The 72,089-nt window shown below is 33.8% G+C and overlaps 6 protein-coding genes and 1 pseudogene across 13 annotated transcripts; 3 read left to right on the top strand and 4 right to left on the bottom strand.

Moving 5' to 3' along the window:
* Positions 1-467: 467 nt before the first annotated feature.
* Positions 468-6,811, bottom strand: LOC133299029 (cyclin-T1-4-like). 8 transcript variants are annotated; one of them, XR_009749889.1, is made up of 8 exons: positions 6,677-6,811; positions 5,640-6,192; positions 5,422-5,503; positions 5,009-5,143; positions 4,670-4,845; positions 2,012-4,211; positions 1,841-1,935; positions 1,598-1,737 (listed from the first exon to the last, which is right to left on the bottom strand). XR_009749889.1 is itself a non-coding variant. In XM_061498421.1 (7 exons), exons 2-7 carry the CDS (start codon positions 6,185-6,187, stop codon positions 1,072-1,074), a joined length of 1,119 nt encoding a protein of 372 aa, XP_061354405.1. In that variant the 5' UTR covers positions 6,188-6,192; positions 6,677-6,811; the 3' UTR covers positions 468-1,071. The 8 variants fall into 8 exon arrangements, 2 of the variants coding, with proteins under 2 accessions (XP_061354405.1, XP_061354406.1); XR_009749887.1 differs by having other exon boundaries at positions 1,841-1,917; XM_061498421.1 differs by lacking the exons at positions 1,841-1,935; positions 2,012-4,211 and adding an exon at positions 468-1,103 and having other exon boundaries at positions 1,592-1,737.
* Positions 6,812-12,532: 5,721 nt separating this feature from the next.
* On the top strand, positions 12,533-13,655 carry LOC133299141 (probable membrane-associated kinase regulator 1). The gene has a single exon (XM_061498578.1). The coding sequence runs from the start codon at positions 12,550-12,552 to the stop codon at positions 13,528-13,530; it is 981 nt and encodes a 326-aa protein (XP_061354562.1). The 5' UTR covers positions 12,533-12,549; the 3' UTR covers positions 13,531-13,655.
* Positions 13,656-24,436: 10,781 nt separating this feature from the next.
* LOC133299205 (uncharacterized) lies at positions 24,437-25,009 on the top strand. The gene has a single exon (XM_061498643.1). It carries the CDS (start codon positions 24,437-24,439, stop codon positions 25,007-25,009), a length of 573 nt encoding a protein of 190 aa, XP_061354627.1.
* A 6,706-nt stretch (positions 25,010-31,715) lies between these two features.
* On the top strand, positions 31,716-38,866 carry LOC133299065 (ARM REPEAT PROTEIN INTERACTING WITH ABF2-like). Its single transcript, XM_061498473.1, has 19 exons — positions 31,716-32,065; positions 32,194-32,357; positions 32,750-32,922; positions 33,008-33,128; positions 33,210-33,284; positions 33,394-33,488; positions 33,681-33,756; positions 34,074-34,181; positions 34,488-34,616; positions 34,803-34,871; positions 35,054-35,113; positions 35,313-35,436; positions 35,565-35,704; positions 36,253-36,316; positions 36,445-36,524; positions 36,831-36,895; positions 36,997-37,114; positions 37,215-37,339; positions 38,294-38,866. Exons 1-19 carry the CDS (start codon positions 31,822-31,824, stop codon positions 38,382-38,384), a joined length of 2,121 nt encoding a protein of 706 aa, XP_061354457.1. The 5' UTR covers positions 31,716-31,821; the 3' UTR covers positions 38,385-38,866.
* A 7,488-nt stretch (positions 38,867-46,354) lies between these two features.
* Positions 46,355-57,447, bottom strand: LOC133299204 (uncharacterized). The gene is made up of 2 exons (XM_061498641.1): positions 56,460-57,447; positions 46,355-47,343 (listed from the first exon to the last, which is right to left on the bottom strand). The coding sequence occupies exons 1-2, from the start codon at positions 57,445-57,447 to the stop codon at positions 46,355-46,357; spliced, it is 1,977 nt and encodes a 658-aa protein (XP_061354625.1).
* Positions 57,448-61,356: 3,909 nt separating this feature from the next.
* Positions 61,357-62,340, bottom strand: LOC133299202 (2-hydroxyisoflavanone dehydratase-like; annotated as a pseudogene).
* A 1,896-nt stretch (positions 62,341-64,236) lies between these two features.
* Positions 64,237-65,244, bottom strand: LOC133299199 (2-hydroxyisoflavanone dehydratase-like). Its single transcript, XM_061498639.1, has one exon. The coding sequence runs from the start codon at positions 65,242-65,244 to the stop codon at positions 64,237-64,239; it is 1,008 nt and encodes a 335-aa protein (XP_061354623.1).
* Between the last annotated feature and the right edge of the window lie 6,845 nt (positions 65,245-72,089).

Raw genomic sequence — 72,089 nt, 5'->3', positions numbered from 1 at the left:
TTAACCCTAAAATAAATTAAAATTACAAAAACACCATAATTTCCGCCCCAAAACGACGTCGTATTGAGCTTATTGCAGATAACTTATCTGCAATAACTGCAAAAAAAAAACAAACTCATATATATATATATATATATATATATATATATATATATATATATATATATATTCTCTATTGTTTAGCATTTATATATAAACTATACATTTTTCTATTTGTAGCATCAAATTCTTTTTTAATTAAACATTTGTTTTAGATTAACGTTTCTCATGTTATAAATTATAATTTTATTTCCTATACACATAAAAATATATGACACCATGTGAGAAGGAAAAATAATAAAAAATATAAATCCTACATATTTTTTTGTGTAAAAAATAACAAGAAACATTAATCCCTATTTGTTTACGGCAATTTCTTCTTCAATGGATCTAATCAAACAATCTTTAAAAAAATGGCCTTACGAAGTCTATTCTTTATTATCTTTATAATTGAAATCTTTATAATGTGAAGTGAATCTTACAACTCAAGCCGCATTCCAAGATTCTGAAGGAAGACACAATAGGAGTACTGCAAGTGTGTCTCGTGAAGTACATCAATACCATCTTTTCTTGATGGAGAGCATCTATCAATCTCCTAAGAAACATTAATCTCTACTTGTATACGCGACTAAATTTTATGAATTCAGTCCAATCAAATCTTTATGAACGAATGCCGACAGGATTAAATTTCAATTTCGGAATCCCATAACCGTAGCACTTTCAAATTGAATAATTCCTGGTATGCGAGCACGTAAAGGCTCCTCTCCACTAAACTCGGTATACAATGACAGGAGATCACTAGGCATCAACTAAATGCATACTAGGGGTACACATCGCATTCAGAGTTAAAACACAACCGTGTAGATCACACCCCTCAACACGTAGCTCATCAAATGATATATCAAACTATAACATAAACGACACTGACGATCTCTGTAACGGCTACCTTTTAGATATTTTTGGAATTGAATACACAAGGCACCAAATCTACTCTGTCCTTAGCAGGCCACTATAATCTAGCTCTTTATACCATTAGAAGAGCTCCATTAATTGCTGCGAGACATCTGCATTAAAGTGACAATCAGTATTAAATACTAATAAAAGATGAATTTAAAATAGAAAAAATGCTAGACAACCAAAAAATTTGACAAAATAATTTAGCATACATGTTAACTCAAGGATGGGTAAGTGGTCCTGCCACTTTATTCTTTCCATCCAACAATCACCCTTGAATCTAAGAAAACTATTATGTCAAAAAATTTGGCCATTTGTTAATGGTTATGTGACATTACTCTTTAAAACATATAAGTCCAGTCGCATATTTTCAAGATAACTCTTCTGAGAAGCTGTAAACCTGTATTTTTATATCAACATTAAAACTAGGACTAGATTTCAAGTTTCAAATGATTAGGCTAAAAAAAAAATTTACGAGAAACAGTAAAAATTTATCCATTGCTAATGAATTAACGATTTCAGAATCAAAACAGTATAAATTCAACATTGTTCCTTGATCAAAAAAGGAGGAAGGGAGAAAAGAGAGGGAGGGGGGTACCTTGAAGAATAGATGGTGTTGCCTGAAACTCTTGCCAAATATTCTGGTTAGTAGTAAGATCCATGTTTAGAAACTTCGAAGCAAGATATGCAGCTCCAGCAGCAATATGATGGGGTTTGAACTGAAGCCATAGAGAGCTCCAAAGCCTGCAAAACAACATTTTTCAGCTTCAGAAGACCATACAAGACACATCATTACGGGCAGCATCTCTCAACATAAATTCAGAGATATGTAAATAGTCAAACTAACCATCTGAGGCAACAGTAACAGAAGAAGATTGTTGTACAACTTAGCATATGTTCTCACCATGCCAGAGATCATGTCATCTAATGAAATGAGCAGTACTATAAACAAGATAATGCATACAGAATTCAACATTCATTCCAAGTGATAAACACAAATTTATTAGCTTTCCCTTACCAACAAGAAAAGCAGCAACCCAGGAAGAATAATATTCCAATAATCTCTGCAGGATTGCTGATAAAGTACCAAACTATAGCATTATCTTATACTCATCTAGAGAAAAGTTCATATTTCCAGGCCCAAATCTGGTGTGGGGAATTTAAACTCCAGAAATTTATGCAATTAAGCATTCATGGGGAGCTGCACATTGCAAACAATTGAATCTTTTAAAGCTAATGCCAATGCCTCATCTTCTGCTCAACATTTTTTATCAGGACAGCCTTGCTAACATGAACACTGGAATAGTTAGGATGAAGGCATCTTATTCTGCGCTACATATTAACTCACGAAATCCTCTACCGATGTCCATATTGCAGGCACAAATTGCAAGTTTAAGCATCATTACACAATATACAGTATTAAAAGATGGGGGGAAATTGAGTTATCCTTTCCTTTCCCAAAAAGAAAAATTAATATTGTATAGAAAAAAAAATTCTTGATAATTTTAGTACAGACTTGCAGGTCAATGACGGACACAGTAGTTTACTTCCAAGAAGGCATCTATGGAAGACACTAGGACAGAAATATATAAAAGACAGGTATCCACCACCAGAATTAGAGATGGCAAAACGGGCTCAGCACCCCCCGCCCGCCAAACGGGGCGGGGCGGGCTGAGTTTTTCAAACCCGCCGCCCGCCAAGTCCGCCCGCCCGCCTGGGCTGGAATTTTTTTTAAAAAAAAAATTTAGTGTAAAATGTCACAGGCTGAGTTTTCTTGCCCACCTTCAAAGGCAAGGCGGGCAACCCGCTTTGCCATCTCTAACCAGAATGGAGGCTTCCTTAACCTAAGTCCCTAGTTAAGACACTAACCTACCAATACTCCAACCAGTATGGACATCAAAGAACTAAGGCTTCAAACTAAAGAAAAAAACATAAGATATCAAACAATGTCAAGAATGAAAGGCAAAGATGAACCTGCCTCAATATAATGTTCGAATCTACAAAAAGTGCATCATAAATTGGGGAGGCTGAAGTGAAGTATAAAACTCAAATAAGTTGGCTGCAACTTTTCTGGATCGAATGTTTTAAACCAAAAAGAAAATTGCAACACGCATTTGCTGATGTTTTTAAATGGAAATGGACACTATCTTAGGAAAAGTATATTGATTTCTTGAAAAATTAGTGCCCAAAACATTTGACCGAGATAAAAGAAACGATGAATTGACTTTTTTGTTTTATAAAACATGACTAAACAGTTGATAAAAAGTTGAAGTAATTTTATGACTGAGAAAAATTAGTTGAAAATTAGTGCCCAAAACAATAGAAAAAAATTGAAGTAAATTTATGACTGAGAAAGACAGAATACAAAGATGGGGGATAAGGCATCATCCTCCAAAATTCAGGAAATTACTTGAAAGGAAAAATTCATTAATTGATACAGTCAAGTGTCTAGGATTTTGACATCTACTTCAAAGGCAATATATATACATGTAATCTAATAGTTCTCCATTTAGGATTTAAAACAAAATAAATAATTTTGGCAGCAGTTCAGGTCCACAAACCCAAAAATCTTCTCCACAAAACCCATAAAGGAAACAGTTTAAAATAAAAGGATTTCCTCAGCAAATTAAACCCAGACAGCAGCTTTCCTTGAAAACAAAAAATCAATTAATAAACAAGATGAAAAGCTTCCTTGCATTTGAGAAAAAAATAAAATAAACAAAAACCCAGTGCCAACAGAGGGGATATGTTTAGTAAAAAAGAATCAGAAGCTGAAGGGAAGAGACAAGATATCAGCTTCCCTCCAAAGGTCCCATTTTCACAAATTAAATGTTTCTTTTTTGGGAAAATTGAAGACTCGGTCCATATCTGAATCTCAGAAACTATTTCAGTGTTGGTTTTTATTTGTCAGATCAATTCCTTGACCTTCTTTCCATCCATGATATTAAAATGCAAAGATAACCCACTTGGATAAAGGTCATCAACACAAACCACAAAGCATTGAGGGTTTGGTAAAAAATCTGGTTTGGAGGAATTGTAGTAGCTATTTGAATAGCCAAAATAAAGGTTGGTGGGACATATTCACTTATTCAGGGTAAAGCAATCCATTAGACATCAGCAGTTCAACTTCAGATGTAAAACAAAAGGTTCCATGAACAGCATATCAACCCGCCAGCTAAGAATATCATACAGGCCAGCACGCTAATCTTGTGAAGATCCTGCAATTATATGCATGCCAAAAGAATCAATATCCCATGACAGAATAACTACACAGAGCAGTTGCTCTAAAGAAAAATATTGAGAGAATCAACACAATCTTGAACCAAAAATTAGAAGGGGAGTCAGACACCAAGGTATCTTCCACAGCTACTAGCTCTTCAGACCTCAACAACATGCGTTACTGCTTGAGATTTAACATCCCAATGCCCCATATCCTGTTTCCTAGTCTAACTTTTTCAGGCCAATCACTCTGTGTTAGATAACAAGAGAACAAAAAGGATGTCTGAAGAGGACATCAGGTTGGAACAATACATACACATGGAAACAAAAACAGGTTGAAGGAATGAAGGTGTATAACTTTAGGGACAAATTTGGTCCACAAAATGATCAGAACAGACAATCAAACATATTGCTGCAATTGTAGAAGTATAAGATCCAATAAATAAGAAAAGCTCACCCTTCGCTGACCAAGTTTAATGCCAGATTCATCAAAACAGTCTTTGATAGGCCTAATTTGTTAAGGACAGATGTAAGAGGTGCATACGGATGCTGCACGTTGAGTTCAAAATTTAGAGTAGTAAGCAACAACTGCTCAGCCTCAAGCACCCGGTCATGATACTTTTCAAACCAATCCTGTGAAAAAAATCAAGCCAATATAAATATAGACATATCTGGCATATATACATACAAATTGATAAAGATTCTATTATTGGGTGCTTCTTTTTTAACACGTCTTCAACAGGCAATATGTTACCATAAGAAGTAAGAAAATCTGCATAGTTTGAAGTCTACTCACAACAGGAAGCAGAAAGGACAACAAAGTAAAATCTTGTTTATGTAAGATTTCACTGGATGCTCGCAACACATTATTCAAAGGACGCAGTGTTTCCTCTGACTTTCCAGCAAGAAAAACAGCAGCAGTAGCAATCAACTGCAACAGAACAAGATTAAAATTAATTAAATCACAGCTTAACTATAGAGACGCAACTTGAATGAACAAACATGAAACACCAAATGTCGCTGCACAATTTGTTTAGACAAAATACGTAAGCAATAGGACACACCACCGATAGCAGACCGACAATATAATCTATGTCCACTTCTATAAAAGTATGACAAATTCCATGAACATATTGCGGCTTTTGTGACTGAAGTGTTTAGAAAAAAATAAAGTAGGTATTCATAGTTAGAGGACAATTAGAAACTCACAAATCTGTCGTGGCAAGCATGTGATCGTCGAACAAAAAAACGGTGGCACAGAACCATGGCTGTCCCAATGGTGCTTTGAGGCCTGCAAAGGAACATGTCAAACTTTACACTGGTACAAAACACTATCAAACAATGAATTGTATTCACAACTATCAATATCATAAGCATATAACCAGTAATGCTCATTTAAAAAAATTGTCACGTAACGTGAATCTTACAACTCAAGCCGCATTCCAAGATTCTGAAGGAAGGCACAATAGGAGAACCGCAAGTGTGTCTCATGAAGTACATCAATACCATCTTTTCTTGATGGAGAGCATCTATCAATCTCGTCCCTTGACATAAAGACTGGCTCATCATCTTCAAATATAGAACAATCAAGCTTGCAGCTAGGTGATATAGAGGTATCAGCATTGCATCTTGTAGGAGGGGCTTGAAAGTTATGGAATGAAGGGATATTGTCTTGGAGAGTAGATGGAAGATAGTATTTCCGGCTGTCTTCCCGAGCAGGAGCTGAATATTTTCTCCTTTTCAAAGATGATGGGACATCATCATATTTAACATAATTAGTAGGACCAAAGCTGTAAAAATTAGAATTGCCAACATGTTCCACCAAGTAGTTATTTTGAATGTTATAATTCCAGTAACAATTATTGTTCCTGCTTCTTTTCCTGTTGCCATTGTTGAAGTTATTTCCGTCAAAGTTGGACCAATAACCACCATGTAGATTAAGTCCTTCTGTTTGCAAATTCCGTGCAAAAGACATAATTCCTGCAAAACATAATGAATCACTTGTTTATCGATCACCGATTTTATTATTTTATATTCACATGATCTCGTATTCTACCATAAGCCCCCTCTATAATTAAATTCCAATTTCATCATCGGCACGCCACCAACTAGTTTTGAATCTTAAAGTCCAAAAGGAACAAGATCTACGGTTGATCTCGATCTAAGAAACATCGATCCGAGGATATTTTGCATTCGCATGGTAAAATTTAGCAAGAGAAAAAAAAAATGATATTTGGTACATAAAAGTCCAGGGCATGAAAAACCCAGTTTGTCTTGCCAAACCAAACCACAAAACACACAATTTCTAGGCAATTTCAGCATCTGATGGCGCAGAGAATCAAAAATTACATAATTAGATGATTGAATTTGTATAATTGCGCACATGTTGTCGAACATAAGTCATGAAAATAAACGATGACGAAAACCTAAAGTAATTAAATGAGAATAGACGTGGTAAGCCAACCTGATTGAGCAGCAGAGCAAATCGTGGTGATATAATTTAGGTCAATGTTTAGAAATTGGAATTGGAAGGGTTTTGAAAAAGGGATGAACAAAAAAAAAATAGCGTAGCGTGTGAGCGTGTCTTAGAAATATTAAGATCCGGAGCAACAGATATAGAACACGTCTAACTCGGCACGCATTATCCTCGTTTTAAATGTTGGAGGCCAACCAGATCCACCTACTCACCCTGCTTTGTTTCCGAATGGCCCTCTTTGCCGGCCCAACCCAAGTCTGTGCAAATGACAAATGCATCAAAATATTTTGTTTTATTTTTTGCAGAATTTGTATTATTTGTGCTCAGTCAACAATAGCCAGTTTCTAATGAAATGTAGTCTAACTAACACCATACTCGTTGATAATACTTTCCTGCAACTCCTCAATCTTTTGTAGCATCAAATACATCAAGGATTGAACCTCTTTGGGCTTCCTTTGGAAGTTATCAATGCTGGTGGATGCATAGTCACTTACATACTTCACTCACAGTTCATGATAGTACCTAATGATTTTTAACTGTAACAATAATCAAGGAGAAAATAAAGAAGCGGACAATCAATCAGTTAAATTTTCTTTTAATTTGATTTGATTCAGGAGTATAACATTTTTTCGATTCTATTTTAATCACTAACTAATATCAAAGTAAATCAATAAGAGAATTAAGAAAATTAGCTAGTTTTCTACTATTAAAATTAGAGAAAAGTTCACCAATGCCCTTGCGATTTGCTTCAGAATCACCTATGTTCCTATGAACTTTTTTTATCACATATGCCCCTGTGCCAGGGGTGTTCATCAACCGATTCAAACCGCAGTAACCGAACCGAAAAATCGATAACTGAATAAACCGAAAATCAAAAAATCGAAAAAAAAAACCGCAAATTTTAATTGGATTGGATCGGTTTTTTGATGGGTTGATGAAAACTGATCCAATATATTAATTCTCCTCTATCTATTTGAGTCTTTCCCTAATCTCCTCTACCTATTTGATCTTTCCCTAATCATAGCCTAAAAATTTCTAAACTCAAGACTCATCAACCCATCAACTAAACCCAAGAAAAAATCTAGTCATATTTTATCAACACAATTTTATCTTTATAGCTTCATATCTCATTGCCAAAAAAAATAAATTATATTATAGTTTACTAATACTTTTGTATTTAAAAAATAAAAATAAAATTACAAAGCCAATATATACAAAAGATGTTATTTGCACAACAATCATGAAATAAATATTAGGATTTTCAAAAAACCGAAAACCGATCCAATCCAAACCGAAAAAAATTGGATTGGATCGGATCGGATTTGAAAAAAAATTCAAACCGAATTGATGATTATATGATCAAACCGAAGGGATTGGATCGGATAAATTTTGCTTCCAAAACCGATCCAATCCAGACCGCGAACACCCCCACTGTGCTTTGTAAAAAATAAAAAATCACAGGGGCATATGTGATAAAAAAACATATTATTCTGCAAACCACATGAGCATATGTGATAGAAAAAAACCGCAGGGACATAGGTGATTCTGAAGCAAACCACAGGAGCATTAGTGAACTTTTCCCTTAAAATTATCATTTTTTTCAATTTACTTCCAATCAGGGAAAGTCACGCCTACCTGGGATCGACTAATTGCTATAAATCCGTAAATTGATTCTAAAATACTATATTTTCATATTTTTTTATTTAAATAATAATATATATTTTTTGCCAATAAAAGCAACCACAAGAAGAGAGAATGCATAAATTATAGGGTAATATTACTCTCATGTAACATGAGAGTAGTTCTCTCATGCTACAGAGAGAATTCAAGTAGGGTCCGCTATTAAAAACAAAAACAAAAAAACACGATTTTTGAAGTGAGAGAAAAGGAGATAACTACCTCATATAAAATGAGAGTAGTATTTCCCTAAATTATAACCACGTATTTGATGAGAAGTAGAGAACTTAGTTTAGCAATTTCGCCTATTAGAAACAAAGGTTAAGAATTCAACTTTTCCCCCTTTTTTCAGTCTTCATCGTGTTTTTTATTTTTATTTTTATCATTATTATAGTTATTTTTTATTTAACGAAACGATGATAATAATAAGTAATAATAATAAATGGGCTCAGTCAAAAGGGTGTTTAAGGTTTAAGATGAATAACCATGAATTTTCATTTTACCGTGATAAGGAACAAATAAAAACATAAACTCAATGTTTTGACTAAAAGATATAAGAATGCAACGATGCCAACATAAATGCAATAATGATCTTAGGATATTGAAAAATTTTAAGAACAAATTCAACGCATGAATCGAAGTAAACATAATAATTAAAGGGTTTTATAAGAGTTATGTTGTAGGAAAAATAATTGTGTAATGTTATAAAGATTCGTTTTGCGTGCCATAATTTTTTATTTTTCTTTTTTCTTCAAAAAGTATGGACCCCACAAAATATTGTGTGTAAAAAAATTTATTGTGTCATGTTAAATGACAAATACAAATCTCATAATTAAAACACCACAATCGTACAAATATTTGGGAAGAAATAATACATGATTGAACCATTTCTTCAGCCGAATGAGATGAATACTTGATGTTGGTGCTATAGTCTTCCTCTCCATAATTTATGTCGAATACTATAGCTTTCATATCATGGGACCGCTCACATGGTTTAATGAGGAAATTTCGTTTGATGGTATCACTCATCACGAAATATAGATAAATACCAATATTTACATTGTGTTGCGCAACAAACAGTGACGGAGTCACATAATGTGTGGGGCCCAGCTTGTATTTAAAAATTAGTTACATGTTTAATGTAGTTAAATAACCGTGACTAAATTTTTGAACAATATTTAGTGTTAAGTCCCGATTAATTTTTTGTTAGCCCCATCTTAAGAAATCGGCTGGCTTCGCCACTACCAACAAGTTCAATATCAAAAGATTAATCATCATAATCAACATAACTATTAATTAATATTACCTACATAAAAAATTTTATAAGATACAATAGCAAACGACAATTGACTAAAATAAAAAAACAATAATAATAAAATGAACCGGTCAAAATGGGTTGTTTACACAAAAATTAAAAAGATATATAAAGAAATCGGTACAAAAATATGTTGTAAGCGAGTTATACTCTTACATAAAATATCGAAATTTTAAATTTAGGAAAAATTAACTATTAGAAAGACCTCGTAGCCAATTGTTAAAAAATAAATTCCAAATAGCAATGAGTTAATCTCACAAAAATGCATTTAAAAATAGGAAAATCTCAAGAATTTCTCTATAATTTTGCTTTGATTCACTTACACTCTTATGATTTTTTAATCACTTACTCCCTATGATTTTTTCATTAAAGTCCATCCTTAACACTGTTAGAAACTTAACTAATCTACATATTTTACTTTTCTTAGAATAAGACGATACACTGATGACAAATAAGGGAAAAAAATAAAACTAAATATATTAAAATCTTACAACAGTGATATAAAAGAATAAAATTTAAAAAAATACTTTAAATTAAAAAGAAGAAAATAGACTGAAGACAAGAACAAATATAAAATAAGACCAAAAATTTTAAAAAAAATGTATGTTTCCAATATATTTGATTTTTTTGTTATTTTTATTTCCCGTTTTGCCCTTATACTATTTTCTTCTATTTGATTTAGATATATCTCATATTTTTTATTCTTATATTTTTATTTTTATTTTCACGTTTAGTCTTTTCTATTACTATTAAAAGAAATTGAAGAAAAAATAAAACAAAAAAAAGAAAAAAATCAGTTTGTAAATTTCCAACATCTTTAGTTTTTTATTTTTTTGTCCTTAATTATTCTTTTATTTAAACATATTTGATCTTAGTTTTTCTTAATTTCTTTTTTGTCTTCAATTCATTTTTATTTTTTTTTACTTTTAATCTTTTCTTCTACTGTTATAACTTGTAAGTTTCCAATTGGTGTTATTTGTTTTTTCTTTTTTTCTTTTTTGTCTTATTTATAAATATTGTAAGCTTTCTTCTATTTTTTATTTTATTTATTTTTTATCATATAAATATATTCTCTTTTTCTAAGTAGGGTAAAATAGATAGATTGGTTAAGTTTTTGACGGTGTTAAAAATGAACTGGATGAAAAAAAACATAAGAAATAAGTAATTTGGAAAAAAGATAGGGGAGTAAATAATTCAAAGCAAAATAGAATCGGTTTTTTGAACTTTTCTCTTAAAAATCTCACTATAAAACATGGAAAAAAGACAGAGATCGATAAGAAGAAGAATAAGAAACTTAATGGAATGACCTCATACTTATTTATCGAACTATCCTTTTCACTATTTTTCTAGCTATAATTTTATAAACTTGTGTTCAATTGAATGTGAACAAATTAAACAAATAAAGTATATAATTAAAGGTATTTGCATCTATCATATCACATGAAATCAAAAAATTTCTTACACACACAACATTTTGTGGGACTCACACTTTTTAAAGCAAAAATAAAATTAAAAAAATTAACGCACACAAAACGAATTTCTATAACATTACCCAGTCACTTTTCCTACTATATAACTCTTATAAAACCCATAATTAAATATTACAAAGAAAAACATTGAATTAAGATTTCACTCACCTCCTTCGTTATTGTCGACGGTTGATAAAAGTTGGAAATGGTTTTTTTGTCAAAATAAAAAGAAATCATTAACCGTTTAATTTTTTTTTTTTTTTATATCTAAAACATTTAGCTGTTTTGATAACGTAATAAACTAGTTTAAACTTCAAAGCCAGGCACGAGAGAGCTTTGATGATGACATGGCTAATTAATACACAGATGATTTTATAATCAATTCCTTGTAAACAAAGTTTCATAGCCACCCCACAAGTAATGCCTCGAATCCTGCTGTGTATGCATATGCCCCGTTGAGATTCGATCCAAATCATCTGACAAGTGATAACTGAGAGAAAAAAGAAAAAGAACAATCTGTATTCTGCTGGAGAAGAAGGCAACGTAATTTTAATTACTCAATGCTACCAATTAATTATCAAACTTATTGTTGTTCAGTAATCATTGATAAAAAACTGTAGCCATGTTATCAAAAAAAAAAAAAAAAAAAACTGTAGCCATGAGCGCAAAAGCAGTTCTATAATTGGACTACTGATCTGCTCTGTGAAAAATAATGTAGTATAGTGCGTCGTTTCAGAATGTACAACTAGGATTTGAATCATCCCACTGCTTAGCACTAATTACAATGTTTAGCCACTGTTATTTTCTAGATTAAGAAACAACAAATTGTCACAGAGAATCGACCTTCTTAAAGGAGATCCACTCATAGAATAAGAAGCCGACCCTTTTCTCACACGTGTTTGATCCTCCATGTTTCACGTCTAAAGCACGTGACACCTCCAATCACAAAATCTATAACACATGACATGACCCATCTTCATGTTTGATCCAGTGACCAGAAGCTTGGTGTTAATTTATATTTGTTGATGTGTTCAATTTTTATTTTTATATATATATATAAAAAAAAAACTTCATAAACTCCACCTATACCACGTGAAGGCCTTCAGTTTCACCGGTCAAAGTACATCATAATTATTTAAGCCCAAACAGTATACTCGTTTCACACAACACATTACTATACGAAGCGTTACATCAATTTTGGCATTATGTGATTAACATTAATAGGAAATTTATACAAGGTAATGTACAAGAATCACCCCACGGTGGAATTTTCATTTGACCATTCCTCCGTTGAAAGTTGGAAACCATTTATATAAATTGTAGCGTTGTGGTGTGTATCAAGGTTTGGGTCTAAAACTGTCTCTATGGCCATGACGACGTAGAGCAGAAAGAGATCAGAAATGGGGAAGAGAAGAGGGAAAGAGTCAAAGTCATACACGCTTCCTCCATCACCATGTCATTCATCTTCATCCTCAGATTTCGAGTTCACGATCTCAATCTCACCGCGCAAATCATCAACAACTCTGTGCCCTGCCGATGAGCTCTTCTATAAGGGACAGCTGTTACCTCTTCACCTATCTCCACGCATCTCCATGGTTCGCACTCTCCTCTTATCATCTTCAAGCACCTCGTCTTCCTCAACCACCGCTCGCAGCTCCAACGATTCCCAATCTTCCTTCAACAGTGACCTTGCTATCCTCCCTGACTGTGACTCTTCTCGACCCAGCTCTGTAACCGAGGATGACGAGTTCAAGCGCCTTCACAACCCCACCACCAAGGTGGATCACCAACCCAAGAAGACACACAAGTACTTCTCCTTCTCGAGATTCTCCTCTGTTTTCCGTAAGGAGAACGCCAAAACCCGTGACCCAGAGAATGTGTCTGGTTCATCGGTGAAGCGAATGAGTGCCACTGCCAAAGAGGTTATCAGGAAGTATTTGAAGAAGGTGAAGCCTTTGTATGAGAAACTCTCCCAGAAACAGCAGCAACAACAGCAGCAGAGAACAGGAGATTTGATGATGATGGAGGGGACAAGTACAACGACGTCGGTTTTGTCTCTGTTAACGAAAACAGAGAGATCTACGAAAGAAACAGAGGGTTCTGGTAAGAGGGGGAGGAAAGAGACAATGGGTGTGCTTTCTCATTCATTCTCGGGAAACCTGAGATACCCACGAAGGAGAAGCTGCGTTTCTAGTTGCCCTTCTTCGATGAGATCATCGCCGAGCCATTCCGGTGTTCTTTCTCAAAGGGGGGTCGCCGGAGCTATGTATAATGGAGACGCTTCGTCCATGGAAGAATTGCAGAGCGCAATCCAAGGAGCAATCGCGCATTGCAAGAACTCTTTGATTCAGAACAAAACAGTGGTCAGTAACGAAATCTAATCTAATTAGCCATAAAGGGTTGCTTTGATTTTTCACATTTAGTTTCTTCTGTTTACGTTGTCTTCCACGATCTGATTAACCAACGATCATGTTAAAAAAAAATCTTTTTCTTTTTTCTTTTTCTCTTTTAATTTTGTATTTTGCCTTGAATCTGATATGGAAGTGAGGTTAAAAAGCTGCATGTGACTATATTTGGAACTTCCATTTGGATTTGCTTAGTGAAAGAAAGCATGGAAAGTTGAAGCCTTTTTCTGACAGTTTTTGTAGCCTTTTGGGATTTTGAAATGTTATGGTGTGTGTATAATTATAATAACAGTGACTTCAGTAATTGCTCTGCCTAGCTTCTCTGCAACGCGAGATTGGCAGCATCTGTATTGGACTTTTCTGCGAATTGATTCCATTTGTAACGTTACCTGAGCTTCTGATAATCTCAAGTTTTTATATCAATATAATAATGTGTAGCTTTTGATTGTTCCTGAAATCGAACTTGGTTTATACATTTATAAAACAATAGCTCAATGGGATCCAAGGACTTCATATCATGCATGTGCGTGCGTAAGTTGAAAGGAAGTTTCAACTCTTACTCAAAGGATAAGGCGTTATATTTAAATGTGCATTTATTGGTCAGAGAAACAGATGGGAAGGTTCTATTTATGCTTCCTTGGGCTGGGTAGCTTGCTTTTTTGAATTTGAATTCACTAAGTTGATATTTGCTGCATATTATAGGATAAGTTCTCATAGTATAAAATCTTTGATTAAATTTTAATATTATCCGGCGTTTGGTATGGTATTGTATAAGATAATATCTTCAAATATTTTAAAAATTAATATATTAAAAAAATTAGTTTAATATATAAATATTGAAATGATATATTAGTTATTGGGAATTGTACTTGTAAGTAATATTAATACATCAACCCCTTATCAGGCCTAATCCACCACTCCTACGTCTGATTAAGTTATATATCATTTTGATGTATAAAGGAATACTGTTATATAAGCTTATACTATACGATGGTCACACCTAGTATAGGATAAGGTCTGATAGTATAACATCTGATAGTATAAGGCCTGATTATATAAGACCTGATTGAATTTTAATACTATCCAGCGTTTGGTACGGTATTGTATAAAATAATATATTGTATAAGATAATATTATCTAGTATTTGATAATGCACTATATAATACTATATAGGATAAAAATAAATTTTTAATAAAAATATTCTTTAATAAAGAATTTATATAATTCTTCAAAAAATGTCATATGATATTAATTTTTATAAAAATAAAAATATTCAGTATTTTAAAAATTAATATATTGAAAAATTAATTTTTATTTTAATATATTAACATTAAAATAATATATTAATTTTTGAGAATTACACTAGCCAACGATGTTAATACATCAACCTCTTATCAGGCCTTATCCCTCCCTCTTAGGCCGGATTAAGTTATACATCGTTTTGATGTATTAGGAGATCATACTGTATAAGCTTATATTATGCGATGGTCACACCAAACAACTGAAAATGTCATAACGTATAGTATAAGTTTATACTATCAGATCTCATACATCACACCAAACAAATCCTAATATGCGTTTAAGCGTGTATTCTGTAAAAAGAAAAAGAAAAAGCTTTTTGTGAGAATTATTTTTTGAAAAAGTAATTATGTACTCACAAATAAGCTAAAATAAATCTATATTAAACCCACTTTGTTCTGAATTGGAATTGTGCAACGTTCATTAGTGTAACTTGAAAGTTGAGGGTCTCTGGTGCAAAAGTGGACATGCAACCACAATTTCCTTAAGATGAATGTTTGTAAATTCTTTTATCTTATTATTTTATTCACTATTTGGTGAAATATCACATCAATGTTATCAAATAATTTAGCTCAGTTCTTTATTAATGAAGTTATTGTCTAATAACAGAAAGTGTGTTGAAAAAATGGTTAAAAAGTCTGATTAGTGATTTTATTTTTCTCTACATGTATAGAATACATTATATTGAATATACTTATTTTTATGTAAAAATAAAGTTTTAAAAAGAAATTAAATTTATTTTAAAGATCAAATACAAAAAAGTCTTGCATTATTAGAAATAGCTTATAAATCAATACAATATATTACAAAAAGCAAAACGTTAACTATTTATTGATAGGCGCTTACATATTACATTACATATTCGGGATTCTCATCTAGAAGGCATAAGGTGGGGTCTTCCTACCAAAGATGCATAGTAGATTTCCATTTAATTTCTTCAATTTAGATGTTATTCACCCATGTAAGACAATTTGTAGAAAATGTTAGGAAAATCAATTTTAGTGTTTGACTCGCTCTCTGCTAGGTAGTTAACAATTTCTAATTTCTCTTAGAATAAATAATGTAAAAATGAATAAATACATTTAGATATTCAGAAATTTTAATATTTTACAAATCTTTTTTCTTTTTTAAAAAGGAAAAAAATAAATGAAACAATTCCAAAAATAGCTTAAATACGATATCGGTGAATGAAAGATACTGGGAAGTACCTCACGCAATTTTATATGAAAATATTACACAAGCTTTTCAAGTACATCGTTTTATGAAGTGCTCCAGCTTGAATATAACGACAACGAGAAATCGGGTTTTACAACGCTGGCTAGAAAAGTTTGAGTTGATTATGTTTACCTTTTGACGCAATCTGACATTGATTAAAACCAAACATGTTAATGTGACGCATTTGAGAGCTACCAATTTCCCATAGTTTTTCCAGAATGCTGCGGAAAAGTACTAAATGGTCCAAAACCGTGTCTAGGTGACGCACCGAACTTCCTTATTCATGGGAAAAATGTTGAGATTTTTAAATATAACGAAGTTACACATTGATTTGGTAATGAATTAAGTGAAGTGTATTTATAAATTCAATGTCTAAAATTTTTGGGTTGAGACATAGTGATCAATCATGTTATTGTGATTGGTCTAACTTATCTCAATGATAGTGGTCCCTTCACCGTGGGCTCCTCCTGGATCTTCGTGACAGTGATATATTGGACTCGTATGAGATTTTAGCACTAATTCTTACTACACTACTAGGCTCGTGATTTATGAAGATGTAATACTTATTATATGAGTATGGAATGTCATATCATATGTTATGATATTTTCAGTATATTGATCTCTATGTTTTTATAATGAGTTTATGTTGAATTGAATTATATTGAAATGTTGAAATTGAAATTGGAATATTGCTTTTTAAAATTGTGGCCGCGTAAGATAATTTTTTAGTTATTAATCTAATAGAGTCATTTTCAAAATAATATTAAATTAATTAATATAGCCCAAGTGAGAGAATGTTAGTAATTTTTCTTTACGTAAGCAATATTAATTAATTAGTTTTGTGTTTTAAAATTCATCGAGTTAATGGATATTCCAATTCTATTATTTTGATTATCCCATCATGATAACATTGAGTTGGGTTTATGACATCTATTGGTATTGGACCTAGTTGGACAATAGTGTAGGCCTTAGTGTGACCTGGGTTTCTACGATGGGTGGACCCAATTGATACAAACTCTTTCTTGAGTATTTAGCTAGGTCCCATCTCTAGCCTATTTATATTGGAGTTAAGTCTCATGAGTCATCATGCTTCCATAGCAAGAAGGCTGTCACTTTCGGAATAGTCAATAAAGAAAAAAATCCTGACATATAGTTCTCTCCTTTTTTTCTGATTTTGTAATGACCCTACAAGTACACGCATCACAACATATAGTTCTCTTGTTTTTATTTCCCTTTCACGGTAGGTGTACACCAAGGGTCGGCTCTAAGTCCTTATCTCTCTGCCTTAGTTATGGATGAACTAACAAAAGATATTCAAGAGGAAGTGTCATGGTGTATGCTTTTTGCAGACGATATTGTGCTTATTGATGAGAGCAAAGATGGTGTTAATAGAAAACTTGAATTGTGGAGAAGCACATTGGAATCTAAAGGATTCACATTAAGTCGGAGCAAGACTGAGTATCTGAAGTGTGAATTTTCTTTGGTAAGAGATGTAGACCAAGATCCCGTGCATGTAAGTGGTCAAGAGGTACTCAAGAAAGATGTTTTTAAATACTTGGGCTCCATTTTGCAAAAAGGTGGAGAGATTGATGAGGATGTAAATCATAGAATCAGAGCAGGGTGGATGAAATGGCGTAGTGCATCTGGGTTTTTCTGTGACCGCAAAATCCCCCTTAAGTTAAAAGGAAAATTCTATAGAACAGCAGTAAGACCTGCAATGCTATATGGAGCTGAATGCTGGCCAGCACATAGGCAACATGAGCATAAAATGGGAGTAGCAGAGATGAGGATGTTAAAGTGGATGTGTGGTTATACGAGGATGGATAAGATAATAAATGAAAATATTCGACGAAAGGTAGGAGTACTACCAGTGGCTGAGAAGATGAGAGAACATAGACTGAGGTGGTTTGGGCACGTAATGAGAAGGTCTCTGGATGCTCTTGTAAGAACAGAAGTTTGTTACCAAGAGCTCAACATTAAAAAAGGTAGAGGTAGACCAGAACTTACTTGGGGGAAGGTAGTAAAACAAGATTTAATGGAATGAGATATAGATTGGCGGACGGTTTGCCTTAGAACAGAATGGAGAAAAGTTATAAGCATGGTGGAGGGTTAGACCCGTTGTTATTCCTATGTTCCAGATGGTCCCTTTTTAGTCCTTTTCCCTTCATTTTCCCCTCTTCTTCTTTTCCCTTTCTTTTTTACTTTTATATATATATATATATATATATATATATATATATATATATATATATTATTACTATTCTATTTATTTTTATTTTTATTTTTATTTTTTCATCCTTTTTGTATCTTTCATTTGGGTTCATCTACCACCGACTCTAATTAATTTGGGATAAATGTATTGTTGATGTTGATATTGACATTGAAAGAGTTGTTTACATAATTTTTGCGTTTATTATCATGCATAACAGGTAAATGTAGTTCATTTAAATTTCACGAGGGTACAAACTAAAGCAAGCTACTGAATTATTATCACGATATATATCCATTTCGAAGCACGATAATTGCATGCACATATAATTGCATATGCTTCTATTTAAGTTTAATAATGATAATAAATTAAACAAAATTACATGAATTTATGAATAAAGCCAGGAACATAAACCACTAGAATTTATTTAATAAGGGATTTAGGTAGGCTGTATTAGATTATGTGTTCAATTCTTACTTGTATCATAAAAAAGAAAAAAAAAACTAGGAACGTATAAACTAATCTGGTATGGTATCATAGGATGGATTTAATTCTGATCCACTAGTTTTAATTTTTTTTATGTTATTATTTGATTATGTAATGTTAATTATTAAAGAAATTTAATTATTGCACTTGTTAGATCGAACACTTACCGCTAGACCAAAATTTATAATTATTAGTCAACATGTAACTCTTTTTAATTATTTTTATCGGCTCAAATATTATTTTTCAATCGAACTCCGACCCATATCAAGCATGGTCAAAGCAAGATATCAACCTTACCAACAATCTTCCAAACATGTGACTTCTGCAATGTGTCATCCCGATATAATTATTATATAAAAAATTTAACCTTCTTAATAATGTGTTCATATATTATTATACGATAATACAAAAAGCTGGCTTTTTATGCCGAATATTGTTTCTTCTTTAGACATTAGGAAGACATGCTTACTTGCCATTATGATCCTAAGGACATTTTTCCCCGTATAAAATGCATATAATTTGGGGATGGTTGTGACGGTGGAGCCTCCAATTATTCATCGTTTGATTCAACTAGTAAGATCTGGATTAAGGTGTGGTTCTCGTTGATCCTGGCCAACAAAAGCATGATATTCGTATGGAGACTCTTCTTATGACATGTTAATCAAAAATCTCTTTGTAAGTGATGTGTCCCTACTGATTGCGCTAGTTCCCGGCCGGTGGCCGACTTGCCGGTGTGGCGAGACTCCAATTAATGCGTGTGATTTGACTGTATGTAAGTATGCATTGATAGAGAGATATCTAGGTGATTATAGAGTAAGAAATATTTATTTCTATGTACATTCAATAAATACTATATATATATCGATCTTATAAGTTCTTATCATCTCCTTTTTTAATAGTATTTTTAATGTCAATTATAACTGAAGTTGCGCATGTTAAATGGTATGAACTATGAAGTAATAACTTTCCTTAAATTTCTTTGTATTGATATATGTTTTCTCTGGTTTTGATACGGTTTTGGAAAAGTATGGGATGAGGTGGTAAAAAAATTTAAATATGAATTGGATCAATTTGGATAAGATATTTAGTACGTCTATGTATTAGTTTATTTCGGGGAAAAAAATTCACATCTTTTTAAGAAAGATAAGAAAATAATTATTTAAAAAAAAAACTGAAACAAACCTACACTAGACTTTCATCATGCCCCAATAATTGCTTTATATTGATATTCTTCTTTCATGGGCACAGCGTCTACTCGATATAACTAGTCAAAAATTTAAAGTACATTAAATTAACAAAAAAAGACAACAAAGCCTTTGCTAAAATTATTTTGAATATTATCTCAAGTTTTTAACACGTGGACATATATTTAATTTTGTTAGTTTTAAAAAATGATATATATATATATATATTATAAATTATTAAAGTGGTAAGTAGTTTATTCCTCTTAATGAAATATATGGAGTTTGAGTCTTGATAAATGATAATAGAGAGAATGACATTATACATGGATCTCACAGAATTAATTAAATGGGTAAAAAAAAGTTCCTTATATGAGTTTAATAAATCTTAACTCGGATTAGTTGAATTTTCAATGAATCGATAAAAAAAATAAAAAAATACAAACCTAGCCGTTGAATAATCTGAAATTTATGAATTTGGTAATATATTCTATTTTTTTAACCCGTTGTACAGCGAGGCGATTTTGGATAAATAATGTCTACTATACACACTTATCATGATTGATTGGTGTTCCACATAATTTCATATAAAGTTCATCATACTACTCTCATAAAAAAACAAATGGCGCCTGTTATTGAACAAAACACTTAATTAGTCGTAATAATTCCCCCAAATTCTAATATTCATACCCAAAAACATAAAAACCAAATAAAAGAAGAATGTCGGCGTAAATGCGAGAGGTTGTGCCAAACAAAGCTTTTGTTTTCTTGAATGAAATGGCATTTAGATTTTGGGTGACATGATGATTCTTATCCTAACTATTTGTTTAGTAATTTAGTTCACATAAATCTTAGGAGAGTCAATGCTGCAAATAATAGCTAGGAATGTTGGGACCTTAATTAGGATGGTTTGGAATCTCTTTCGTTTTGGTGTTCTGAAATCAAAAGTTTTGAAGCTTGAGGTTTATTAGAGTAAAGGTCAATTTAAATATTGCAAGTTCAAAGTCGTCCCACAGAAAAAGGAAAGAGGTTCCACATGGTCTCTCTTACCCAGGGACATGTCACATGCCATTTGTCACATTATGCAATATGCCAATAAATGAAGTAAACGGCCCCGATGTGTCTCTAACTTTCAAAATCTCTAATCCGACAGTCCTCCCTCTCTCAGATTCACATCTCTTCGCGTGCTTAAGTAACCATCATTCCCCAATATCACAGGCTTGCCTCTTTATGATCTGCTCCCTTTTCTTGTCATATTGGATATGCTGTGGATCTATCAGCTGACTGTTATGCATAGTTATCAAAATCCTACTGGTCGCCATTCATTTGGCTATGCGTTTTGCCAGCACAAATCCTCCTCGAATTTATTTGAATCTTTTTTAAAAAAAAAAAAATCGAAAAGAAACCATTCAATTCAATGTTAGAATTTTTTTTATTTTACGGAATTTATAAATTAAAAATATTTTAAAATTTTAAAATAATTCGGATTAATAAAGTATTTAATTAAATTCATTGCGATCATGCTTTGTTTTTGACCTAAATGACATTTGATTAGATTAGATTTAGTTGGACAACAATATAAGTTTTAATGTAATAGACATAGATTCTTATGATCAGTGTTAATAAAATCGGACTGACCCGGCCGGGTCTATCCGAGAACCGGTCATATAATCTGTCCGATTGAAGTAACGGATCGGCCATGCATCAGAACCGGCCGATTTTCATGAAAATCGATGATCCAGTCGGTTAATTGGAGACCCGGTCCAAAAAAAATTCCAATTTTTTTTCAAAAAAATAAAATCATAATGGACATATTTGAATATTCTTTTGCTTATTGACTTACATAAGTTATGTACCTAGAACACTAATATTATCTCAATTATGCACTATGTAGAAAATTTTGATTTGATTTATAGTTAGAGATGACATTTTCTGTGTATCACGATCATTATATTTTTGTTTGTTCCTTTATTGGATAATAATATGTGATTTATTAATTTTTTATATTAAAATATTTAAAAGTTTTATCATTTTTTTAGATATTTGAGTATGTGTATAATTTTTTAATATAAATTATAAAATTGCATATAATTACCGGGTTATACGATTGAACCAGTGACCCACTAGTTGAACCACTTACCCAGTACCTTGACCGGGTCAATAATAGAGCTGGTTTTAATAACATTGCTTCTGATTAGTGGCTGACCCATAATTTTTTATGATAGAGAAAAATAAAAAATATTATTATAAATAAAAGTACTTATAATTTAATATAACAGACATTAAAAAAAAAAACTTTATTAGTTTTAATTTTTTTAATTTTTTTGAAGGGTTTGATTAAAATTCATTCAATTTCAAATGACTCTATATATCCAAAATTAATAGAACATTTTCCCATAAATACTTTTATTCTATTTGTACTAAATTACATCACTTGTTTTGAGTTTTTTTTGGCTTTGATGTTATGTTAAATTCATTTTTCAACCTTCAATTAATTAGAAATAATGGAACACAAATACAGAGTTGCAGCCTTGCTCTCCCAAAGAGATTTTTTTTTTGGATAAAACCTTATTTAAACAGAATCAAGTATGTATGTAATTAATTGAAGGTTGAAAAATGAATTTAACATAGAATCAAAGCTAAAAAAACTCAAAACAATGAAAGCAAAAAATCCTTTTTGAGAGAGCTAGCCCTCCATGATGTGGATTATTCCGGCTCAAACAGGATTGTCTCCCATGCCCATGGAGAATACACGTGGTTTATAAAAATAAAATAAAATTGCAGCCTTGCAAGCATAAGAAGAAACAAATGAGATAAAAAAAAATTAAATGAAATTTTGTAAAGTTTCTAGAAAATCTTGTAAAAATATAGAGTGAATAACATTATGGGTTAAGATATTTGGGGGAGAATGAGGTTAACATTATCTTTTTCTCTTATATCTTTTTTGTATAAATCATTCAATGTCTGATCATTAATGAGCGCCGACTAATTTGGATTTTGAGCTGGCTGGACCACAAATGTTGAAAAACTCTTACTATCGAGTTTTTAACACAACTGCATACTTAGACCTTGAACTTAGAATCATTGGTTAAGGTGGAACAATCCTGTGCCAATTTATTCATGTGGTTGATGGTTTTCCTTTGAGAGTTGAGGCAGTTGTGGTTGGATGCGAGATAGGATTTTCTTTAGATTTTTTTTTTAATTTGAGAGAGGGACTAATTATTAAGACTAATAGTCTACTAATATATATGATAATAAAAAAAAATCAAAATTTAGGGAGGAGTGATGGCTAACCCTAACCCTTCCCTTGGTCCGCCCTTGCTTCTAACGAGGATTTTTGGTTAGATCACATCTCGATCTAGTCTATTCAACATAGGGGTTGCTCTGTGTGTTGTTATGTTTATGCTCACATTGCAAAAGTTGCAAAGAACAATAAGCAATAAAGAAGAAAATCCTAGCATTAAGTTCGCCCTCTTCCTTCATTTCTAAGATGACCCGACAATGTACGCACATTTGATCTTATTATAACTTTGCTATTTTACAGTCATGTACATATTTACAAATTTTAATTTTTAGGATTTAATGTCTTTCATGTTGTAGTAAATAAAATTATCTCCTACATATATATAAAAATATGTTAGACCCATATTTTCTCTCTCTTCTCTTCATATGGCCCCACATATTTTTAGGTGAGTGTAGGAGATAATTTTATCTTCTACAATATGAGATATCAAACCCTAATTTTTATCATCTAAAAGTTTAAATTATTTAGTTGAATTGGCATTTTACATGATATTGAAGTTTATGTGATCAAATGGTCATGAGTTTGATCCTCACCATCTTATAAACTTTTGTACTATTTATAAATGATAAAATATTGTATATAAAAATAATAATAATAAAATATTATGAAATTTATAAACACATGTGAATGAGTTTGTACATTATTCATCCTTCAAGCTTACTAAACTTTTGTATAAGGGTATTTTAGAAGAACTATATTTACCACCATTTTAAACTTATCACTCTTACTATTTAATTGGTTGTCATTGGATCAATTTGAAATAAACGACATTTAATGTTTTTCATTTTTTAATCGTTGTATCATTAGGCATACCAGCAACGACTAATCGCTGAAATTTTCGGTTTAAAATGGTTGTTTATAATAAATGGTATTGCATTTTATATGCATAGACAAATAAAACAAAACTTGTTGAAATCGGAAATCATATATATAACTGCAAAAACAAGAGCCGGACAATGAAAGCTAGACAGCACCAGCCGTCTCCTTCATTGTTTTCATCCCTATACTAAATTCAATGTTTAGACCGATTTAATCATTTCTCATCAAAACAGACAATCACAAAACATGCACGTACAGCTATTCCTATAAATATAATGAAATCTAGCTAATTTCTAGATCGTCCCTGTATCATCATACGCATTACATAGTCTTGAAAACTCTATATTTTACCCATTTGTGAAAGACATAATGGCATGTTTCATGAGGTGTTCCAAAGGGATAAAAATCTGCTGTGGTGTCACTGCCATTCTTATAACTCTATTGATAGTGATACTGGTGGTCTTATTTCTCACCGTGCTCAAGCCTAAAGACCCCACAATTAACCTGCAGTCAGTTCAGCTTGATGGGTTCCGAATTTCCCTCGCACCTTTGGAACTAAATGTATCATTAGGCATAGTGGTCAGGGTTGATAATCCTAATCCGGGAAGCTTTAGCTACCAGAACAGCACAGCTTATGTTAATTATCGTGGGAACCTTTTGGCTGAAGCTCCATTATATGAGGACACAATTCCCTCTCGCGGAGCGCATAATATAAGCACATCTTTGAATATTTTTGCAGATAATTACACAAAAATTCAGGACTTACCGAGTGATTTTTTAAAGGGTGTCATAAATTTTACCTCAACAACTACCTTAACAGGGAAAGTCAAGGTGTTGAACCTCTTCAGGTTCAAGGCCACTAGTTACTCCACCTGTGATATCTCTCTATTCATACTTGAGGAGATCGTGAATTCTACTTGCATCATACAAATCAAATTATGACAGTTTTTCCCCCCTCTTATTGCTATTATTCATTTATTTAAGTACCTAGCATTGATATCGCACTTGAAATTTCTTCTCACTTGTAATCTGGTTGATGTTATTTAACTAACGATGAAAAATTCACATCGGATTAGTCGGTTGAAAAAAAAAATTAATAAATTAGTCTGTTCTGTTCGTTTAATTTGGAAAACTCGTTATGCAAAGAATGAATCGTGAAATATCAACACACTAATGAAGAAGGTTGTGCAAATTGATTGACAAACTTCTCCCGGGGAATGAAGAGATGACGTGATTAGAGTATTCGGGCAAATTCCTCCAGAATTAATGACCGTTTGATTAGTGTTTTGTAAAACAATTTTTATTTTTAAAAATAAAAAAGCTTGTTTAATATGAAGAGCTTTGTAAAATTGATTTTGAAAACAATTTCTTTTAACTTATTTTTAGAACTGAAATTGTGCAGATTTGATTTTGTTCTCATTTCTAATTTTTTGTTCCAAAAACTTGCAAAACACGAAGAACAGACTACTTTATTAATGGCACTTTTGTAATTATAATGTTGAAAGGCATCGTTGCATCTTTGAACAATTTTCGAAACCCTTTCATCTTTCTCACTAGCAAGCAAATAAAATCTTTGGTACCAGTGATCTATTTAGATTCAGTGTATCCCATCAACGAGAACATTACACATCAGAAGAAAAAATTTAACAGAAAAAAAAAAGAATTTTAATTGACATATGATATTTTTATTGATGTAATGCACTGAATTTTTGATATTGGTACAGCGGTAGCAGTATTACCAAATATTTATTCCTAACAAGCAGCACTCCATCGTTGAGCGGTGCAAAAAGTTTTTTTTTTTTTTTTTTTGGGAATATCAATAAAATTTTCACTCTGTTGCATTAGCTTCATAGTCGTATACATGAGAGTCTACTTATAGTCCGATTGTGCAGCGCTGGAAATCTTGAATGACTCAGGAGCGGGAATGTGGAGTGGCGGAAGAATCGGTGTGCGTGTTTGGTCATTGGTGGCAGAGTAGATAAGCGGCAAGAAATGAGGCTAGGTGTTCAGACAGCTCTTTTCTACGGGTACGTACTACTGGTACGGGCATCCATTGAATCACAAAATTGAAACTATATGAACCCTAATCCATTTGCTCAGAAATTACAGTAATTTTGATTGTTGATTGGGGCACAAAATTGAGATGTCCGTGTTTGTGATTTTAGTTACGCATGAGTTGGAATTTCAAGTGTCTTACCTTTGAAGTAGCAAGTAGCAAGTAAGGCTCCCTAAGCATTTCAACTGTTTGTTAAAAGGACTCAACCATATAGCATTGCATTGATTCTTTCTTTTGTTAGCATGTGTTTTTCATGGAACCTGCCCACCATTACTTGCCATCGCATCCGGTCATGATTGGTAGAATGTGCTTCACATAATCATGATATATAATTATGGTATGCAACTTGTGTTTAACACATATCAGTTTAGAAGACCCACAAATTTATTCACAAAACTTAGGAATTTTTTTTGCATTATTTGTCTTGATTTTAGTTATCCAAAATTAATTAATTCAATTATTAATCTAGATTTTTTAGAAAAAACCATAATAATAATTAATTAGTTTTCGAGGATAATCTAAAAAAAATAAAATCTCATAATAACTATCATACTAGTCGCTGAAGACATAATATTATGCTCATGTGAATAACAAGTTATGCAATAATATGACACCACTATTCTATATGACATATTATCATATCAAGTATGTTATCAATCATATAATTCATCCATTTATAAAAATAAAGCAATTATAAACTAGACTTTAATCGATAGTTCCCTAGAGAAAAATAAAATAAAATTACAAGTCAATATTTGATGGCCAAAATATTATCTGACTTGCACTATTATTTTCCTCCTTGTTTCTGGGTCCATAAAATTCTGGTTCAAGCCTTTTTAGCAACCATGGGCTTAAAGGCCCAAAATACAAAAAATTGACAAGAAAACCTAATATATTTCTTGGAAACCCTAGCCGTTACGATCGTTGCGCCTTCGTATGATGTTCGATGGACACGAACTTTTACAGGTAGGACCACCTTGATGAGACGAAGCCACGTCTACTAGGATCGCCCCAAACAGAGCTGGCATGCGCTCTCACTTGCTATATCTTTCCCAGAGAGTGAAGCCCACTTGCAGAGACTTCCAGTTAAGAGTGAGGGAGCGTCCGACCACCGTTTTGTGCGATTCAATTGCCGTTTGACTCATTTTTTCATTTTGAATCTTTCAACAGTCTCAAATTTTCAACTGGAGATCGCATTCATCATGAACAAGTACAAAATAGCCGTAAATGTATTCTTTTTGCATCTTCTTGGTTTTCTTTCATTACAATTTTGTAATACAACGAAAATAAATAAATAAAATCAAGGAGGAAACCTAATCATAAGGGATTAGCCTCCTTGTTACAACCCAAGAAAATACAACCAAATCCCTACCATGGATTAAAGCCAAAAACAAAATAAAAGCATCGATTTTTATAAGAAGAATTATAAATGATACAATTGCCAATATATAATAACAAATATAGAAACCCTAGGTGCAATATTTCACGAAGCTAACTAATTACATGAATAACAGTAAATAAAAAAAAAACTAGATACACATTCAAACACGCAATCTGGCTCTGATATCAATTGAAGAAATTATTGGATCTGCTGAAGTATTTAGACTATTGCGGTATGGATGCGACAGATCATCATCATTTTTTTTTTTTTGGTACATTGCCAGGAGGTATCCCCATTCAACCTTCTCTGGGCACCATGCCCTCGGGGTACGGCCCGTTTAGGTTAGCCCCTCATTACAACAGTGGGTGCACTAAGCTTCGCAACCGGAGAAAGGACGAGACTAATCCCCCAATCGAAGATTTTTGGCTTATCCTCTGGCCCCCAAAGATTTTCCAAGAAACTGCTTGAGGCAGGGTTTGATCCCTGCACCAAGCAATCCCTTGGGAGCTCAGCTGCCAACTGAGCTACCCTTGGGGGTTAGATCATCATCATTTTATGTTTACCTCTTGTTGCGAAGATCTATGTTGTATGCCCTCGTGTTTGATTCCTCTTCACGAACTGCTCTCCTCTGCACGTACAAACTCCTTGAGTCTAGCTAGTGGTAGATCTTCCAAACTATATCTCAAGGGAGAATAAGGCTGTTGTGTGAGCACTCTCTCACTATCAAGGAGATGACCTTACCTCAGCCTCTCTAATCACCAAGTGTAGACCTCTGAGGCTAATGACTTAATTGTATAAAATATATGAGTTCTAAGAAACTCTAGCCCCAAACTGAATGAGCTTAGCTTTCTTGAGCTCTTCTTACACACTAGGTCGTATTGGGCTTTGGTGAAAGAGCAAAACCCAACAAGGGGTACCAGAGACTTTTTCTTAACTGTCGATCCACGCCGTCGCCATCGAGGGATTATCTCGCATTCTCGCTGGAACAGAACGGGGAGGCGTTGACGGAGGTTTTGGTGACTCTGATGGCCCGATCTTGCTGCCTCAGGCGGATATAGTATGGGAGTAAGGCTTGGCTCTGAGGGAATGTTGAAGACAGAACAAGATTCGATTGGAGGAAAGCTAAACAAAGGGATTTTAGAAATCTGAGAGAAATATTGCTAAGAACGTGGCCTTGTGTCATGTAGAGTCTATCATGCTGATAACATATTATAAAATAAAGAGAACAAGAACATAGAAGGAATAGAGAGAAAATCAGGACAAGGAGAAAGACCGATAACTTTCATTGTGTATCTTTGTCTCTTGTACATGTCTTTATAAGCTCTCAATACATTGTAAGGTACAACACAAAATAATTAATAATTCTGAAGAGTTACAATTTAAAATAATGCCTATAGGGTTATGGACATTCACATAAATATATTATTCATAACAATAACATTCCTTGGGAGGGCAACTGGATAATTGGTTTTTCTAAAAACCTTGGGCAAGGTACAACTCTCTTAGCAGAACTTTGGGGTTACTTTACAGGTCTTGAGTGGGCCTGGAAGCATGACATTAGGCAAGTAATTTTAGAAGGAGACTCAACTATGGCGAATCAACTAATTACTGAAGAAAGGGATCCTCCCATTGATATCCCCTTCTATCACTTAATTAGGGAGATTAGAGCTCTGATTAGAAGACCTTGGAGAGTGGAAGTGTCTCATGTCCACAAAGAGGGCAACAAAGGGGCAGACTGAATGGCATCTCACGGAAAATCCACTGGATGGGAAACTTGTTGGGTTGATACTCCCCCTTTTGATTGCAAAGAGGTTCTCCTAAAGCACCTGCAGGGCTTATCTGAGTCCAGGATAGTTTATCTGTAATTGTTTTGCTGTTTTTCCTTTCTTCTGTAATCCGAAAAAATAAAAATAAATAACATTCCTTTTTTACATTTATTACAATGCTAATTAACGTGGTAAAAGAAAGTGGAAAGATTTATTTCCTTCGAATATGGACTCCACATATTTTTTTATGCGTTGGAGATAATTTTATCTCATACATCAAACCCTAAAACAAGCTGGCAATTAGTTTTCATCCTCGTGAGAACGTTGAAGGGCGTAGCCAGATGTTTTGACTACCGATCTAAAGGGTCCAGAAATTGGTTACCGAAAACTTACCTTTGAGGTATTGTGCCAAAAAAAAAGCAAAATTTCATTGTTAATCATTTCCATTGGGCCAACAACTGTAGTTTTCATTTGAGCCCAATGGAAACCATGAGCTGAACTAGCTAGCTAATGTAATGAAAATATGAATTCATTGCTGTAATGCATTTCCATGTATTGCCACTTTCGTCCAAATTGATAGCTCGCTACTTCCGTTCACGGCTTCTAAGTTGTATGCAACTGTTTAGGACCTAAGGACCTATTTGGTGTGATGTATAAGGCCTGATAGTATAAGCTTATACTATACGTTATGACATTTTCAGTTGTTTGGTGTGACCATCGTATAGTATAAGCTTATACAGCAGGACCCCTTTATACATCAAAATGATGTATAACATAATCCGGCCTAGTAGTGGTGGATTAGGCCTGATAAAGGACTAATGTATTAATATGGTTTACAAGTACAATTCCTAATAACTAATATATCATTTCAATATTTATATATTAAAAATAATTTTTTCTAATATATTAATTTTTAAAATATTGGAAGATATTATCTTATACAATATCATACCAAACGCTGGATAGTATTAAAATTTAATCAGGTCCTATACAATCAGGTCTTATACTATCATGCCTTATCCTATACTATGCACCAAACATGCCTTAAGGATCATGTGGACATGTTGTTTTAATAAAAGTTAAAAGAACCAAATATTCTATTTCTTCCCCTACGTAGAGAATTCACAGGAAGAGACAAATTAAATTTCAATCATAAACATATTCAATGCTGTTTGATAAGCATTGGTATTTATAATGGAGTGTTATTCTAAATAATTTTTACACTATCAATTAGGGATTTAATGTTTTGTAAATGTCAATTTTCAAAATATTATCATCATTTTATGTATTGTCTTATCATTGAAAAATATTATTGCCATAATCATATGAAAATATATTTTTTTATGGGGAAGCATGAACTTACACTATTGCATGTTTAAAAAATCTTACACCTATTATTAATCGTTGATTTTATTAACATCCAATAATTATAATTGGTATTTTATTACTATTTTTAATTTTTTAAACTTAAATAACGTGGGTTCATCCTTCCATTTTTTTAATGTGCTTTGTATAATTGAATGATAATTAAATTTTTTAACACTAATATATCAAAATTAAAAGTGCAAAAATTATTTATTTAAGTTAATATATTATTAAAAATGTAATTATAGTCATTTAATGCATTGATTTTTTTTGAGACAGTGGATAAATTTTATAATAATAATATAGTAACATTATTAATTAATATGTATGATACTTAAATATTCGGATCATTAAAAGTCTAAAACAATTGTTGCAATTGAAAGAAATTTAAAATTTCTCATGGGCATGTACCGAAAAAGAGGTATTTTCACTTAACAAGTTCATAATAGAAATTTTACAATGTTATGCGAATAATATTTTCAGTATAAAAAAACTTCTCATTTTTAATGGGCCCCCACCATATGTGGCCCAATCAATTTTGTCCAACAATACTCTCTATCTTCTCTGTATTCACCCTTTGACTTCTGTAGGTGCTTTAGTTGAAGGCAATTGACACGTTAGTCCCTATAATCCAATAACGAACTGGTCAATCATTAGATTTTCATTTTTCAACCCGAATCAGATTTCCCTATAATATGAAATAATCCTTTCAATGCTTTTAGGAATAAAATACTACTCAAGTTTTAGAAATAAAAGATTTAATCTAATTCTAAACTAATTTAATCATAACCGACTACGAAGGATCTCCCACCCAACTTTACCAGCGGACCCACTCTTTCAACCCACTAACCTAGCACGCGAATTATAGCAACAACCTTCTTTAACCTCATTACCGGCGGGAGCGCACGTTAGCCCATTAACCCAAACTAAAACTGCCAAAGCCCAAAAGCGAGTGCGAACTGTTCACGCCTTCCATATAAAGAAGAAGAATCCGTGTAATTCCCGAAATACCCCTCCGATCTGGCACCCTATTCAAATCCCAAATTCTATTTCGGATTACCCTCTTGTCTCTCTCCCCTCATTCCTATACAGTGTGTTGTGTCTCTCAGAACGCGAGAGAGAGAGAGAGAGAGAGAGAGAGAGAGAGAGGGACCTTGTTCTTCTTCTTGTTCTTCTTCTATTGTTGATGGAGCTTCAGAGGCGGCCAGATCAGTGCCTCCCGGAGAGGAAAGGCCAGAAGAGGAAGCTCGAGGAGGAATTCGAAGAGGACCGACAGATCTCCGCGCCTCCCACCGGCGACGCCCGTGACGCTCTCCTCTCCGATGTCAAGGAACAGGTCACCATCCTCGAGTCCACTTTCTCGTGGAGGGAATCCGATCGAGCAGCCGCGAAGCGCGCTACTCACGCCCTCGCTGATCTTGCCAAAAATGGTAAATCTATTATTCCTCCCTCGATCTCCTCGCCTGTTGCTTCCTTTGTTGTCATTTTTTTTTTGCGGAATTCGATTGCGGTGTTCTTCTTTGTTTTTGTCTGAATCCTTCGGTGGTTGTGTTTGCAGAGGAAGTGGTGAACGTGATTGTTGAAGGAGGCGCCATTCCGGCTTTGGTTAAGCATCTTCAAGCACCTCCTTTGGCTGAAAACGACCGTGTTCAGAATCCAATGCCGTTTGAGCACGAGGTCGAGAAAGGGAGTGCTTTCGCACTTGGACTTCTTGCCGTCAAGGTAACATCACTTTTCTTTTTTCTAGTAACTACTATTTAGGAATTATTACAACTGAAATTATTTATGCCTTGGATTCTCCAAGTTCTGAAGTTTATATACGCATGTTTGATATGATTTTGCTAATTTAGATTAAGGTTATAGTTCGATTCCAGTCATTTTTATTGTAATATATAGGTGAAAGTTGACACGTCAAGTTCGCTTACATATTTTTATTTTGAAGTGTTGTTCGTTCATTTTTTTTTGGAAAATGTATTATCATATTATTTTGGCTAAATGATGTGAGCTAGTTTAGAATGGTAGAGGGGAGCTTTGAAGATGATGGCTGAGGGTCTAATATGTCATATAATTCCTAACCTAAACTAGCTAATTTGTTTGGAAATGCCTTCCTACAGCCAGAACATCAACAGCTAATTGTTGATAGTGGTGCCTTAAGACATCTTGTTGATCTTTTGAAGAGGCATAATAATGGCTTAACATCTCGTGCCATTAATAGTCTCATTCGGAGGGCGGCCGATGCAATCACTAATCTTGCTCACGAGAACAGCAGTATTAAAACTCGTGTCAGGTTTGCTTCTTCAAAGAAAATCGTACAATTGAAATTCTAATTTGGTATGATTCTGTTCTTATGATTATCTGGTGTTGATGTGTAGGATGGAAGGTGGAATTCCACCACTTGTTCATTTGCTTGAATTCGCCGATACAAAGGTGCAAAGAGCAGCTGCTGGTGCATTGCGAACCCTGGCTTTTAAAAATGATGAAAATAAAAATCAGGTAAGTGTTCTTTGCTGAAAGTGAGCAATTTATTGACTTCAATATGATATGAGTAAGTCACATAACCTCTGGACTTGTCAGATTGTTGATTGCAATGCTCTTCCAACTCTGATTCTAATGCTTCATTCAGAAGATGCTGCTATTCATTATGAAGCGGTATTGCTAGTGCAACCTTTATTATTAATGCTAAATTTTGCAATAATGTTGAGTTTGGTCTTTACGCTTCTCTTACTGGGAAAATGCCATGAATTTTATTGTATTACAGGTTGGTGTGATTGGAAATCTGGTCCACTCTTCCCCTAATATAAAAAAAGAAGTTCTTCTTGCTGGAGCTTTACAACCTGTTATTGGATTACTTAGGTATATTCTCAGTTTGGACCCTGGAAAACTGCAATACTCCCTTCCTCCTCTCCCCTACCTCTATCCTCAATTTGTATCGGTATTATAATATCCCAAAATTCCTCTATTTTCATAGCAATAATCTTCAATAAAATAAATTGCTGAAAAGGATATATTTTTGTTAATCTATTCTAAAATTGTTTTATGTTACAGCTCCTGTTGCTCTGAAAGCCAGAGGGAAGCAGCCTTGTTACTTGGACAGTTTGCAGCAACTGATTCAGACTGCAAGGTAAGCATAAACTTTAGTTTTCTAACTATCTTTGTGACTTGTACTGAGGGGTGAGGGAGGGGAAGGTTGAAAGGGAAGAAACCCTAACATCTATTTTTTATGCTTGTTGACTGGATGGTGAAGAGGGGTAGAAATGAAAACAATAGACAACTGAATTTTAGTTTGGAGCATGTGTTTTATAATTCCAACTTCAAAAGTTGGATTCTTTGTGTTACTTATTTCTGGACAGGGTAGATGTTTACTCTGGGCGTTGATGCTTCCCATATTATATCTCCGCATTTTTAATTCTTGCCTTCTGTTTCATTTGGTTTTTGTAGGTTCACATTGTGCAGAGAGGTGCCGTCCGACCTCTGATAGAGATGCTTCAGTCCCCTGATATTCAGCTCAGAGAAATGTCTGCCTTTGCATTGGGGAGATTGGCCCAGGTTATTCATTTTCCTTTGTCTTTTCGGATTTATAGTTCAATTATATTAGTTTAGAGATTAAAGTCATCATTATATTCATGAAATTGATTTAGTGTTATTTTTCTTTATAAAATAGTTTTTGAATCTGTAACATATATATTCTACATATTTCCATCTTTGTGGCAAGCATTATATTTAGTGGGCTTAGCTCTTAGCAAAGAAGTCGTGGTACTAATCTATTATTTCCATTTGTATGTTAAATTGTAGGTTCCTTTTAACACCATAACCATTTCCTCTGGCCTGAAAATATTTAATTTTAAATTTCAGGACACACATAACCAAGCTGGTATCGCACACAATGGTGGCTTGATGCCATTACTGAAGCTTCTTGACTCAAAAAATGGGTCTCTGCAACATAATGCTGCTTTTGCTCTTTATGGCCTTGCAGATAATGAGGTACAATAAACTGCTAGAATTTTAATAATTAAGATCTCCTGTCTTAATTGCATAGAAAACTTGTTACTTCAAACAAAAGTTAATTAACTGCTCTTTTTTTTTTTTTTTTTTTTTTTTTTTTTTTTTTTTTTTTTTTTTTTGGGGGGGGGGGGGGGGGGGGGGGTTATTTTACTTTTTGTCCCATAGGATAATGTGTCAGATTTTATTAGGGTAGGTGGAATTCAGAGACTGCAGGATGGAGAGTTTATTGTTCAAGTAAGTTTGCCTCTTTAATACTTCAGCTGCTCTGGCTTCAGGGTTTCCACATTTTCTGTTGCCGATGTCAATGGCAATTCAATGTTTCAGTTGATTGCATGTGAATTTTATCTTTAAGAACTGGGAAAATTAGACCCTTCTTGAACACATGCTGATCTATATGGAATTGGTTTTTATTGCAGGCAACTAAGGATTGTGTTTCAAAGACATTGAAAAGATTAGAAGAGAAGATTCATGGCCGTGTAAGCACAATGTCTCACTGACATGTTACTTTATGCTTTTTACTGAATTTAACATGAAAAGGGCAGGGGTACTACTACTACTGTATCAATTATAAGTTCCATAAGTTCTATGCAACAACAACAACCAAGCATTATCTCTATGGTTCTATGAGTTCTATATTGCAATCTAATTTGTAATCTATTAATTTTCTCCTTGTAGGTGCTCAACCATTTATTATATCTTATGCGGGTTTCAGAAAAGGCTTTCCAAAGACGAGTTGCGTTGGCTCTTACTCATCTATGTTCTGCAGATGATCAGAGAAAAATATTTATTGATCATCATGGTATGCATCTTCTTAGTCAAATCTTTTGTTTAAGTTTGATTTATGTTGTTGCTTGCTTATGAAATATTTTTTGCGGGTGCTTTATTGCTTTTTCTATTCTATTTGAAGCTGAGCATCTGTCCATGCAGGTTTAGAGTTGCTTATTGGGCTTCTTGGTTCTTCCAGCCCTAAGCAGCAACTTGATGGAGCTGTGGCTTTATGCAAGTTGGCCAACAAAGCTATGACTCTATCTCCTGTAGATGCTGCTCCCCCTTCTCCAACACCCCAGGTTGGTTTATATACAGCTTGGCTTCTCCTCAGTCTCCATAAGAGTTTTTTTTATTTTTTTTTTATTTTTTGCCCCCAATATTTTCACTTGATCTCAATTGTTTACTTGTACATTGTTGATCTTGTTCAAAAAATTTTTTGCTGTCCTTTTCTTGATGATGTAGCAACATTTTGTTTGCTTTGCCTTTTGATTTTGTCCTTTTTATACTGATAAGTTCTTTGTACATATACATTCATGTTTAAAAACTTTCAATTCAGTTTGCGTATATTTTGTGCTTGGCATGTTGTGATATTGCTTGGTGTTTAAAGTTGATTTGAATATCTCAGAGGTGGTGTCTAGTTATAATACATGGTCCATTTATTAATTAGCATCTTCTGGCCCAATAACCAGTAGTTAGAAGATCTATTTCTTTCCATATCATATGCCTGCCACTTGCATAAGAATCCTGATGCAAGCCCCCTTGTCACTTTCCGTCTAGTCTAAATAATTCTGGATGAATTGTTTTCAGAAGTTGGAATATCTATGATCCCAGAATTTTCTTCTTGCAGGTTTATTTAGGAGAGCAGTATGTAAACAATGCTACCTTGTCTGACGTTACATTTTTGGTTGAAGGTTGATGCTTTTCATCCTCATTGTTTCTTTCTTAAGACTGTTGCTTGAAAAATAACTTTCCTGAAATGTGGTGTTGTAGCTTCAGTTGACATTAGTAGATAACCACGTATCTTCATACTTTGCTGCAGGTAAAAGGTTTTATGCTCACAGAATCTGTCTACTTGCATCTTCAGATGCATTTCGTGCAATGTTTGATGGTGGTTATAGGGTGAGTATATATTGACCACGAACACTGGATCATATATCTCCTCTTACACACCCCCTTGCTACTGTTAATTGATTATCAGCCGAAAAAAAGAAAATTCATTATTGACCCCACTTGATTTCATGAGAAACATTATTTGTTACCTGTTATTCTGGTTTTAATGCTTTGTCTACCTAGTGAAAACTTTTGTGTAGATCTGGCTGTTGAATTGAATGGTGAATATAAATATAGCAATAAAAATTTGTATTTTTAATTTGTGCAAAGATGTTAATTTATATTGTGATATACAAGTCTTTTATTGTATGACAGGAGAAGGATGCAAGGGACATAGAGATTCCAAATATTAGATGGGAGGTTTTTGAGCCAATGATGAGGTCTAATACATTCTGAATTCATGTGCTTTATGAAAGTTGTACTGTGAAAGCTTGTAATAATTTGTGGACACCTTAAATCTAATTGTTTAATCTTTGTCCAGATTTATATATACTGGATCAGTTGATGTTACTCTTGATATTGCCCAAGATCTCCTCCGAGCAGCTGATCAATATCTTCTAGAAGGACTTAAGAGACTCTGCGAATATACAATTGCACAGGTCAGCTAAAAGAATTGGTTTTGTTACATACTGTCTTGTGTTCCTGCACTGGTATTAGACTGGAAACTGGATTCCTCGTGACTTGATGTTTTTGTGGCAGGATATATCACTGGATAACGTGTCAAGTATGCATGAACTTTCGGATGCCTTTAATGCTATATCGTTGAGGCACACATGCATCCTTTTTATCTTGGAGCACTTTGATAAATTGAGTGCAAGGCCAGGGTAACTATCTGATTACCTCAATCCTGTGATTGCGTCTCGTAAATATTTCTTTTCCTCTCCAATGCGTAATAGACATTTGTAATACCCTAATAAAGTCACAAATCTAAATAGAATATATATCTGGAGGTTTTAGGCTAGTTTCACCTACTTTTAATTCCCATTGTCTTTATGTTCCTTGTTCTGCCAAAGGAATTAGATATTGGAAGTCTTAGGCACTACTTAAACTATGATATTCTTTTACAGGTCTAATCTAAAGCGTAATTATACAGCCTACTATATCAAGTAATTAATAATGAATAGTTCTGCCGGATCATGAGCTATTTTTCATATTGAGGGGGTGGCTGTGTAAAGGTTTCTCCAGGGGTATCGATGAGTATATGGTTTACGGAACATTTGAAGAAAGTAGTAAACTTAGTTCGCATGATCCTTTTTCCATTTTAGTGCAAAGCTCCTGATAATTTAACTATTAATTTAACTATTAAGTGGCAACTAGAAAACATATTTTTACATAGTCTTATTGGCTTTCAGATGAGAAATAAAGGGTTTGATTTTTTATATATGGTTATAAAAGAGTGGAAAGCCATGTACTGCTCTTTCTTTGGGAGAGAAGAGGGAGATGTAGTGTTTTGTATATAATATATTGCTGGCCTTTTGTTTCCTTTTTTTTTTCTGTTCTTAATAACCTATATATTCTTAATTCTGCTTGCTTTTGACAATAGACTGGGAACTTAATCTTCATTATAGATAGGTTTTGGCCGTAGACACCAACCTTTGGTTTGAAAATAAGCTGGATAATTAAGTTTCAGCAGATCAATTAAAGCAGTTGGTTGGAACTTGGTCGCCACCATATACTTATATCACGAATATAATGATTGAAACCCACATTTATCATTGCATTGGTTCTGTCTTAATTCTTAAGCTTCTTGAATTTTTGTTTGTGCCAACTTTTTGCAGACACTCTCATCTGATTCAGCGTATAATACCAGAGATCCGCAATTACTTTGTTAAAGCTCTTACAAAGGCCAATTCCAGCATGCAGCCGTAGTATCTGTGGATCTTTTATTGACGTCTAACTGATTGTAATGTACAGAATGTGGTAGATGTTCTTCCTTTTATTGAACCCGTGAAGGAGGTCTCCTGGATGGAATACAGAATGGCTTAGAGTAATATCTAACACCAGGTCATGTATGTTCTTTTCTGATGCAGTGTTAGTCCCTTCTGGCTGTAACCTTTGTCATAGATGTAGCAGATATGATGACCTTCACGAACATTGTTTTTCCTCATGCAATATTGTGACGGTTTTGACTTGATAGTTCTCCTTCTCAATTGATTTTGCATTTCAATTGTTGAGTTCATGATTATTATCATAGGTTACCCAAGCACTTCATGTATATATGACAATTAGATAGTCGTCTGCAAGAAAATTGTGCTGATGGGTAATTTATGTTATGTAAGTCGTTAATCTTGTCTTCTGATATGGAAATATATTGTAAATTAATTGACTCAAAATCTTGTCTTCCTGTAAGTGCTGATGTATTGTCTTTAATCTTATCTTCCAATATTGTGAATTTATTCTTTATGCATGCAGTCAAGCAACAAAAATGTTTTCCTACGTCCAAATGAAACCAACACAAAATCAGTGGACAAAATCGACTGAACAAATTTTCCAGCTTTGTGGTGGTTGAGGATAATCTTTTATAGAACACTGTACTGATTCACTCAAATCAAAACATAACACGTGACATGAAAATTGAATGTCGTCAGATTATAAAGTCTAATCTCCTGTCTGGGTGTATTAGAATTTCTCTACGTACACCCGTGATTTAATTTTCCGTAGAATAATGTAAGACAGCCTTGTAGGAAAAGGTTTGATTGTTGTTGTAGGTTTTTTATTTCCTCTATCACCTTCTCTTTGTACGGGGGAAAGAATCCCAACAGTGTGCGTCGCTTTGAATAGGCCAATCGGCCTTCTGTGTTTGTTTCATGATTGGTGTATACCGTGCAAGACATCGTACGTGCGTGACTGAAGTAAAACATGCATTTTTCTCTTTCAAGTTCATTTCACCTCGGCCTTTTTTCTCCTCTACTATAATTTCTTGCGGACAACTACTGCTGGATATACAGGACGAATTAACTGTTGAATATTTTATTATTCGTGCTTGTTGGAAATAACCCAAACTTTTGATTGATTCATTTGAAATTCATACGCACTTTGGAGTTCTTAAAGATTGGATGTCTTGCCAGCAGCGATTTGTAGCCAACAATCACTGTTTTCTCGATTAAAAAATTAGGATTAAGCCTGTGTTTTGTTTTTTTGTTTTGGTTGATAAGCATAAGTTATTTAAATATTAATTTAGATTACTGATGGCCAACCCTTACTTGCTGTTGTTTATATCAGTGTTATAAAACCTGGCCCGACCTGGTCAACGGACGGGTTTTACTCAAGCATCGGATTGGCCATGCACTGGATCTGGTCAAAACCCGATCAAACTCGGCCAAAATTGACCAAACCTGGTCAAAATTGGTGACCCGTGACCCCGTCGGGTCATGTATTTAAAAAAAAAACAATTATTTAAAAAAATGTAGAACTCATTTTAATTTTTTTTGTAATTTTATTTCCTAGTAGTATATTTTTCTAAAATTTCAGCTTTCAATACTGAAGCAATTTGCGAAACAATAAACTAAGAAAATGTGACATGTTATTTCAATCGATTCGACCAGTGACCCAATATCCTGACCGGATTGATGCCCGGATCGGATTTAATAACACGGGTTAATATTAAATTATCTAGGCTTTTTGAGCACTGTGCCCTTTCATTAATAACTAATTATTATTTTGTCTTCATACCAAAATATATCACTCATCTGCTCCTGTTTATCGGAGTATATGAACGGATACCTGTTTATTTTTTTAAAAATGAATTATTTACCGTGGTATATAGAGAGATACCCAGGTATATTGCACAGACTAAGTTTCCTTTGAATTATTTACTCAAGTACGGAGGAGAATATTCGAGTATATTGCTCTGGCCAGGCCCAAGCATCACGAAAAGTCATCATTGTTATTAGATAAACTTAAATGTACGGTTTTTAGATTAATGGGTCTCTAGAAGTTTTATGTTTAGGAATTAATGTTGGTTAAGTGTTATGGGGGTTTGGTTTTGATATTTGTTAAATGGCTGTAAGTTTTCTACGGTTTATGTTTTATTGCGTTTAATAGCTTTTAATAGGTGTTTAAGTTATTTTTAGCAAGCTACCATATAAGGAGATGTAATCGTCATAGAAAGTACAGAGCAAGAAAAGAGAGTTTGATAATAAAGAAAAACTTTCGTAGATTATTCGTTTGGTTGTCTCTTGCATCTGTGTGTTGATACCTTAACAAATTGGTATCAGAGCTATGGAAAGGGGGAGTGATATGGCACTACCTAAGTTGACGAAGGAGAACTACGAGAATTGGTGCATCCAGATGAAGGCTCTTCTCGGATCCCAGGACGCTTGGGAGAATGTTCAAGCAGGTTTTGTAGAACCACATGACACTGGAGGCTATTCGGCGGCTCAAACTAAAACGTTGAAAGAGACGCGTGCAAAGGACAAGCTGGCGTTATTCATGCTCTTCCGAGCTGTGGACGAATCCGGGTTCGAGAAGATAGCAAATTGTGAGACCTCAAAGGCAGCCTGGGACACCTTGGCAAATGTCTATAGAGGAGCTGACCGGGTTAAACAAGTCCGGCTTCAAACCCTTCGTGCCGAGTTGGAGGGAATAAAGATGAAGGACACGGAAGGAGTATCCGGGTTCGTTGCCCGGGTTCAGGGAGTTGTGAACCAGTTGAAACGGAATGGAGAAGTTATACCTGACACCAGAGTGGTGGAGAAAATCCTGAGATCTTTGACAGACCAGTTCGAAAACGTGGTTTGTGCGATAGAGGAGTCCAAGGATCTGTCTACACTCACTATTGATGAGTTGGCGGGTTCTCTTGAAGCGCATGAACAAAGAAAGAAGAAGAAGGAGGAGACTCTTGAACAAGCGCTTCAGACCAAAGCAACAATTAAAGATGAGAATGTTCTCTATTCTCAAAACTTTCGAGGTAGAGGACGTGGCCGCGGTGGACGAGGTACTAGCCGTGGTGGTAGGGGCCGAGGCCGAAGTCAAGAAGGTTGTAATGATGAGGTAGGACAATCAAGTCAACAGAACTGGCGTGGAAGAGGACGGGGTCGTCGAGGAGGTCGGTCACATTATTCAAACATTGAATGCTACAAGTGTGGCAAGTATGGTCACTATTCAAAAGATTGTAACTCGGACAAATGTTACAATTGTGGCAAGGTTGGACATTTTGCAAGAGAATGCAGAGAAGAGAAAAGGGTGGAGGAGACATCTAACCTAGCCACAGAAGGCGAGATGAAGGATGGTGTCTTGTTAATGACACACAGTGAAGGAAGGTCAGACGATGACATGGAGTGGTATCTTGACACGGGTGCGAGCAACCACATGTGCGGACATAAGCACTTATTCAAGGAGATGAGAAAGGTGGAAACCGGACATGTTTCATTCGGGGATGCCTCGAAGGTTGAGGTAAAAGGCCGATGTACGATCTGTTTTTTACAAAAGGACGGGTTAATTGGCTCAATTCGAGATGTGTACTATGTACCCGACCTAAAAAGCAATATTTTAAGCATGGGTTAATTGATGGAGAAAGGTTACTCGGTTATTATGAAAGACCGGGTATTGTATTTGAAAGATGAGCGAGGTCGGGTGATAGTCCGAGTTCAAATGGGTAAGAATCGTATGTATAAACTGAATTTGAAATGTGTACAGGTTGAATGTTTACAAGCCGAGGTAGAAGATAAGGTGTCACTGTGGCATCTCCGGTTTGGTCACCTACATTATGGTGGTCTAACCGAGTTGGCAAAGAAGAAGATGGTGGACGGGTTACCTGACATAAACTTTGAAGGAAAATTTTGTGAGAGTTGTGTACTTGGCAAGCATGCCAGGACTACGTTTCAGAAGACGGCAAGGTTTCGGGCTAAGCAACCTCTGGAATTAATACATACCGACTTGTGTGGACCCATCAATCCGGGTTCTTTTAGCGGTAAGAAGTATTTTCTCTCTTTTATTGATGATTTCTCACGGAAAACTTGGGTCTATTTTCTGAAGGAGAAGTCCGAGGTGTTTGATGTGTTCAAAAAGTTCAAGGTGATGATTGAGAAGGCAACAAGAAGCTATATCAAATCGGTGCGTTCTGACCGAGGTGGGGAATATACCTCGACAAAATTTCTGACATTTTGTGAGGAACAGGGGATAAGGAGGTTTCTAACAGCACCATACTCACCACAACAGAACGGTGTGGCTGAAAGGAAGAACCGAACTATTCTTGACATGGTTCGGGCAATGCTCAAAAACAAGAAGATGCCGAAGGAGTTTTGGGCGGAAGCTGTGCAGTGTGCTGTGTATGTGCAGAACCGATGTCCACATTCGAGTTTAGATGACAAAACACCACAAGAAGCTTGGAGCGGTCAAAAGCCATCAGTGGAACATCTTAGAGTATTTGGTAGTGTGGCCTATGCACACGTACCAGACCAGCTCAGAACTAAGCTCGAGGACAAAAGCAGGAAATATGTTTTTGTGGGATATGATGAAAAAACAAAGGGGTATAAGCTGTTTGACCCCGTCAACGAGAAGGTTGTAGTGAGCCGAGATGTAAGGTTTAATGAAGCAAATGAGTGGGACTGGAGCAATTCATCCGAGGTGAATTTTGAAGGCAGAATCTCAACACAAATTATCAACCCGGCAAGCCCTGAAGTTTCTGATGATGAAGACGAGGTACGACAACCCAGGATGCGGAGCATACAGGACATATATGAGTCAACAAGTGAGGTACATTTTGTTTGTCTTCTTGCAGACTCTGAAAACATAAGTTTTGAAGAAGCCATCCGAGATAAGAAATGGCAAGATGCCATGGATGAGGAGATAGAAGCCATTGACCGAAATAACACATGGGAGTTAGCCGAGCTACCAAACGGAAGTCGGCCCATTGGAGTGAAGTGGGTGTTCAAGAAGAAGATGAATGCTAAAGGGGAGATAGAACGAAATAAAGCTCGGCTAGTTGCAAAAGGTTATAAGCAGAAGGCTGGAATTGACTATGACGAGGTGTTTGCCCCTGTTACAAGGATGGAGACAATTCGGCTACTCATCTCACAGGCTGCTCAATACAGGTGGCCAATACATCAAATGGATGTAAAGTCGGCATTTCTGAATGGTGTTCTTGAAGAAGAAGTCTATGTGGAACAACCGCCGGGCTACATGAAGGCAGGAGAAGAGAAGAAGGTGCTGAGATTGAAGAAAGCACTTTACGGGTTGAAGCAAGCACCACGGGCATGGAATGCTCATATTGACAAATATTTCAAGGAGAATGGACTTGAACAATGTCCATATGAACACGCTGTTTATGTTAAGAAAAATAGAGGAGACTTGTTAATTGTAGCTCTTTATGTTGACGATCTCATTTTTATGGGAAACAATGCCAAGATGATACAAGAGTTCAAGAGCACAATGACAAGAGAATTCGAAATGACAGATCTTGGTCTGATGAAATATTTTCTTGGTCTGGAAGTCAGACAAGACAACTCGGGTATCTTTGTCTCTCAAGAGGCATATGCAAAGGAGATTCTCAAAAGATTTAAGATGGCAGATTGCAAGCCGGTTTCAACTCCTATGGAACCCGGTTCAAAACTCTCAAAGTATGATGGTGGAGATCTAGTTGATGCAAGCAAATACAGAAGCTTGGTGGGAAGCCTACGCTATCTCACATGCACGAGGCCGGATATCTCGTTGAGTGTCGGCGTAGTAAGTCGGTTCATGGAGGAGCCAAGATACACACATTGGAAGGCGGTAAAGAGAATTTTGAGGTATGTTCAAGGTACAATTTCACACGGGTTACACTACCCGAGTTCAGCAAAACACAAGTTGATTGGATACTCTGACAGTGATTGGTGTGGAGACGTAGATGATCGAAAGAGCACGGCTGGTTATGTGTTTTTCATGGGCAACACGGCATTCACTTGGATTTCGAAGAAGCAACCCATTGTAACCTTGTCTACCTGTGAAGCTGAATATGTAGCAGCATCTTGGTGTGTTTGTCATGCAGTATGGCTTAGGAATTTACTAAGCAAGTTGGAGGAAAAACAAGTCGGCCCAACCGAGATTCGAGTTGATAACAAGTCGGCTATAGAGTTAGCCAAGAACCCGGTGAATCATGAGAGAAGCAAGCATATTGACGTCCGATTTCACTTCATCCGGGATCAAGTAAAGGAAGGAAATGTGGAGTTAACACACGTGACCAGTCAAGAGCAAGTCGGGGACATTTTCACAAAGCCACTGCCGACGTTGCTGCTCAACAATTGCAAGAAGATGCTTGGGATGAAAGATGGAAGAAGCATTTAAGTTTATGGAGGAGTGTTATTAGATAAACTTAAATGTACGGTTTTTAGATTAATGGGTCTCTAGAAGTTTTATGTTTAGGAATTAATGTTGGTTAAGTGTTATGGGGGTTTGGTTTTGATATTTGTTAAATGGCTGTAAGTTTTCTACGGTTTATGTTTTATTGCGTTTAATAGCTTTTAATAGGTGTTTAAGTTATTTTTAGCAAGCTACCATATAAGGAGATGTAATCGTCATAGAAAGTACAGAGCAAGAAAAGAGAGTTTGATAATAAAGAAAAACTTTAGTAGATTATTCGTTTGGTTGTCTCTTGCATCTGTGTGTTGATACCTTAACAATCATCAGGCACCCACCATGACCTAACCTTAACAGTAAAGAGCAAACCACCAAATACAACATATAGAAGAATGAAGCCTGGAGTCGAATTAAGCAACAGAACAAGCATAGGCAACCATCCTCAACAATTTGGTATTCCACCCTAACGGTCCACAAGCCCCATCCCCACTCATACTCTTGTCATGGCATCCGAAAGGTCAACCCATACTTCTGTCTTATATCCCTTTGATCCGACAATCCTTAGCTTACAAACCTGCATTTTAACCTAATATTTTACATGTCACATTTTAAGTCTCAATGTTATGTATCAGTAAAGTGAAAGGAGTCAACAATGTCAAAGTGCATGGCCAATTGCACAACAGCAGAACGCACAACTTCGGACTTTGGTGCAGATCGGCAGAATATGAATCTGTAGATAAATTATAGAACACAGCATACAGGAGTCCATTCAGTAACTTCAATTTAATAGCCTGAAGAAGTCTAGATGGCAGTCAAATGCTATTGTGTCATTCTCCCAGACCAATCTCCAATCAAAATAAAAAATGAATGCATCGGCTAATTCATAAAAAAACTAGAAGGGTTAACCAGTCAAATGCTATTCATTTCATTTTATTATTTATTTTGGCTATAAGCGAACCATGGACACTCCAATAGCCGCATCTCAGACGGGGCTAAACGAAAGACAAGGAAATAAGGAAGAAACCGCATGACATGTTCCATCCACGATAAGGTTGAAACAACCGGTGGAATTTGTCGGAAAAGTGGACGGAATTGAAGGGAAGATGTGTTAGGGTTTAGGGAGGAGTGGGTTTTTTAAAAACTCAGTCCGGAATGTGTTAGTTCTTAAATGTCGATTTATTACTTGTGCACGGGATTGACTGAAATTAATCTAGACTTCTAAATAAACGCAAATCATTACAATCAACATACCAATATTTATTATTTTTTCTGAAGACTTTTTCAACTTGAACTTTTTTTGAAAAATAAATAAATAAAGTCATTCCAAAAATCATTACACCTCTTATCGTACTGCATCAAAAAAATAATAAAAAATAAACAAATTGTAAACTGAGATATGATATTATGGAAGAAGGATTTTATCAACTAGACCAAAGCCAAGTCAGATTGTATTATTCAGTTTTAAGGGACTTTAAACGACGGAAATACATAATTCTAAGAAACTTATTATGGAAGGTTGCAGGAAACCATTGCAAACTCATGGACATTGGAATGCAGCAGTTCTTTCACTGTCGAAGAAAATCAACCACAACTTTTATCAATCTTTTGGCTTGCTCAGTTTCCATATTGAACATGTGATAAACATGATCCTCTTCTTCCTCTTCAAAGAGTTCTATTTCCCCTTTCCACCCGCTCCCCTTCACAGCTTCATAATACAACACTGCTCTGTACCTGAAGTGCAGGTGATCCTTGCCAGCAACAGTAACAAGCATCTTAGAACACCCGAGTGTAGCCAAACTGGGTGCCCCAGGAGCCAATGGATTGATCATGGGGTTATCTAACCCACCAGGAGCAGAAGGGTACGCAAAGTTCCAAATCAGAGACTGATATGTCTCCTCGAACCCCATAACAGGTTCAGACCCAATTGGCTTTGAACCCCAAAAGTAGGGGTGGTTAAGATAAGCACCATATAATTTCACACCACCGGGTAAAGCTTCAACCCCAGCACGCATGGCAACGTTATGAACAATATTACCACCACTGCTGTCACCTCCTATGAAAACTTTGTTGAAGTCGCCATGATTCATCAGCCATGGGTCGCTGTTGGTGGGGTTAGCGGTGGCATGGGATGCAACCCAGTAGAGACCAGCCCAACAATCATCATAAGCTGTTGGGAGAAAATGCTCCGGAGCTTTCCTGTGCTCTACGGAAACAATCACAACATTCGCTTGAGAAGCTAAAAGGTTGCAGTATTTGACATGGTGCGATGCAAAGGCTGATTCAAAGCAAAAAGCACCGCCATGAAAGTAGACCAAGATGGAGAGTTTGTGGTTGTGATTGGATTGAGATAGCTTTGGAAGGAAAAGCCGAGCAGCGAGGTAAGGGTTCTTTGAGAAGAGAATGTCTTTGGATGAGACACCAGTTGCTGGGTCTTCGGGGGAAGGGGGACATCTTGGGATGTTCAAGGGACGTTCAATGGAACCATCATTGTAGACGCGTATGTAGGATCCCAAATGTACGACTGTCTCCTTCTTGGTGTTGGTGGAGGTCATACCTGCCATGGAAGCCATACAAAAGTAAGTTACAAAGACTTGGGATTACTTTGTGAAGTCTTCTGCTATTCATGTAATATATATAGACAAACACCAGTGTATTTTTATTTTTTATTTTAAAAAACGTTTAGTATCTATTTATTTGAACCAACCTAATTTCAGCTGGTCAGCTTGAAGAAACTGACGTTTCTCTCGAATCTATCCAAAAGTGAAGGTAGGGAGTTTCAGTTTCAATATTAAATTGAGTTCCAAATATTTGAATTGATGTAACTCTGCAACCATCTTTTATATTTAGGGGCGTTTGTTTAACTAGAAATTTTTTTGAATACTAGAAAAGAAAAATATAATTGATTGAGAAATGGTTAGAAAATGACTTTAGTAGGAAAATGTAAAAAAAATTGTTTGGTTAGAAAAAATTTTATCAGGCAAATTAGGTAAAATTTATAAAATCTATGTTTGGTTTGAGGTAAAATATAGATGGAAAAATAAATTACAATTACGAAAATTTCTTTAAAATTTTTTTAATCACCTACCCTTTACTTTTTTTTTTTAGTACAAACCCATATATGTTGTCGGTGGTTAATGGGTCATCTAAGGGATCTCATTCAGCAACATCTCAAGCTCATCAAGCTCTCCATCACCATTCACGTTTTCTATCATCTCTTTCCCCATCTTAACACTTTCACACACGGAGAAACCAACAAAGAAGTGAAAGAACAACAAAAAAAAAGATGAAGAAAAATAACAAAAGAAAATTCACAGCAGTCCAAGAATCAGAGAACCCATTTGAGATATTGATTCAATGAGACTGAAAAACATAACCCCATGACAGATTACAACTCATCTGGGTTAGGTTCAGAGGTTGCAAAAACTCAAAAAGTTGATTCCTTTGTGATGAGAATTCCAATTGCATTTGCATTTTCAGAAAATCATATTATTTGGGTTATGGGTATTGTTTGTGAGGAGTTGGTGAAACATGCAAATATTGAAGATTCAAATGCTGTTTTGAGAACACTCAGCACTCACCATTAAAGCTGGAGCAAAAAAATACTGTTAGAAGAGGGTAATTTTGGCATCTCCTTTGTCATCTTTTTTTCATTTAGCTGGCTAACTTCAAATACCACATTAGAAGTGGGATTTGAGCATAGTGTATTTCATCTGAATTTGCAAACAATCATCAATAACTGGGTAAATTGGTTTGCTAGGAAAAAAACTTGATATCTTACCCTTAAACTCCAACCAAACGCTCTTTTAAAGAAAAGTTTATAAATTCTTTTTATCACTTATATTTCTATGCTTTTTTTTATTATTAATTTTTTTTCCATCCAAATCCACTTTTAACATTGTTACTTATTAAACTAACTTACATATTTTACCCTTATTTTATGTTTGTAATTTTGTCTATAAAAAATAAAATCTGACCTTAAAAAGCATTTCTTATGTACCAAAAAATGGCCCTGCAACTCACTTTTTTGTGGCAGTAATAGTTGTGGGTTTGTTTTGTGTGACCAATACTGTGACACAGGATTCAGACATAGCACCAACGTCGCAATTAATGGAGATTGGAGCTGGGTTTGCTTTGCCTGTTTTGGGTTCTTCTATGTTGGCTTCTCTTATGATGCAGTGAATTGGAATGCTTATAATTAAAATTGTCACTTACTGGGGGTTATCATGTTTTGTTTAATGTGTTAAAATTGATATATGTTTATAAGTAAATAATTATGTTATGTTGCATGAGATAATTATCTCATGCAATACTGATAAAACAGTGAACTTCATTATCTTATCTATGTTGTATGAAATAAATAGATCCCATGTTTATAACGAATTTAAAGGGTATTTTTGTTGCTTTTAACTATTCTTGAAAATGGTGCTGGGATTTGGGCAGTTTTATGAAAAGTAACAATGATCTCAGCACATAATAGTAACAACCGATAATAAAGGATTAATTGCATGATCTCAGCACATAATAGTAACAATGATAATGAAGCTTGCAGTACTAATATTATTGTTATTCACAGCTAAATTATAAGGGGATAATTGATAAAAAAATATATATAAAAATATAACTGATAAAAGAGTAAATCATATAGGAGTTTATAAACTTTTTACTATTATTTATTCAAAATCTTGCAAGAAATATTTAAAAAAATTAATGTTCATTAAATATGCAATATAATAACATATCCTAATCTGATTTTAATGTCTTATAATATTAATTTTGACATTATCTTCCTTTTTCTAATTTTGTTAACAGTTGAATTCTAAACTGACTTCTGATATCGATCACAATCAGTTTTCACAATCTAAATCAATATTTAAATTGATATAACTCTGATATCTATCATTAATATTTATTTAAGATCTTGGAAATGTTCAAAATATTTAATGTATGCATTTAATGTTCAATAAATAAGTAGATGCCGTTGCAAAAAAGGAATTGTTATTTTTAAACAAATAACATTTTTAATGATTAATTAAAATGAGTAATGATGACAGTTTTTTCAAAAATTATATAATCCGACCATGTAATATTTTGATTATTTAATTCAGAAAAATATACGCACTTTTACATTACTTGATTTTAACTTTGCCAATCTCATGTTAAATGATTTTATGGGAAAGGGAATTCTTTTCTTATAATAGTAACTAATGTTGTCAAAATCGAGTTTCTACGTAGAAATGGAAGGGAATGGTAGAAACGTAAATCGTAAAAATGACACGAAGCATAGAGTTTCTACTACATAAGGAAAAGATACAAAATTATATATATATATATATATCACTGCTCAAAATTTAATGAACAATTTCATATTTTAAAAAATAAGTCTCATAACTATATAAGACATAAGTTCAAAAAAATAAAAAAAGAGTTTAACTACTCCTATAACCAAGTTCCAAAATATCAAAAGAATAAAGTTTAAATAACTTCTAAATTATATCAATTGATTCAAATCAAACACATTATTTGCATCAATTACATGTCCTCAATGTCCTCTTCTCTTGCTCCTATAACAAGTTTTTATACGAAGTTTCTACCAGTTTTTACTGAGGAGAGTTTTTACTTGCGTTTTAACACGTATCACTTAAGTAAAAACGTAAAAACATATGTTTTTACTTTTTTAGACTAGTTTTTGACAACAATACTAGTAAGAGTTCGTTTTATATGCAAACAATTTTTTTTCTTTATGTATGGGTCTCGCCCCGAGTTTAAGTTTGTAGGAAACTACCCTTTTCTCCAGCAACATGAGAATTTCATTGCCCAGATTTTATTTATCTTTAATTAGCTATTGTCTTCAATTTTTTTCATGATGAGAAAAAATTAAAGCAAATAAGTAAAAGTTATTGGCATGAGTGATCACTTAAAAAAAAGTTATAACCATAACATGTAATACAATAAAATATATATTAAAATAACAAGTGCTTAAACATAGGGGACAATTACCTTTTTGCCACATCATTGGCAAAAATTTATCGGAATGCCATGCTTCAACAAAAATTTGCTAAAATGTCACATCACCTAAATCGCTACAACACCTAGCGATTTATAACTCGCTCATTAAGCAGTGTAGAATTTTCAGTCAGTCAACGTGTCAAACTGCCCAATCTGCAACACCAGTCCACTTCGCATAAATTGTTGTGCAACATGGCGCATTACGTGGCAACCGCTCTGCCACTCCACGCATGAATGACCCATGTCCCAACACCAGCAAACCCACTGCACAGTGTAGCATTACTGTGCAGGTCCCACCACTATATATACCGGAGCCCCTCCTCTTTTTCTCACTCTCACACCGGTCACCCTACTTACCTCACACTCTCTCTAAAAGGTTAGTATTTATATTTTTTAATTTAAATATTATTATTATTATATATTATTATTTTTGCTTTATAGAATTAATTTTGGGACTTAAAACCATAGGTTAGATGATATTTTTTTAATTTGTTAGTGTAGGAAGTAAATTCTAGGATAGATGATATATTTTATATTTGTTGAATGAGTTAATTAGTATAGCTAAATTATAGGATAATTCATATTTTATATTTTTAATTAAATTATAAAAAGGATTTTAACATTAGTTTGAAATTTTTTGTTTTAAATAGTTTATGTTAATTTAATTTATTCTACGACTATAAACCCTAGGATAGATGACATATTTTTGTTAAATTAATTAGTATAAGTGGATTGTATTTATTTGAAGACTTGAAATCGTAGGACAGTTTACATAATTATGTTTTTTGCTATATTAATATCTAGGAATAACATGATTAACTTTTTAATTATTTTTTAATATAGATTCATGGTTTCCTCGTATGATTGACGGCCTGATTCACCAATTCCAGGTGAAAGAGTCGGATGACACATGGCGATACACAGACATGAATCAAAATCATTCTCCACGTTGGTGTCTGCTCTACTGTTGGAGAGAGCTCTGGGAAGGTAGTGGTTGCGGTGGTGGTGGTGGTGGTGGTGGAGGAGAGAGAGAGAGCGAGTTGGTGAGTTAAAGTTGAGCCATGAGACCGAGTTGATAGAATAGAATTGAATAGAATACAAGAAAGTGGAAATGTACATAATTGGATGCCGTAGACACCAAGAAGGTAGTAGTGAAACCCAAGAAATTTTCATGTCGTTCACGTACAGTGAGTTGTTTTTTTCTTTCAAAAAAATAATATTAAAATAAAAATATACATAATTAATACTTAATTCAGATTGCACCTTGTTTCGGGATGGCCATGTGGGCTTAGGCAAGCCTAAATGTAGCCCACATCCGAGTCAGGATGCAGCGATAAGGTACAAGCATTCGAGCCCAAAATCCGGATTAAGAGCTAGGAATGTGCGTAGGGCCCAAGTGTTAGTGGCCTCAAAAGGGCCCTACTACCATAATCTCAATAGTGGATAATCAGTAACTACCCACTCTTATGGTAACCCCTGTTATAGCATATATATAAAGGGAAAAACTCCATAAGAAAGATACACAAGATATTAGAGAATACTTATTAATGTTCGTCCAAAACATTGACGCCGTCTGTGGAAAAGGTAAAATTATTCCCACCTTTCTTAATGGATAGTAACAATCGTGATGAGCGGAGGTTGGAGAATGATAATTTTGGTGGAGAAGAAGAGGATTCTTTCCGATCCAGTGGGAGGAGCCGTTCTTTGAATACAATTGGACAAGCTTTAATCCAGTTAGCAGAAGACATAAGCTGAAATACCCGACTATAAACCCTATGTATCTCACTGTTGGAGAGAGAGCTGACATGAAAGAGCTTCCCTACATTCTCATTGTCTTGCATCTCACCAATAAAGTCTTGAGATAAGTCAGTGAGATAACTAACCCCCACCAACTCTGGTATAAACTTGAGTCCTTATACCTTGTCAAGTCTCTGTCAAATAAAATCTACCTCGAGGAGAGGTTTATAAATTTTAAATGGACATTAACAAGACTCTTGATGAGAATCTTGATGAATTCATGAAACTCACATTGGGTCTTGCTCATGTCGATGCTAAGGTGAGTGAGGAGGATCAAATTACAATGCTGTTGGGAGGAGGATATTTGAGAAAAGTAAAGGTTATAGAAAGATATGGAAGAAGAGAATGCTTTTCTTACTACACAACTCTTTTTCTTTTTGGCTTGTTACAAAATGTTGGAGACGACCCTTGTTTATACTAGTGGCACAATGACTCCAAATAATTCTAGAGTTTTTTATACTAGCCTAGTACAAATATTAATTGTGGTAGGTGCAACTACCCTCATTAATAATGGTAGGTGCAACTACCCTCTAGATCTTTCATGGAATTGAATAGAATATAAATTTCTAGATCTTGGGCTAAACTAACTCCTAAAGTATAATTCTAGATGTTGGGCTAAATGTATACTAAGTCCAATGGACCAAAAACTAAATCAAGTTTATTTATTCAACACCCTTCCTTAAACTTGATTTTGTAACTCCAAGCAATTTTCTCATCTTGACAAAGTCTTCATTCTTGCCTGGCGGTAGTGTGATTTGAATTCTAGCACTCCCCCTCAAATCAGGCTTCGTATGCCAATCATATTTTTTGGAACACATTTGTCTGGTGGCTTTGGGATTGGTGGAAAATAAACAATCTTTATCGGTGTTTGTGACATCTCCGGTACATACATAATCTCTGCTAAATTTGACCAAGTAATCCTTCGTTCTTTTGGTTTTGCTCATTCTCCATAATATCTTCTTTCTTTTGCTTTTCTGGCACATCCACGAGAGTTTGTTTTTCTTTTACTATAATTATTTCTCCTTTGTTTGTCTTCTTTGTTGGTACTCCCCCTGACTTGTTGCTACTGCTCTTTGGCTTCACTTTCTGTTCAAAATCACTAGATGTTTCTTCTTCCTCAACAGTGTCTAAATAGAAAACAAGGTATTATATTCCCAAATCCTCTTCTTTCTCACATTCCTCATCATCATCATTGACGTCGTTAGGATTACCACTACGCTCGTTGTCACCTTTTCCTTATCTTTTTTCTTCATTTTCTTTCATCAAAGCATATTTATTCATCCACTTAGCAGCTTCTGTATTTTCTTCCACATCATCAATATTATCAGCTTCAGCTTCTTGTTCTTCTTCCTTTTTCACAGTCTCTGATTTTTCTGACTCAAATTCATTTTGGATATCGAGCTCTGATTCTGGATTGCTTGATTATGTGTCATCATCAATAAGACAAACTTCAAGTAGATATTTTGCTTTAAACGACTTCTCAAAGTCCTTCCAGCTTGCATCAAGATTGGACCATATGCATCCTTGATACCATTCTTGATACCAACTAAACGCGCTTCCTCTTAGTCTTCTCACAGCTTCCATCAACTTTGCATCTTCATCGATTTTCTCTGCCTGAAAATATTCTTTCAAACAAATTAAACATCTCGCAGCTTTATCTTCATTTCCATAAAATTTTGGAATCTCCATTTTTTTATCGAACAGATAGCACGACTCCCAGAACGAGGCTCTAAAACTATGCTTATCTTTTCACGGTGCTTCAGCACTTCTCTTCACCACAGCTCCCAAATCGAGGACTCTGATTCGCCTCTTTGATCGATCATGGCTCTGATTCGCTTTTTTGATCAAATCGGGCTCTGATTTGCTTTTTTTAAAAACCCAGACCGTGCAATATATCTGGGTATTGAAAAGAAATTTCAAAATAAATCTATTTTTAAAATAATATTAAATTAATTAATATAACCCAAGTGGGAGAATATTAGAAATTTTCCTTTAGGTGGACAATATTAATTAATTAATTTTTTGTTTTAAAATTAATCGGGTTAATAGATATTCCACTTGTATTATTTTGACTAGCCCATTGAGATCATATTGATTTGGGCTTATGATATATGTTAGTATTGGATCTAGTTGGACAGCAGTGTAGGCTTTAGTGTGAACCTGATTCTCCGTGACTGGTGAACCCAATGGATACAAAATCTTCTCAAGGTATTTGAATAGGTCCCTTCTCTAGCTATTTATATTGGGGTTAAACCCTATGAGCTGTCATGCTCCTATGGCTGAAGGCTGACATTTTGGAATAAGTTATAGAGAGGAAGATTCTATCCATGAGATCAAGGTTATTCGTTTAGTAGATAAGATGGTACAATGAGGTACACAAATTCATCTCAAAATGAAATTAATATATGATGTTTTATCTATATATCATGCATGTTTCGATCTTTGTGTTGAATTATTATATAAAAAAAATGGGGAAGGATATTGTAACAACCAATTAATGTTACTACCAACGTTATTACCAATCAATTTCACCATTAGATCGATTATGTTGATCCAACGGTTATATTTATTTTCATCTTTGTATGGTTATGATTCCTCATATTTAATGTGAAAGCATTAAATATGAGAAATCATAACTATACAAAGGTGAAAATAAATATAAAGTGTTAAATATGGAGAATCATAACCATACAAATATGGAAATAAATATAACCATTGGATCAACATAATCGATCTTACGGTGAAATTGATTGGTTGTAACACTATTTGGTTGTTACAATATGCTGACAAAAAAAAATTGCTTACAAGTATCCCCCTAGGGTTAACAAGGGCATATGAATAATATGTTTTGATACGGGGCAAAGTAATAATTAGTTATTATTGAAAGGGCAAAATGATCAAAAAGCCAAATTGTCTAGGTCTTATTATAAAGCGTCAATTTTAAATCTTTACCCTTTAAGCTTGCATGTCATTTGCCGAAGTTACTTCAAATTTAGGGCATGTGTGATGTATAAGACTTGATAGTATAAATTTATACTATACGTTATGACATTTTCAGTTGTTTGATGTGACCATCGTATAGTATATAAGCTTATACAACAGAATCTCTTAATACATCAAGATGATGTATAACTTAATCAGGCCTAATGGAGTGAGATTAGGCCTGATAAGAGGTTGATGAATTAATATTGCTTGCAAGTACAATTTTCAAGAACTAATATATCATTTCAATATAAATATATTAAAATAATTTTTTTTAATATATTAATTTTTAAAATATTGGAGGATATTTTTGTATACAATACCGTACCAAACACTGGATAGTATTAAAATTTAATCAGGTCTTATACAATCAAGTCTTATATTATTAGGTCTTATACAATCAGGTCTTATACTATCAAATTTTATACTATCGAACCTTATCCAATACTATGCACAAAACATGCCTTGCTTGCTAAACGTCGATTTATCGATTTATTACTTGTGCATGGGATTGACTGAAATCAATCTAGACTTCTAAATAAACGCAAATCATTCCAATCAACATACCAATATTTATTATTTTTTCTGAAGACTTTTTCAACTTGAACTTTTTTTGAAAAAAAAAAAAAGTCATTCCAAAAATCATTATACCTCTTATCGTACTGCATCAAAAAATAAATAAAAAATAAACAAAACTAAACTGAGATATGATATTTTTGGAGGAAGGATTTTATCAACTAGACCAAAGCCAAGTCAGATTGTATTATTCAGTTTTAAGGGACTTTAAACGACGGAAATACATAATTCTAAGAAACTTATTATGGAGGGTTGCAGGAACCCATTGCAAACTCAAGGACAATGGAATGCAGCAGTTCTTTCACTGGCGAAGAAAATCAACCACAACTTTTATCAATCTCTTGGCTTGCTCAGTTTCCATATTGAACATGTGATAAACATGATCCTCTTCTTCCTCTTCAAAGAGTTCTATTTCCCCTTTCCACCCGCTCCCCTTCACAGCTTCATAATACAACACTGCTCTGTACCTAAAGTGCAGGTGATCCTTGCCAGCAACAGTAACAAGCATCTTAGAACACCCGAGTGTAGCCAAACTGGGTGCCCCAGGAGCCAATGGATTGATCATGGGGTTATCTAACCCACCAGGAGCAGAAGGGTACGCAAAGTTCCAAATCAGAGACTGATATGTCTCCTCGAACCCCATAACAGGTTCAGACCCAATTGGCTTTGAACCCCAAAAGTAGGGGTGGTTAAGATAAGCACCATATAATTTCACACCACCGGGTAAAGCTTCAACCCCAGCACGCATGGCAACGTTATGAACAATATTACCACCACTGCTGTCACCTCCTATGAAAATTTTGTTGAAATCGCCATGATTCATCAGCCATGGGTCGCTGTTGGTGGGGTTAGCGGTGGCATGGGATGCAACCCAGTAGAGACCAGCCCAACAATCGTCATAAGCTGTTGGGAGAAAATGCTCCGGAGCTTTCCTGTGCTCTACGGAAACAATCACAACATTCGCTTGAGAAGCTAAAAGGTTGCAGTATTTGACATGGTGCGATGCAAAGGCTGATTCAAAGCAAAAAGCACCGCCATGAAAGTAGACCAAGATGGAGAGTTTGTGGTTGTGATTGGATTGAGATAGCTTTGGAAGGAAAAGCCGAGCAGCGAGGTAAGGGTTCTTTGAGAAGAGAATGTCTTTGGATGAGACACCAGTTGCTGGGTCTTCGGGGGAAGGGGGACATCTTGGGATGTTCAAGGGACGTTCAATGGAACCATCATTGTAGACGCGTATGTAGGATCCCAAATGTACGACTGTCTCCTTCTTGGTGTTGGTGGAGGTCATACCTGCCATGGAAGCCATACAAAAGTAAGTTACAAAGACTTGGGATTACTTTGTGAAGTCTTCTGCTATTCATGTAATATATATATATATATATATATATATATATATATATATATATATAGAGAGGCAGGATCCTTTGACACCGGTTGACACCTCATCTGAGAGGCCGTTAGATTAAAAAAAATCAATGGTGTCAGATGCTTACAAATCAGAATCGTTGATTTTTTTTAATCTAACTGCTCTCAGATGAGGTGTCAAACTTTTGTTTTGACACCGGTGTCAAATGATCCTGCCTCATATATATATATATATAGGCAGGATCCTTTGACATCGGTGTCAAAGGAAAAGTTTGACACCTCATCTGAGAGCCGTTAGATTAAAAAAAATCAATGGTGTCACATGCTTACAAATCAGAATCGTTGATTTTTTTTAATCTAACGGCTCTCAGATGAGGTGTCAAACTTTTTTTTTGACACCAGTATCAAAGGATCCTGTCTCATATATATATATATATATATATATACAAACACGCTCGCTGGAAGAGCATATTTTTCTTTTACCAGCGTGGCATTGAGTGTTTAAGTGTCCAGTGCAACGGTCATATTAAAGTGTTTAGTACAATAGTCATATTTGCATTATTTCATTTGAATGGATTGATATTTTTAAATTTATAAAATCAAATTCAAAATATTGAAATTGATGTAAACTCTTACAATATCATTAATTTTCATTTAAAATAAATAAATATTTAATGTATGCATTTAATGTTCAATTAATATGATAATATATCTTAATCCAAGTTTAATGTCTTACTGTAGTTTTTGAATAAATCTTAAGTGTATCTATTGTATTTAGATTCAGAGCATTTCACCATTGAAAGCATTACACGTCAGGAGAGAGAGAATTTAGCATATGAGAGAGAATTTTAGCTGACATATAATATTTTCATTGGTAGGATGTACTAAATCTTTGATGTAACAGTAGTGCCAAAGATTTATTGGTAGTTTTTGTGATATTAAGGTCTCAATTATAGTGGTTTCTTCAAAATTCTTCTATGTCTAATTTTGTTGAAAATTAAATTCAGAATCAATTTTCGTTATTTGGTATTTTTCTTGATTTGTCACCTTTTATTCTTTAGTGAATCATGATCAATTTTAATATAACCATGATCAATTTTCATGATTAATCAGAATCAACTTTTAATATATTTCCATAAATTTTTGTGAATCATGTTTAAAGCATTATATTTTTTACTACAATTGTAATAATCTTCTCCAAATAAAAAATAGTAATAATCAGAGTCATTATTTGTGTATTTAAATATTTTTAATAAATTAGTAATTCTTTTATTTTATTTTTTGGACTTTACTTCTCATGCTAACATGTATCATATTCCTCCTATAGACTTTTAATGTAATCACTATCATTATTTTTTTAATTAATTCAACCTTCATTAATCAATTCTTTAACATATATGCTATGGACTGATTGCTAATTTAAATATCAAATAATTTAAAAAGTGGGTCCATTACATCCATGTAATCATTCTTGATTCTACTTATCTCTAATAATTTTAATTTATTAAAATTAAAAGTTCACACAAATTATTAAATGCAAGTGGAATTAATGGTTAATAAGAAAAATAAGAATTTTTTTTGTTTGGTGTGGGGGCACTCCCCCAAAACAAAACAAAGAAATTACATTAAAGAGTGTCTAGCTCTGTGAACTGAGCTAAAATCAGAAAAATACAACCACCTAATATCCGGAGAGGGAACATGAAAAATCATAAAATCTTCTTGATCTAGCTTTAGCATAGGGAATTAGCTAGCCAGTCCGCGCAAATATTTCCTTCCTTATAAGTATGAAGCAACCTAACAGTTCAATCCTTTGAGAGTCATTCCCATATTCGAGTCACTAAATGAGACTCACGGGATTCATCATCAGATTTGGTGAGCAAAGTGATAGCATATGCTGAATCACTCTCCAAAATAATTTTCCTCCAAGCTCCTTCCCAAGCTCTTTCCAACACTTTTAGAATACCCCACAACTCAGCTATAATTGCAGTGCAGTGACCTATCCTATAAGAGAAAGCTTCCAACCATTTACCATAAAAACCTCTAATCAGACCCCCACAAGCAGACATGCCTAGATTACTTTTAGAGGCCTCATCTGTATTGATTTTTATCCACTCATCCTCTGGAGGCACCCTCCTAATTAAATTCTTAAGCAAAGCACTCCTATGAATAGCATTACAATATGTTTCAAAGGATGAAAGAACCTCTCTAGCATTTAAGAAAATCACCTCCAGATTATACCTGCTTTCCATTTTACCCGAGTCATGTATAATCTCGTTTCTCCAAGACCATGCCTTCCAACAGGTCATTCCAAAAATCAGCGCCGAGGGGATTTCAAAACAGTAAGATGACAGCTGCTTCAAGTTTTCTATTAGCCAATCCTGCAAATTCAAAGAAAAAAAAGCTGGAACAGCCAAGTGAGGTGAAAACCAATTCCGAATATTCCTAATACTTGAACACTCCCTCAACAAATGCAAGGTTTTTTCAATTTCTTGGTTACAAACCAAATATGTTGAGCTGCCCAAATTAAACCTATTCAATCTACTCTTGGTTGATAACCTGTCATGTCCCACTTTCCAGAGAAAAAATTTGATTCTCTGAGGGCCAAGCCACTTCCACAATTAAGGTCTCCCACTTTGAACATCATAAGGATCAGAGAAGGCAGAATATAATCCTTTAACTGATAATCTTGAGGAACTAGGAAGACACCAATAAAGTCTATCAGAAAAGGCAGAATATAATCCTTTAACTGGTAAGAATTCTTAATCTTAGCGTAAGTTTCCCTCCCCATTTAAAATTATTTATGAAATCAGAAAACATCGAAACATAGTCTCATATATAATCTTGAAACGTGTTTGTACAAAAAATAATAATATAAAAAACATTTTAACACTGAATAATAAAAAAACACAAAGAAAATATTAATTGAAGTAAAAGGACATAACCAATAATATAAAAAAAAAATTCTATTGATATGCTTATTGACAAACGCATTGCGTCATTTTTATTAAAGGACTCGTGTAAATTGGTAAAAGAGAAATTTCAGAACTATATAAGAAAATGGTAGAAAATAGTGAAAAAAAGGAATATATTGGAAAAATATAATAAAGGGAAAAAAAAGTTGTGGGATAATACAGAAGTTTTTTATTAGTATGCATAGCTTATAGAGCTCAACTCAAGTGGATGACATTGCAGAAACAAACCATCCAAGCCATATGCGACCCATGAGCGAACTTATAATGGTGTGGGACCAAAAGGTATTGGGTGGGACTGAGGTGACAGAAAGAGAAAAAAAGTTGAGGATAGAAAAGAGAGGAGAGAGAAAAGAAAAGAAAAATTAAATAAAACAAGTGTCAATATTTAAGTGGAAGGACCACGGTGGTCCAGAGCATATTAAAAAATTCCTCGACCCATAGACTAAATAGTAAACACGTTGCCATGGATTAAGACATAGAATTATATTGAATTATCTTAATTTTTTTTTAAAAACAATTTATATTTAAAAGTTTATTAAATTTTAAAAAAAAATACATTTATTGAAATATTTATATCATTCAATGTAGAATATTTATCAATAAATCAATTCTTACAATAAATGGAGCAATTGACCAATCCACCATTAATTTAAAAATTATTTATCAATTTATAAAACTATTTATTAATTTATCTCATTTTTTAAACTATTGAGCAATTTGTTCTATTTTATCAAAGTTCATCAGGCGAGTCTTTTACTTATTAAAATTGACCAAAGTCATCTAATAAAGACGCACCACATGTAAAATTCGAGTAAAATAAAAATCATTGGTCATCTCACTTATTTACACTTTATTTAGCTCATTGTCAATTAGTATACTGAGAAAACCCGATTGTAGCCAAGCTTAGGAGCCAATGGATTGATCATGGGGTTTTCTAACCCACCAGGTGCAGAAGGGTACACGAATTTCCAACCCAGGTAAAGCTTGGATTGATCATGGTTAAGATAAGCACCATATAGTTTGACACCACTAGGTAAAAGATTCAACCCCAGCACGCATGGCAATGTTATGAACAATATTACCACCGCTGCTGTCACCCCCTATGAAAACTTTGCTGAAATCACCATGATTCATCAGCCATGGGTCTTTGTTGCTGAAGCTTTCGGTGGCATGTGAGGCAACCCATTGAAGACTGGCCCAACAATCATAATAAGCTGTTGGGAGAAAATGCTGTGGAGCTTTCCTGTCCTCAATGGAAACAATCAAAACATTACCTTGAGAGGTGAGCTGAAAAGTTAGATTCACAACAGAATGCACCACCGTGAAAGTAAAACAAGATGGAGTCTTTTTTTTTTTTTTATAACCTCTTAACCTCGTCCAATCACTTTATTCTCGAAGTACAGCCCGAAGGCTGCCTTTCATTGGAATAGCAGGTGCATTGAGCTTCGCTACTGGAGGAAGGATGAGACTAATTCCCTCTTCAAGGAGAGAGGCACATCCTCTGGCCCCCAAAGACTTTTCAAGAATTTGCTTGAGACAGAGATACAGAGTCTAAACCCCTTATTCAAGCAAACTCTTGGAAGTTCAGTAGTCAATTGAGCTACCCTTGGAGGTTGAGATGGAGAGTTTTTGGTTGTGATTGGGTTGTGTTAGCTTTGGAAGGAAAAATCGAGAAGAGAGGTGAAGGTCATCTGAGAAGACAACATCTTTGGATGAGACACTAGTTGCATGTAGAGATGTGCAAAATAATCAAAAAAACTGAACCGAACTGAACTCCACTTAAAATAATCAATTTTTAAAAATCAGTTCATGATCCGAACTGGTTTTTAAAACCAGTTCAAGAAATGAACCATTTTCGAATTGAACCGAACCAAACCACTTTCGAACTGAATCGATCTACCCAAATCGGTTCTGAATCGAACTGAACTATTCTAACCGAACTGAATCATTTTCGAACCGAACCGAATCGTTTTCAAACTGAACCGTTTAAACCAATTCAATTCGATTTTTCAAAAAATTCAGTTCAATTCAACCCATGTGCACAGCTGGTTGCAAGGACTTCGAGTGAGGATGGAATTCATGGGTAGTCTCTTAGGCGTTCAATGGTGCCATCACTCTAAACGTATATATAAGAGGGAATATATGATACTATCTCCTTATTGGTGTAAGGAGATTTGGGACCTGCAGCGGAATCATTTCATGCATAAAAGTTACAAGGGCTGCGTGCAAATTATCTGCTGTTTGTATATATATACAGACTCACGTTTAGTTCCTCTTTGTTTCACCAGCTTATGTCGGTTTGAAGAAAAAAGGGCTTCCCTCACATCTTTCCAAAAGTGACAGGTTTCAGATTGAACATTAAAATATAGAAAAAACTTCAAAAATAAACTATAATTTTCTTGAGAATCACTCATCATCTCCCCCTGAAATTTTGAATTATTTATATCTTTAATTTAAAATTTCTTTATCACTTAAGTAAGTGATAAAAAAACCAAATCACTTATCCTCTCTCCGATATTTTGAATTATTTACATCTTTAATTTAAATTTCTTTATCACTTAGGGTAAGTGACAAAAAAAATTTAAGTAAAAGGAGTAAATAATAAAAAACACTTTAAATAAGAGTATAAATAATTCCAAAAAACACTTATAAGAATTTTTTTTAAAGTTTTTCCTAAATTATAAAATTAAATTTCCTAGTGCAGTGCGTTACAGAAAAATTGTTTTGTATTAAAAATTGGAGTAGAATATACTTACTACAAAAAAAGTTTACCACACTTACAATCAATTTAATCACCGGTGATCTCCGTCAATCTAACGGTTATAATCTATTGGAAATTAATAATTAATTAATAAATGTGACACAATAAATGTTATTAATTTCCAATAGATTAAAACCGTTAGATTGACGAAAATTAACGATAATTAAATTGGTTGTAAGAGTGATAAAAAATTTTAATGGTAAGTGAATCTGTTCCCTTAAAAATTTATTAAAAAGATTGGTATTTTTAAATTTATAAAATTAAGTTCAAAATAATTAATAAGGGAAATACAACAATAATATTACAGGAAAACATAAAAGTTTCCGACAATAACTAAGAGAGAGAAAGTGAATTGACTAAAGAGAAAAATAAATGATGGACTCCAGCAATTTATTGTGTCAGCACAAAACTTGTTTTTCATCCTGTAACATTACATACATAAAACCCATTTAATAATTGACGTAACTCTGACAACTATCATTAATATTTGTTTAAAAAAAATTTTAAAAAATTAATGTCCAATAAATAAATGAGTAAACACCCTTTTTAGTCTACGAAGTCCTTTTTAGTCCCTGGCAATAAAAAAGGATCAAATTGGTCCCTGAAATTACAAAAAAAGGGTCATGTTAGTCCTTATGTCAACTCCCAAATATGTAGAGTGACCCTTTTCTTGTACTTTCAGGGACCAATTTGGTCCTTTTTTATTGTCAGGACTGAAAAGGACTTCGTAGATATTGTCAGGGACTAAAAATGGTGTTTACTCTAAATAAATAGATGACGTTCTAGGAGAATGAATAGTTATTTTTTCCAAAATAACATGTTTAAAATTTAATTAAAGTGAATAGTGATGAGAGCTTTTTAAAAATCATGTAATCCGAACATGTAGTTGGATTAATTAATTGGAATAGATATACAAAATCTGCACTTTTACATTTCTAAGAAACCCTTTGTAAACTAGAAGGAGGACGACAATTGATTGAGGTTATTTTCACTGGTGAAGAAAATCAGCCACGACTTTTATCAATCTTTTGGCTTGCTCAGTTTCCGGATCGAACATATAATAAACATGCTCCTCTTCTTCCTGTTCAAAGAGTTGCACTTCCCCTTCCCACTCACTCTCCTTCACAGCTTCACAATACAATACTGTTCTGTCTCGAAAGGGATCCTTACCAGCAAAAGTAACTAGCATTTTAGAACACCCAAGTGTAGCCAAGCTGGGTGCCCCAGGAGCCAATGGATTGATCATGGGGTTATCTATCCCACCAGGCGCATCAGGGTACGCGAATTTCCAACCCAGAGACGCCAAGGACTCCTCCAACCCTGTAACAGATTCAGACCCAATTGGTTTTGAACCCCAAAAGTAAGGATGGTTAAGATAAGCACCATATAGTTTGACACCACCAGGTAAAGTTTCAACCCCAGCACGCATGGCAATGTTATGAACATTATTACCACCGCTGCTGTCACCCCCTATGAAAATCTTGTTGAAATTACCATGATTTATGAGCCATGGTTCTCTGTTTGTAATGGTGGGGTTTTCGGTGGCATGAGAGGCAACCCAATAGAGACCAGCCCAACAGTCATCATAACCTGTTGGGAGAAAATGCTGTGGAGCCTTCCTGTACTCAATGGAAACAATCAAAACATTACCTTGAGAAGCTATGATGTTGCAGTATTTGTGGTGGTGCGCTGCAAAGGCTGATTCACAGCAAAATGCACCGCCATGAAAGTAGACTAAGATGGAGAGTTTTTGGTTGTGATTGGATTGTGTTAGTTTTGGAAGGAAAAGTCGAGCAGAGAGGTGAGGGTCGTTTGAGAAGACAACATCTTTAGACGAGACACCAGTTGCAGGGTCTTTCGGTGAGGGTGGAATTCTTGGGTAGTCTCTGGGGCGTTCAACGGAGCCATCGCTGTATACATATATGAAGGAGGGAACCTGTGAGACTATCTCCTTCTTCTTGATGTTAAGGGATGTAATGCCTTCAGTGGAAGCCATTTCACATTTGCAATTGCAAAATATGTAGTCCAAGGATTCAATTTTCTATTTTATATATAGGAAAAAAGAGATTTTTAACACTAACTACAATGAATAATATATATTATAGGAAAAATGATTTATCTTTTTAAATGACACAATTTATGTCATTTTACTATCATAAGGAGGTGGGACTCACACATTTATATTTTTTTGTTCACTCTCTCCTTCTTTATCTATCTCCTTCTTTCACACTTAAAATGACACAACTTTACATCTTTTAAATGATATACATTTTTTCCTATATTGTATGGCTTTAATATTTGTAGATAATACTTACTCTCAAAACGATGTCATTTTTTGTTGAAATATTAAAAAATTAAATGAGAAAGATTATTATAACCCTAAAATAAGATAATTATCTTGATTTCCGCCTCATTTCATCCCTACAAGGTGGGTAATATTTTCCTTTCTTATTATGACAAAAGGTATAATTTATGTTATAAAAAAAAAAAAGGTATAATTTATTACTGAATTGGCAAATAATAATAAAAAAGTTTTAAACAAAAATGTAAAGCATTTAAAGTATTGAATACTCTTTTATAAATGTCTTTAAGACAATCAATTGAAAAATCTAATAATATTTTCTAACCAAATACATCCTTGGATAAGCTTAGAATATTTGAGGAAATATAGTATTTACTCATTTTCATTTTTTCTTTTGTAGACATAAGTGGTTCGCGCCCAAGAAAACAAATATAAACTAAGAAATATACAATTTATTTACACGTTATTTTAATAGTAAATTTTATTTAAGTAATTTTTTTTTTTGAGATATTCTAATTGGTTCATTACTTCGCAACTAGTCCGATTTGAGGTGAGTCCCGAGATTAAAGTTTTAAACTACTCTCGGTACTAAGAAAGGGTAATACTTTTCTCATTTAACATGAAAGAAATTTTTTTCCTACACTAACAATAAATGTGAAGCCTGCAAGTTAAAGAACAAAAAAAATTGCATGCACGTTTTTTATGTCTTTGTCATATGATATAGTTATTTCCTATGATCGGAGAAAACAATTTCCAAAAAAAAATTCTTGAGTTGTGTGTATTCTTTTACAGCTTTTATTGTCAAATGATCTTATATTTTCTAATAAAATTTAGGAAATATGATATTTACACATTGCTTAATAATCAATTTTATCTACATATTGTGGTTGGTTGTAGGTGAGGAGCAAAACTTAAAAATGAAAAGAAAATACCAAAAGTAGGTTCATGAGATTTCAATTTAAATTATAAATAATTTAACTTGCAAGTTAAAGTCTCCTAATTGCCTAAATAGTTAATGTATTGAATACGCAACCTCCTTTTTTGATTGCAGATAACTATTAAGCTGACTTGTTGAGAGAATTTAGAATTTTAAAGCATAATTATTTTAGTTAAAATTATTATTACTTATTTAATATTTGAATTAAAAAAAAACATTTTCTTCCACCATAATTTGTATTATGTAATTATTTCTCTCACCATAGAATACAATAATTTTAACTAAAATAATATAATTCTATATCATTTAAAATTATAAACATTAATCTTGTTAAACAATTGGTATGAAGATTTTTTTTTTATTCTTGTGATCTCCTGGTTTAAAGTAAACTAATTAAATAATTGATGGACCGGTAAAAAAAATTTAATACATATATAAAGGTTTGCAAAGAAAGAAAAAATATGTTATCAAAAAAAAAAAAATATTAATAAAATATTATTTTAAGAATATAAATAATTGAAATATTTAAAAAGTAAATAAATCAATGTGCCGTTTCCACAAGTCAAGCTGCGAGGTAAAGTTTTTTTATTTTTACTTTTTGAAAAGAGGATGGTCTTTGGATAAGACACCAATTTCTGGGTCTTCCGGGATACTGGCTAGTTTAAGGGACGTTCTATGGAAAGTCCCTCTTTGTTTCAACCATTAACGTCAGCTTGAAGAAAAACTCAAATCTTTCCAAAACTGACTTCGTAAGGTTTCACTTTAAACATTCAATTATAACAAGTGGTCTTCCTGGCGGTTACTCAAAATTTTGTTTCGTATTAATATTTTATTAAAATGATTGGCATTTTCAAATTTTTAAAATCAAATTTAAAATAAGGGCAGGATCCTTTGACACCGGTGTCAAATTTTGAAATTTGACACCAAATCCCAACCGTTGATTTCCTCCAATCAACGGTTATCATTTATTGGAATTAATAATTAATTAATAAGTGTAATTCCCAATAAATGATAACCGTTGATTGGCGGAAATCAACGGTTGAGATTTGGTATCAAATTTCAAAATTTGACACCGGTGTCAAATGATCCTATCCCTTTAAAATATTTGAATAGATGTCACTTTGACAACTATCATTAATATTTATTTAAAATATTGAAAAAATATTTAATGTATACATGTTCAATAAATATATGGATGCCGTGATAGAAAAAAGAATTGTTCTATAAAAAAAAAAGGATTGTGATTTTCTTAAATAATATATCAGAATATTAGTATTTTTAGATTTATAAAATCAAATTTAAAATTTTTAAATTGATGATAATCTGACAACTATCACTAAAATTTATATAAGGTATTTAACTTATGCATTCAATGTTCAATAAATAAGTTGATGCCATCATAGAAAAATGAGTTATTATTTTTTACGAAATAACACCATAAAAATGAAAAGTGATAAAAACTTTTTAAAATTTTGTAATCCGTCCGAACATGTAGTATTTCGATTAATTAATGGAAATAAATATACAAAATTTGCACTTTTGCATTACTTAATTTTAGTTTTGGAGATGTCAAGTTAAAGAATTTTTATTTTTATTTAATTAATTATTGACTTCAATTTTTTCATTATAAGAAAGAAATAAAAATTTATAACCAAAAATTATTGATATGAGTCATCACTTAAAATAATTATATATATGAGATGTATTATAATATAATTATTTAGGAAATGGCATTTACATAATATTTTAATAAGAAATACTTAAAATACAGACTACAATTTCCCAATTATTTAAATGGTTCCTATAAATACAAATATTCCAAAAAATACAAATATTTTTTTGGAATGGGTTATTCACTTATTCTACCTTACGGATATATATTTTTTTCATGCTTACCCTTACCTTCCACTCTCTAACACTATTAGATCAGAAAATCAACTAACATTCATTGTTAGGTGTCAAATATGATATGTCTTCACGACCAAAAGTATGATATATCATGTTGTGAATGCTCAAGAACATAACATATATCGTCAAATGCAAAAGACTTTTGAGTTTTATGATTGGCTATGATATTGATTGAAAAATGTATTGTTTTTAGGTTTAAATTGCTAAATTAGAGTATTGATGGATCGAGGAGGCTTGATGAAGCTAAGACGTAAGCAAAGTGAAAATCAAAGGAGTATCTTCATGTTTAAGCTCACTAAGTTGCTTGCCCAAGCGAGCAACCTGCTAGTGAGCAATACTCTATAAACGTTGAATTTTAGCCTACTCCTCGCTAACGAAGCGAGCAATCGTATATCCTTGCTGGTTTGCTCACTTCAGCGAACGGCTCGTTAATGAAGGCCCATGGATCTTCTGTTATAAAAGACACACTTTAGGGTTTTCTAATCACTTTATGAATGACTGGGGCAAATCGGGAGGCAGGGGAGCTCTAATATGGACCTGAGAAGATGGAGGATCAGTCGATTCTTCAACGTGGAAATCGTCTTTCAAGTTATTTTTATGATTTCGCTTTTCTTTTATCTCTTGTTTTAGTTTTCCTAACTATGTTAGGCTAAGTTTTCTTGTAGTTAGGGTTAGATTGAACCTTTTGAATCTTGAATATATTTACTCTTTCCTTTCAATTTAATATTCAATCTTTCATGTTATGCAATTATTTTGTGTTTCATTCTTAATTCTTTTGTGAACTAATCATTCATAGAAGGATAATTGAGTTATGCATGGCAATAAAGATGTTGGTGTATAATTCTGATCTGAATAATTGCTAGGTTTTATTTGATCTAGGTATAGACTAATGGAAGCTATGACTTTGTAATTCATCGTTCTTAACGCTTGCCCTAGAGAAGATCACTAAGGGATATGATTCTTAATAGGTCAAAGAATTGAAATACGAAGGGATTGGGTTTTGCTTAATTTAGAGATGAATTGTCAATAACATGAGTTTGAATGTTAATTGAAGGAAATGGTAGATTAATTAGGAGAAAATTGGGGAAGTCGAAACCTTAGTTATGCTTTTCCATATTTTAGTTTTATTGCGAGTTCTTGGTTCTTATTCTTGTTAGTTAATTGTTAGTTTTAGAATTAGTTTTTTAATATCTGAAATCATATTCTCAACAACCTTTACGGTAGATCCAAGTTTGATAGCGTAGTGAACTTATTGCTTGATAGGTTAATCCTCGTGGAAACGGTATCCTACTCATTTCTTTATTACTTGTACGACCAATATATTTATCGTGATCGTAACATTTATCATTTCTCTCTCCTCTTGAGATTATGATCTAATAGTGTTGGAGAGTTATAGGTAAAGTAGATATGAAAAAAAGATAGGTAGAATAACGTATCCTATGTATTTTTTTTTTCAAACAAGGGTAAAATGTTTCGCTTGCAATAATCGATAAAGTTATATCTTATAACCTTAAAACGATATCATTTTGGATTTACGAAAAAAATGCAGGATATTTTAAAAAGATTAATTTCCTCTGGTATCATGAATTTTACTAAAATATTCTATAATATTGTATAAAAAAATACTCATCAATGCTTTTCTCAAATCTCAAGCGACATCGTTTTGGATAGGGATGTAAATGGGTCGAGCGGCTTTTCAGGGGCCAAGCCTAATTTAAAAAATAGAACAGACTCAAGTATTTAAAAAAGCTTGTTTAGCAAACAAGCTCAAGCCTAATTTAATGAGACTTGGCTTGAAAGCCCGTGAACTGGTCTGATATATTATTATAATATATAAGAGGCAGGATTCTTTGACACCTCATCTGAAAGTCGTTAGATTAAAAAAGATCAATGGCTCTGATTTGTGAGCATATGACACCATTGATCTTTTTTTATCTAACGGCTCTCAGATGAGGTGTCAAATTTTAAATTTGACACTGGTGTCAAATGATCCTACCTCAATATATAATATATTTTATGTGACTGAATCATTAACTGTATTTTTGTAACCCCATTTTTTTACTATTGTCTACTGACATTCTCTCATGGTCACAGTTTCACAAACAAGCTCTTTGACTATTGATCTCTCCTTTTCGGTCACACAACTTTTCATGAATTTATTCCAACCTTCTACTTAACGCAACTCTGGTAACCAATAAACATTTTTAACTCTACAAGCATAAAAGATGTAATTATATGTGGACCAAGTGGGTTCTATGATTGATTTTACTTTGACAAATGAATATACAATTTGATGCATTTATAGTTTCAACATTTGGACGTATGAAACTTTGAAAAAAAAATTATAATTATAATGAGTCAAGCCAAGTTCAAGTCAAGCCTTTAATTTTTCATAAACAAGTCAAACCAAGCCTAGAATTTAGCTTGTATCAGGCTAATGGACCAAACCAAACTCAAAATATTTTTCATAGACTTCCTTGACTAGTTTAAACTAAAGATTGGCTCTGTCCAGCTCATTTACACCCCTAGTTTTAGGAAGCAGAGAATAATTTTATCTTATATTTTTTTTTTTTTTTGGAGTTACCCAACCCTAATTACCTCTTTGAGGCGAGTTGGCTCCCTTCGGTATCCCCACAAGCTTCGACTCTTTGAGCCGGCTATGAGACTAATCTGGAGTGCGGGGGTCAGTGATGGCTAAAGGTTCAGCCCCCTCCCCAAGATAATTATTAATTGGAGAGAATTCAGCATTTTTCACTATAACATATACTTTTTTAAGGAAATATTCTTTAATAAATGTCGTTAAGACAATCAATGGAAAAATCTAATAATATTTTCTAACCAACCCGTTATAATATGTGCATATGTAACATGAGAATATTTTACGGTTTATACACAAATTAGACTGATAGAGATGCTAGGATCCATCCGTTCTCATCACTTTGCTGGAAAGTGTTTGAAATTTTTATTTGCTGTCAAACTTGAAGAAAACACCGGCACAAGTCACGTGTGACAGGTAAAATAAAATTGAACACACTGAAATTTACAACATAAGAAAATGAAAGAGTGAATGCTAACTCTAAGAATTCAACCGGTCAAAATAACACGAAAGTAACTATCACTTAAAAGTTAAAACCTTCAATGCTGATTGGCACTTAGCCCCTCTTTATTTACAAAAAAAAAAAAAAAAAAAAAAAACTTCAATGCTGATTCGGATGAGGACTTGAAAGCAGTCACTGAAAATCAGGCATAGAAAACAGAAGACTTGTAAAAAAAAAAAAACAGAAGAATCCTCATCACCAAGTACTGATACTTACTACCAGAGAAAGATATCTTTAACGGATATGATCAATTTAGTACAGTTAGCCTAATGAGTTTTATAGCTCTTCTGTCACTGCATAATTTTTTTTTGCAATAACACATAAAAAGTCAAGATATGATGGGATCCACTTTTTCTGTATCAGATAAAATGGTGCAGCAACATCAGAAGTTTGAAACCCTAGGTTAATTGTTTTAATTAAAAATTGGTAGTGATTTTTTTATAGGAAACAAAGTGTAAGGTGATGAATTGTAAGTTACCAAAAGAAAATTGCAGAAAAAATGTGAAAATAAATAAATATATCCAAAAAAAATATAATGAATTAATGAGGCATTTAGTAAAGGAGAATTTTTTTTTTACTAATTCCCAGAAATATGC

Source organism: Gastrolobium bilobum, unplaced genomic scaffold, assembly GCF_033153095.1.
Source record: "Gastrolobium bilobum isolate Gb01-03AN ecotype WA unplaced genomic scaffold, APGP_CSIRO_Gbil_v1 utg500, whole genome shotgun sequence".
In the NCBI taxonomy this organism is placed as follows: Eukaryota; Viridiplantae; Streptophyta; class Magnoliopsida; order Fabales; family Fabaceae; genus Gastrolobium; species Gastrolobium bilobum.
The sequence above is the reverse complement of the archived record's forward strand: the minus strand, read 5'-3'. Positions and strand labels throughout refer to the sequence as shown.

Coding starts and splice junctions, on each gene's coding strand:
- LOC133299029 (XM_061498421.1), bottom strand. CDS start 6,187: ATGTCTTTTGCACGGAATTTGCAAACAGAAGGACTTAATCTACATGGT. Junction 5,144..5,421: donor ATGCTTGCCACGACAGATTT/GTGAGTTTCTAA, acceptor GTTCTGTTGCAG/TTGATTGCTACTGCTGCTGT. Junction 1,738..4,669: donor TTAAACTTGGTCAGCGAAGG/GTGAGCTTTTCT, acceptor GTTGTTTTGCAG/GCTTTGGAGCTCTCTATGGC.
- LOC133299204 (XM_061498641.1), bottom strand. CDS start 57,447: ATGGCAGGTATGACCTCCACCAACACCAAGAAGGAGACAGTCGTACAT. Junction 47,344..56,459: donor AGTTGTGGTTGATTTTCTTC/GCCAGTGAAAGA, acceptor CTTCCATGGCAG/GTATGACCTCCACCAACACC.
- LOC133299065 (XM_061498473.1), top strand. CDS start 31,822: ATGGAGCTTCAGAGGCGGCCAGATCAGTGCCTCCCGGAGAGGAAAGGC. Junction 35,437..35,564: donor AATATTTATTGATCATCATG/GTATGCATCTTC, acceptor CTGTCCATGCAG/GTTTAGAGTTGCTTATTGGG. Junction 36,896..36,996: donor GTTTTTGAGCCAATGATGAG/GTCTAATACATT, acceptor ATCTTTGTCCAG/ATTTATATATACTGGATCAG.
- LOC133299199 (XM_061498639.1), bottom strand. CDS start 65,244: ATGGCTTCCACTGAAGGCATTACATCCCTTAACATCAAGAAGAAGGAG.
- LOC133299141 (XM_061498578.1), top strand. CDS start 12,550: ATGGGGAAGAGAAGAGGGAAAGAGTCAAAGTCATACACGCTTCCTCCA.
- LOC133299205 (XM_061498643.1), top strand. CDS start 24,437: ATGGCATGTTTCATGAGGTGTTCCAAAGGGATAAAAATCTGCTGTGGT.